Below are 72089 nucleotides of genomic sequence, written 5' to 3'. Positions count from 1 at the left end.
TGCAGTTGCTGAAGTCTTGTTGCCTGCCTACCGATCTTTTGTAAAACGTTTTGGGTGTGTTATCTTTTCCATTCATCAAATGTTTTGCTTGTTTTCTCACTACTCTTTGCAGACACTCGAACATTTTCACATGCATCCATCGTACATGCCAAATTTTAAACCCAGAAGAGATTTAGTAGATCTTTCTTTGACATTACTTTGATGTGCTCCAGGCCTCTAGTTGAGAATGGGAAGAACCCACAGAAGTACATCCGGTATTCGGCAGAGGATCTTGAGCGAATGCTTGGTGAATTTTTCGAGGGAAAAACTTTGAATGAGCCCAAGCGGTAGATTTGGTATCGTCTTTCACTTTTTGATGCCAAAAACAATGGGTCAGCATTTATCTTAAGTGACAGTGGTTTTGCTATGTGATGAAAAGTAAAAATGACAAAATAAAAGAGAGAAAATAGAAAGAAATCGGATGGTAGTGTATGCATGCTTTGTGTTGAATGGTAAATAAGGACCATCTTTGCTTGTCCAGAGAATTGGAAACACGTTGTGCTACCTGCGGTATGGTGTGATAGTGTTTACAAGAATTATTTTCTTACCAGATTTGTGTATCCTAGTAGAGCATGTTCAAATCATTTGTTTGTAAATCTTTTATTGCCTTTGATTGTCTTAATGTACCCCCATTTCTTTGTTTGCTACATGGTTCTAATATTTTCGGAAGCAACGTTTGTTGACTTTTGGTAACTTGCCGGCTTAACTAGTCAGATATTTTTGAGGTTCGTAGAAGTTTATTAAGGGTGGTAATTATTATTATTATTATTATTATTATTTTAACTGGTGGTATTTACTTTCAAATATTCAAAAGAATATCAAACACACGTGGAATCCTAAACCAATAAAATTCATCTTTACTTAACTATTTTTTTAAAAAAAACGTACTAACCATTAATTACCATATAAATTTTTGTTCATTTAAAATTTAGATCAGTAGAGGAACTTAATGTAATGTAATGCAAAAATTATATTTCTAAATTATGACCTCATGATTCCCATTAACTCAATTTTTTTTGTTTTTGAAACGCATTAACTCTAATTAAATGTGTATTTATTTGTATCAATAATCTCTATTCATCTAGTTATTGCCTTCTTTTTATAAGTAATAAATTTATACTTTTATAGACCCAAAGTAAAAAGGAATAGAGGGACCAGGTGATTATTATAGAGGGAAAGATGGAGGAAGTTCAAATCCCTTAGGGTAACGCTGATATTATATCATACTTCAGGGATCCCAATAGAATGTCACTAACTGAAATTCGACGTATTTCGGTTACCGTCGGTAGAGTAGAGAGAGTGTCACGTTTTGAAGTATTTGCTTGTTCGAAAAAATTATTGTAAATTTATTATTTGATTATTCAAATCTCGCCCGAATTCAAAGAAATAGAATGAAAGACATTCAAGGAATCGGCCACGTTACATAAAAAGGCAAATTAACGGACACGTTACATAAAATGTCAAATTAACGGACAAAGTATTGACAAGTGGATGCAATGAAGCCATGCATATGTTCATTTTCTTCTCGGCTCCTTCCACTTTCGCACACTTCTCAGCATCATTTGATTCATCAGACCCGTCTGGTTGCCAAGAAAATGCAAGAATCACCATCACCTTTAATGGAGAAAGTGAATCACACTCACTCAAAAGGTTAATTTGCATATTGCATGATTTGTTGCTTAATTAACTGTTGCCAATTATTAAATTTGATGATGCTTATTTATCATTCTTTACTATTTTTTTATTTTTATTAAATCAGATAATAAGGAAGAGCAAATGGATCAGATAAGGGAACGTTGCGGCAAAGAGGCTTGCGAGCTTACTTCCTCTAAACGTATTTCTGATGATATTATGCCTCACATTCTTAACTTGTGAGTAATCGTCTTTCTTTCGTTAGTACCGGACAAGGGCCGAAATGATGAAACGACAGATGTAAATCGGCCAATATATAAATACTGAAACCCTAGGTGGCAAACGTAAATTTCCTTTTGATATGTGCTGAACTTCAGTGAAGACCCTTATTTTCCCTGAAATTTCCCTGGGCCGCTAGGCCACATAGTCCCCCCCTTAATTACCCCTTAATTGATGTATACTATCACAATTGTGTGACTGTTGTTTAAATACTGAATTAACAACAAAATAGATTGTGTTGCTTACTTTAATGTCAGTTACATTGCAGCATTGTTTGCATCTTAATTGACGTGGCATCTTTTATGCAATTCATTAATTGAGTTGTTAAAGTTATATGTTAATTATTAATAATGAAGTTAAAGTTGTATCGTACATGTTGAAATATATATAAATGATTGCTAACCCATAAGTTGGGATACTCACAATTGAGGAAGCATAGCCTTACTCATAAATATGTTTTTCATTTATTGGAAGCGACCGATAGTTTTAGTTAGTGTATTTACGAATTTTTTTGTGGTTTATATATATGCTACATTAAACATTTATAGATCTTGGAAAGAAGTTTATTTATTATTATTTTTTTAAGAATTAAAAAAAATGTTTCCTAGTGATAATTGTCTAGTTGTTGTAGTTGGTGAGCCGGAGATTCGTTCACTGTAGGGGATGATGTGATGCTGTAATTCAGATATATTTATGTACTTCTTTTTAAATATGTTAATATTTTGTTGAAAGAATGAAAAGAAATGGAAAAGTTTCAGCTTTTTGGTCTAAAATGCAGCACATATGGCCAAGTCCACATTCTGCAGCTTCTTGTATGGATCTAATAAAACACACATAAAAATTATCTTCTACACTTTTTTTTTTGTTGATAGCACCCGTACAAGAATTACTAATTAGAACAAAGTAAGATAAATAAACATTTTTCGAAACCCACCAGAGATTCTCCTAGCCTCTTTGGAATGCCTTTTGCAGAATGAGTTCACCAATTAGTTACTGTGATTGCAGTTTCTCTTTTTTCTTCTTATTCTTCTGTAGAAGAAAATTGATATGACCAACGAAGCTATTGGAAGAGATGGTATAGAAGTAGAGACCAATTTCTTTCACTGTTTATTATATATTATTATTACTTCGCTTTAAATTGCCTTGGTGTTTATCGTCCGCTGAAATTGAATTAGTAATAGCCATATGCTGATACATTTTTGTATGATATGAGTTGTTATTATATGTTCATGCTTTGTGTAACAAGTAATTCCAATAGTCATGCTATCGCCATATATCATTTTAATTTCATTTTTAGACAATTTCATGGTAGCATATAATTTTCTTTAAAAAAAAAAATTGAAGAATTTATAAATTTACCATGCTGGTTGGTGTCCACTTGATGCTGGAAACATATCTATTGATTGGGTTGAGATTTTCATCATATGTTTCTGTGGATTGTTTCAGATATGGATCTTGTGCCACATCTCATGACTTCGAAATCTATGCTCCACATGCATCCTTTGAGGACCCACTCATGTGTGCTCACGGGTACGTATTGGAAGTTAAAGAATTTTATCGAAATTAAATCTTGTTTATATGTGGTTCAAATGGCAATTCCGCCTAATAGGAAGTCTGTGCATGAGATTAGATATTTATGGATCAAAATCACGTCTGATGCAAATTATTATTGACTATTCAGGGTGAAGCAAATCAAATCAGCATTCTATGCAATTTCCAAGGTAATCATTTTGGTTCTTTTTCACAAATCAACTGTTTGCTGTGATCATTTTAAACTTACAGGGAGAATCAATTTTTTGGAACAATTCAGAATGATCTTTCTGTACATATCTTCAAACATGTGCATGAATAGAAAAGAAACAATGACATAATATATATTAATCAAGTTTGAATTGCTAATGATTTGTTTCTTTCTTTTAATGGAAAGGTGTGGAAACTTGGCCATCTTCATACGCATGTCTAGCATACAGATGCAGTGTGATTGAAAATTCAATGATTTTTCACTTTTTTACTTCAAAATGGAAAATTATCCTTGTACTTTACTAACAGCTGATTTGAAGCAAAGATTGTGTGTTGAAGCATATATTTTTTATGTGGTAATAGATTAATTTGCTTGGAAAATTTTTTGGGATACACAGCTAGCTTTAGAAGCATGCTGGAAAAGCTATTAGCATTTCATACCTCTTATCATTCTTAACCTCTACATATCAGAGTTTGAAATTGATAATATTATACAAGCCAGCCTATAATTCAGGTATCTACTTTTTACATTTAAGGAAATGTATAAAAATGCTACAAATTCTTACTATATTTAGATGGCGAAATCATTTCTTTTTCTTCAGGTTTGGATGTTTACCCACGTTTCTGTACTTTATGAATATATACCTAATGCAATATGAATGCCGTGAAAACAAATGAGTATACTATCATTCTTTCAACCTAACTTATACCTCTCATCTAAGAATGATTAAGTTTAGTCAGTCTAGCAAATTAGTTGTCAAAGACCAACAACTTTGTTAATCTATGAATGAGAATTGTATTCCCTTTTTCTACCTCATTTTTCAGGTTTTTAGTGAGTCGAGTATTTCTGAATACAGTGTTGAAGAAAACATTATTTCAGCACAGAAGCGAGAGGTTTGAAATGTTATTTGACATTCTCTTTACTTCTTTTTCCTTTTTGATCTGATCCTTGATATGGATATTGTAACTGCTGCTTGACAGATAACAATTGACACCAAACAACACTACAAGTTCATGGGGAGAAATATAGATATGATATCACTCATCAAACTATATACTGAAGATGGAAAAGTTGTTCGCCATGAAGATATGTATGTTGTCAGGATTTAAAAGATTATGGTTTCATTTAATCCTTTACATGAGATAGAAACCTTGAGATCATATTTCAGATGCATCCTTCTTTAGTATGAATACTTTCTGCATTCCTACTGATAAAATTGCTGCAATAGGAGATACAGTCATTTCTAGGAAGACAAAGTCAATTTATCACAAAATTGGTGTACCGAATCAATTCCTCATTTTCAAAAAACATTGGGTATGTACCTTGTGAAGGAAGTGCCTGATTAGTTCCTTAGCTTATAAGTTTATGCAATGCTGGAGGATTGAATTTGCATTCATTTGATTGCAAAGTTAGCAGAATTATAGTTGGGAGTTATTTTGTGGCGTGAGTTGCATGAGCCTCAAAAGTAATTATTCATGAACACCTTGAGTTATGCTTTAGAGAAAATAAGTACGAAAGGGATTCTAACATTGTGAATCTTATGAAATCAAGCTAATTAAGATTAGGACCTGATAGTTTTTGAATTTTTTAATATGAGAACAGTATCTTAGTTCAATCGCCCATTTGACTGCTCATGTAACTCTATAAACTGTTTGTGGTGGCTGAAATTTCACATGCTTGTAACTTAATGGTTTTTGGAAGTTGTATAAGAGTGCACCAGGTAATGATTGTAGTGCAGACATGTTCTATATGATTCAATGTTGAATTATTGATCCTTTGAGACTGGGAATGGTAGCTGTGCTTAACAACACTGAAATCTATGGAACAGGGTGTATAGGGGTTGTAATCTCTATTCACTACTTGATCCTTGAATTCAAGTGATGTTTGATATTTTCTGTTAGCTGTTTTTCCAATGATGTTATGTGCAAAAGTTATCTTTTCTGAGATGGTTATGAAAGCTATGCATAACATGTGAATAGGTGGGACAAGAAGCCTCTCAGGAACCGAGAAACAGTTAACTTACCTTTGGTCGGGCGAATTCAGGAAATGACTCGTAGGTGTTCGATGCTAGCTACACATGCTATGATGGGTTTTGGGAAGGATCCAACTGAGTGAAGCTTTCTCAAATTTAAGAAGGTATATTATGTTATTACAGTCAGTGTCCATGCTTTTTTTAAGCTTATTCTGTGTTCTTTGGTTGTCTTGGTGACGGAAAGTTGAATAACGGTATAGGTTTAATCGTCTTATTCCAGGTCTTTGCTTGTACAATTGTCTTGGGCTCTATCAGGGATCTGTCTTTTCAATATTAAATTTTGTCAGTCAGCTAAGTAACTTGGATTGCGGATATTGATTTGTAGCGTTTTAAAACAAAGTTAATTTGTTCTTGTTTGCATGTTATAGTATGAATTTTGTTGAAAATACTTTGAAAGTGTATCTTTAATCGCGATGGAAAAGTTCATTTTATGTTAATTTATCATGTATAGTTTTATCAACAAATGACAATATATAGGTAGCGTTTGCATTTTGGATTGGAGTGAGAATCCCAAAGAGTGGGAACCTAGGATTAAGAGTGTAGATTAGGAGTGAAGTAGGTTGTTTATTTACATTGAAATAAGAGCATGAAATTGAAATCAGAATCTAATTTTATGTATTTACATAGTCTTGGATTGGGAGTAAATGATTTTAAATTATAGTTTTACCATTATTTTAAGAATTGTAGTTTTTAATTATAAAATTAATAAAAAAATATTTGAAAATAAAATATTTTTTTTATTATATTTATAAATTAATAATAATTATTAATATTTTTAAGAGCAATACAAATGAAATATTATTATTAATAATATAATACAAAATTAATATTTTTTAGAATAAAATAGTGATTATTATTAATTACTAATATTAAATAAATATATTATTATTTTTTAAAATAAATATAATAATATTATATTTTTACATAAAAATAGGATATAGTAATATTATTAATTCTCTATGAGTATAATAATATTATTTTTAAGTAATTTTAACTTAGAATTAATTTAAATTATTATTATTATTAATAAATATGATAATATTATATTTAAATAAGTTTAGTATTATGATTTTTAATAAATATAATTTATAAAATAATATAATAATATTATTTAAATAAATATGATATTATTTATTTTATTTTATTAAATATAAGGGTAAAAAAGGAAGAGGAGGAGTGGATTCCCACTCCCACCTCCCCCCATGGGAGTGGGAATCCCACTTCCCACTCCGTGAAAAAATGTAGGCTTCACGTAGTGGGATTCTCACTCTCCCCTTAAAATTGGTAAGAAAATATTGGAGTAGGAGAAATTCAGACTTCTTACTTTCACTTCAGAAGTAAACATTACAATAAAGTAGTATATAGCGATTGAAAAACATCCACAGTTTCTTACTATTTCTATTACATATTATTTAAAAGGTCATTATCGCTTGACAATATTGAATTTACTTGAGGGTGGAGGATTGATTTCTACCTCATAATGAACTCTTGAAGAGTTTGGATATGAGATTCAGTTGAGCATAGAAGGTCAATGTCACTTGTGCCCCTCAATAGTTTTTAAGGCAAGACTTTAACAGGTTGTCTCTGAGGAAATGTAGATGGGTTGAAACACAGGAGTATAAAAGTTATCCAAAAAATTAAAGAAACAATTGAATTCGTTGTCATATAAAGGAAATTAAATTTGAGACCTTAGCTCTAATACTATATTAGAAAATAACTTCACTTAAATGCTCAAGCTGAGAGATAAGAATCCAACAATATATTTTAAGATAAGTCTTGATAACATGAAAAATTGGCTAACTAAGGATTGATGAAATCCAAGCCTTAATTACCAGTTCTACTTGTTGCCTGGTGCAACGCCCTAAGTCATGGTGTCTGCCACCACTTATGAAGATTCTAGAATATTGGAGACCTTTATGCATGTTGTAGATAATTCCCCGTAATTAATGAGTTAGATAGTATGCATGTTGTAGATAATTCCCCGTAATTAATGAGTTAGATAGTAGTTGAGATAGTTCTAGGCCACCATTTAGACACTTCCTTGTACTCTATAAATAGGAAGGGCCTCATTTGGCCAACACACAACAAATCCAGCACATAAAGCATCTAAGCTTTCTTTTGAGCAATAAGAGTTCTTTCACGAGTGAATTTGTGTGAGTGTGCTTTTCTACTTTCAAATCCAGCAACGTTTTGAGTGTAAAAGGTTGACTTAGGGCCAAGAGAGTGGGATTTGGCACCTAAGGCTGCACGATTTAGTAAGAAAACAAGCCGATCGTGACAGTTGGTATCAGAGCCATAATCACTCTTGGGGTTGTTGCGTTTGAAAAGATGGATGTCGGACCTCACTCATGATGACCAAAGTGGGAGGGATCAAAATCCCAATGCAAAGAAGGGAAAGAACAACAAGGAGAAGTCTGTGGACTTGTTGAATGCCATAGAGAATCAGGTTGTCTGTAGGGAGATTGTCGTCGCCGAGACGAAGGAGCGCCTCGAAATCTTTAAGCAAAAGATGGATGAGGTGGATGATCTTGGGGGACGGATAGGTGACTTGAGCCAAGACGTGATGGCTCAACGCTACAGTCTTGAGGAGTTCCAAGCTATGGTGATGAACTCTATTGAGGTGCTAAGGGCTTAAGTGGAGGACTTTGCGAGAAGGTCGTGCCCAGCGGAGTGCTCACCACCAATGTCGCTCTTCTAATGAGGGTCGAGGGGTCGAGACCAAGGAGGTACAGGGGCAAGCAAGATGCCCAAGAGATTGAGAACTTTCTGTGGTCCATGGAGAGGTATTTCGAAGCCACCAATGTTCAAGGTGAGCAAGAGAATGTGAACATTGCAACGAGGTTTCTTGAGGATTACGCGACTACTTGGTGGCAACAGAAGCATACGGAGATTGTGCATAAGGCGTACATCATCAACACATGGGACTTGCTCAAATGCGAGCTAAAGAAGCATTTCTATCCGGAGAATGTGGCGTATGAGTCTCATAAGAAGAAAAGGGAACTGAAGCATATATGGTCAATCTCGAAATATGTCGACGAGTTCTCAAAGTTAATGCTTTAAATTGACAACATGAACTCAAATGACTTGCTATTCGACTTCAGAGAGGGACTCCAACTGTGGGCGCAACAGGAGCTTCAGCGATGCCAAGTGAATGACATCTCCACTGCCCTCACCGAGGCGGACACACTTGTGGAGTTCTGAAAGGTGAATCATCCAAACCAAAGAATGAGGATAAGCCTCAACATGGCAAAGGTGAGGGAGCAAATGGAGATAAGTCGTCGCAGCATCATGATGGCAAGGAAAAACCGCCACAAAAGAATGATGGCCCAAAGGTGGCAAGAATGAAGTTAAACACAAGCACAATTGCTTCTTTTGCGATGGTGACCATGGGTAAAAGACTGCCCAAAGAAGAAAACTTTCAACACCATGTTTGTCTCTAAGTCTTCAATGCGTTGAATGCCAAGCAAATACCAACAAAGCTACAAGACAAGTTGTTAATGCATGTCGAGACCATAATCAACGGAAAGAAAGCTCAAGCCTTGAATGACACGAGAGCAACCCATAACTTTAATAAAGTGAATGAGGCCAAGCAGCTTGGTCTCAAAGTCGAGAAAACTGATAGATGGCTCAAGATAGTGAATTCGGAGGCCAAACCACTTAGCAGGGTAGCACGGAATGTGGAGTTATATCTAGGCCCTTGGCGAGGTAAAGCAAACTTCTCTGTTGTACCTCTAGATGATTTTACCTTTGTTTAAGGTATGAAATTTTTGCGGTAGCTCAATGTGATGCCACTTTCGAGATACAACTTGATGTGAATCTTGGAGAGAGCCCCATGTATGGTTCCAACCGTGAGCAAGGCATCATCACCAAGCCAACTTTCTACAATGCAAATTAGCAAGGATTGCAAGCGACATGAGGAAACTTTTCTCACCACTATTCATGATGTTGATGACAGGAAAGACGCCACAACCATGGAACCCTATGTATGGTTTTGACCATGAGCAAGGCAGCACCACCAGGCCAACTTTCTACAATGCAAATTAGCAAGGGCTGCAAGCGGCATGAGGAAACTTTTCTCACCACTATTCATGAGGTCAATGACAGGAAAGACGCTAGGGCTGGGCAAAATACCCGATCCGATCCGATCCGATTCAACCCAAAAAATATCGGGTTCGGATCGAATCGGATTGTTAACAAAATCTGATCGGGTGTAACTTTGCCAACCCGATCGGATCATGATCGGATCGGATGAAACCCGATCCGATCCGAAAACCCAATCGGGTTGGCTTAAAAAAAAAACTCAGTGTAACAAACTAACAAAGTCACAAACAAAACAAAATCGGATTCACACCACACACAAAGCAAATCTTAGATCTAAATTAAAATAATCTGCAAGTGCACACACACACACACTCACACCACACACGGTCACACACAAATAGAGGTTTGGCCTCGGAGATTGGAAATGTTGAGATGCCAAACAGCGAAGCAGCAACCAGTAGATCAGAGATGTAACCGCGAGAAGCAGCAACCAGCAGATCGAAGATGCAGCCGCGTGAAGCCGCGAACCAGCAGCCAGCAGTCACCGACGCGATCATGCGAAGCCAAGCCATCGGAGATCGGAGATGTCAGCGAAGCAGCGGCGAGCAGATCGGAGATGCAACCGCAAGAAGCAACAGCCAGTAGATCGGAGATGCAACCGCGTGAACCAGCAGCCATCAGTCACCGACGCGATCGTGCAAAGCTAAGCCATCACTGCAACCGCGATGTGCTGATGGAATCTACTGCACCTCGACTGCTACCGCTTGCTGCCATTGGCTTCACCGGTTACCACAACCGCTACAACTAAATTCACCTCCACATTCACTGTCACCAAGTTTTTAGTGGTATTGACTATATTGTTTTAAATAATTTAATTTAAAAAGCTTAAAACGAAATTATATCTTGAGAAAAGGTTGATTGTTTTACTTGATTGCTTCTTAAATTAACCCAGAAATATAGAATGGATATATAACCCGAATGTTTTTAAATTCGAATCCAATCCGAATTAATCTGAATTTTCGATCCGATCCGAATTATATTCGGATAAGATCGGATCGGGTTAATAATTCGGATTGAGTTCGGATGATTTTTTCCCCAACCCGATTGATCCGAAATCCGATCGGATCAACCCGAACTCGATCCGAATTCGATTTTGCACACCCCTAAAAGACACCACAATCATAGAGCCATTACTAAAAGTGGTGGCACAAGTCCTTGGGGAGTATAAAGACGTGATGCCACCCGAGTTTCCAAAGTAATTGCCGCCACGATGGGAAGTAAACCACAAGATAAAGGCGGAGTTGGGTGCTAAACCGCCAGTAAGAGTGGCCTACCGCATATCCCTGCCAGAGTTAGAAGAGCTGCAGAGGCAAATTAAAGAGCTGTTGGAGCACCATATGGAGCACCAGTTCTCTTCCAACGAAAACATAATAGCTTGCTTCGATTGTGTATCAACTACCGGGCCCTTAACAAGGTGATTGCGAAGAACAAATACATCATCCCATTGATTGCGGATTTATTTGACCAACTTGGACGGGCTAAGTACTTCTTTGAGGTTGACCTTAGATAAAAATACTATCAAGTATGGTTTATGGAAGGAAATGAGCCAAAGATTGCTTGTGTGACTGGATATGGGATACCCAAGTTCAAGGTCATGACTTACAACCTCACTAACATTTTGACCACATTTTACACGCTCATGAACCGAATCTTCCAGCCATATCTTAATTAGTTTGTAGTGGTATATTTTGACGACATTGTGGTCTATAGTAACACTTTGAAGGAGCACGCCAAGCACTTGCAGGTTGTATTTAAGGTGTTGCAGGATAATGAGCTCTATGTTAAGTAAGAGAAGTGCTCGTTCGTAAAGCTGGAAGTTGATTTTCTTGGCCACAATATCATAGATGGGACGTTGTTCATGGATAAGGCTAAAGTTAAGGCCATTGTCGAATAGGAGCCGCTCACGAAGGTCACGGAGTTGCTCTCTTTCTTAGGCCTCACAAACTACTATAGGAGGTTAATCAAGGGTCATTCCGCCATTGCCGCACCACTCACCGACTTACTCAAAAAGACCACCAAGTGGGAATGGGCGAAGATGAGCCAACAAGCCTTTGATGCCCTCAAGAAGGCCATTATAAAGGAGCTGATTCTAGCATTACCGAACCATGCATTACCATTTGAGGTACATACAGATGCTTCCGATTTTGCTATTAGAAGTGTGTTGATGCAAGGCGAGCATCTGATAGCTTTTAAGAGCTGAAAGCTAAATGATACGGAGTAGCAGTATACGGTGCAAAAAAAAAAAGAGATGACGCGGTAGTGCATTGTTTATGCATTTGGAGGCATTACTTGCTTGGGTCTAAGTTCGTGGTAAAGACGGACAATGTGGCAACTAGCTACTTTCAAAACCACAAGAAGCTAAGTCCGAAACAAGCAAGATGGTAGGATTTTCTAGCCGAATTCGACAATGTCCTGAAGTATAAGCCGAGAAGGGCCAATTTTGTAGCAGATGCCTTGAGTCGGAAAGCTGAACTTGCCGCCATGAGCAAGATACAAGGGAAACTTCTCACGCTCATAAAAGAGGGAATGAAGCATGAAAACTTAGGCAAACAGCTGGTTTCTCTTGCGCAACAAGGAAATCTAAGAGATTTTGGGTTGAAGTTAACCTTTTATACACCAAGGGACGGCTCATCTATGTTCCGAAATGGGGAAACTTGAGGCAGAACTTGATTAAGGAGTGCCATGACACCAAGTGGGCTAGACACCCAAGACAAAGGCGGGCACGACCATTGTTAGAGTTAGTGTAATATTGGCCTCAAATAAGGAAGGAGGTAGACCAGTTCATGAGGACATGTCTTGTGTCCCGCGGGGTTACTTGAGTCACTTCCCACTCCAGCTCGACCATGGGAGAACATATCCATGGATTTCATAACTTGTCTTTTGAAGTCCAAGGGGTCTGCGACTATTGTTGTGGTGGTGGATCGATTCTCTAAATATGCTACCTTCATTATCACCCCGAAGGAGTGCTCAACGGATGGGAACTTATGAAATTCATCATTAGTGACCGTGACAACCAAATTATTGGGAGGTTTTGGACTGAGTTGTTCAAGCTTATGGAATTAGTGTTACACGTCTCAACAAGTTTTCACCTGCAAACCAATGGGTAAACGGAGAAAGTAAATGCTTTGTTAGAGTTGTACCTGCGGTATTTTGTAAGCTAGGCAAAGTTGTTAGATGTGGCCCAATTCCCTTACAATTTTCAGTGGAGTTAGGCTACTTCTAAGAGCCCTTTTGAAGTGGTCACGAGACAGCAGTTGCAAGCACTACACGCACTCATCATGAGCTATACCAAGAGGTGTCTCGCGACATACAAGGTTGCTAAGTCGTGGCATGAGCAAGCGGACATAGCACGGGCGCACCTCGACAAAGCAACTAAGCGTATGAAGAAATGGACGAACAACAGGTGTAAACACATGGAGTTCAATTTAGGGGACTTGGTGCTAGTCAAAATCCTACCATCACAACAGAAGTCTACCTGCTCACTGCACAAGAGCCTTGTTCGGCGATACGAAGGGTCATTTCCTATCATCAAAAGGGTCGGAAACGTATCATACAAGCTGGAGTTGCCCTCTTGGCTTAAACTTCATCCAGTCTTCCATGTTAATTGCTTGAAGTCATACCATGGGGACAAGGAATCCGATGCGGGGAGAGTCCAAGCGCCCTCCACTCGGTAACACAAGGGTGTATGATAAAGAAGTAGAGAGTATTTTGGTTGATCGCATTGTTCGGAAAAAGAGTTCTCCGCCATGCCAAGAATACTTCAAGTGGAAAAGACTACCCAAGAGCGAGGCAAGTTGGGAGCCCGCAAACGACTTGTAGCAGTTCCAAGACAAGTTCAAGGACTTTCATGGGGAGTCGATGAGGATGTCTCCAGATTAGGTGGGGAAGAATGTAACGCCCCAAGTCATGGTGTGTGCCACCACCCATGAAGATTCTAGAATCATAGAGGCATTTATGCATGTTGTAGATAATTCCATGTAAGTAATGAGTCAAGTGGTAGTTTAGATAATTCTAGGCCACCATTTAAACACTTCCTTGTACTCTATAAATAGGAGGGGCCTCATTTGACCAACACACAGCACATAAAGCATTGTAAGCTTTTTTTTTAGCAATACGAGTTCTTTCCTCTCATCTTGAGCGTGTTGGAGTGAGTGATCTTTTCTATTTTCGAATCTAGCAATGTTTTAAGTGTACAAGGTTGACGTAGGGCCAAGAGAGTGGGATTTATCGCCTAAGGCCACATAATTCAGTAAGGAAACAAGCGGATCGTGGCACTAGGCTTCTTTATTGCCTTAGGTTGCATTTGTTATTGTGCTAAGAGCTACAACTACAGTGAAATACTAATTGATAGTGTAGTTTTGATCTATTATAAAGCTTCTATAAATCTTAAGTATCAGCGTACAAAATTATATATTCCTTCTATACATGTTTTTGGCTTGATATCAATTTTGAGTCATTATCTCAATATCAATCGGCAACAATTGCACTCTAATTTATATTTTTTGAGAGCAGCGGTATATATATATATATATATTCTCTGAAAACCTATAGTGATCATTTCATTAGAAAATTGTAACTAAGCCGCTCAAATAGTGGCATGCCAAGTCGTCTTAGCTAAAGTGGTGTGAGCACTTGAAATTAAATAACAAAAATAAAAAGAGAAAAAGGTTGTCTCCGAAATGCTTAAAGACAAAGACCAGACAATCATTGAAAGCAACATCATGTCACATAGAAAATTTCATCAATCAAACATTCTATAGTTTATAAATGAGCAATGTCATGCCATTGGCAACTCTACTTTTTTGACTGGTCTTTCACATTCTTTCGAGTTTTGAAACTTAATAGTAGCCACTTTCCCTCTCTTTTAGGCGCACTCAATTTTATATATGAAAGTTGAATAGCTAAATGAAAAGAGATGTTTGAAGGATCCAAGGCCAAGTTTTGATATTAAACTGATAAGGGATAATGGAGGATTCAATTATAGACTGATTATTGGAAGTTCGAGATCCAATAATTTCCTTACTTTCATGCAAAATTCACTTACACTAGGAAAAAGAAAAAAGTAATAAAATATATTAAAAAAAGAGGGCTTTAAAGGAGATATAGTCATCTCATTAGAAACTTTGTCTCACTTTGTCTCCATGCCAATCCTTTTTGCTTAAAAAGTTCTGTGTTGTGGAAGTTTGTCTTGGGCTCAGACAATTAATTGTAGTGCAATAAAACAGAAAAGCTGTAATGCCTTTGTAAAGTGACTACATTTTGAATGCTTTTTTGTGCATAAATCGCCCCCTAAAAAGAATACATTAGTGCTTTTTATAGCTTTGTATTTCTCTTCCTTTTTATTTATAATTTCATCTTTTTATGAATTTCTAGTTGGATTACATTCAAATGCCAGATGTGGAAAACGGCTAGTGTGATATTTCATATTCAAATAAAGAATCTTTTGATTAAAATTATGCATAAATTCTAATATTAATGATTTAAATCGATTCCTTAGTTAATGATCCGAACCATTCTTCTTATATTTTTTCCCCTTAAAATATATATAATATTATCTAAATTTTTTAACCTATTGCATGTTATTTAGTTTAGATTTTAAGTTATATAAGGATGCAAAGATCAAAGATACCATTTTACTTTTGAAAAATTAGATCAAATAGATCTAGAAGTAATAAACTCTAGGAAATAAAGAAAAACTCACATAAAATTTTTTATGCGTAGTTCAATAGGTTGCTTCAATAACAAAATCTCCTTACTGTAATTTTGTCCAATTTCAACCAAAGAAATTTTCATCTTTAATATATTCTATATGATCTGATTATCCCACATTGAATCTCATAAATGAAGCCGGTTGTTTAAGGTGTTACGATATAGATTTATTACATTAATAGCAGGCTTTCTCATATTCAGCTCATAAGCCTTAGGTTTAATCATTTAATCATCCCTTGATGGGAACTAGGCTCGAGGTCTTGTCTTATTAACAAACATTTTTATTATTGTAATTTGTAACGGATTAATTATCTCGTTCTCATGATTATATATAATGGTTTACTTATATATCACTTTATTATTCTATGCTTTTTCTTGTCGTTGCGGGAAGGTATAGAGAGCTTTGAACCGACCAAAAATTATAATTAAGCTTCTAAAATTGGAAGTGTAAAGTGTTGCTTTTCTTTTATCCTTTTTCGCTTCTCAATTCTTTCACAAGTTTTCTATTTCAACATTAACCTGCTCATGAATCATGATGGCTTTGGATACCTCTAGCTAGAACGTGGCTTTCTAGTTCATATTGTTAATTAAAGTTCTTTCTTTTCTTTTTCTTTTTATTTTTTCTTTTTGAGACCTTCTCCCCTACAATTTATTTCGTGTTTATTTCATTTCTGTTTTTTAATGTGGGTGAGATTTTATCTTAAGATCTATTTTATCATAATGATCAGTAGTATACATGTTCAGTGGGTAAATACTAAATATAAACATTTTAAACATACATATAAATTAGTTTTAATTTCTTTAAATGTGTTATGTTTCTATCTAATACAATTTTGTATTAAAAAATCACATTTATCCTTAATATTATGTTTTTGTTAATGCTTTAAAACATGTAGCAAATGGGATATTAAAAAAAATCAAGTGATAGAAAAAAAATTGTACGACATAGACTGAAGTGGGGTAAACTTAAATTCACCCTCTAAATAGGATGACAATATTCAATTTTCCTCCTAAAAGTATGAATATTTTAATTTATCCCCCTTTTTATCTAGAAGATGATGGTAATTGTGGGCAGGGGGAGGGGGTGGGCGCATCAATGACTTTTTTATTTTTTTAATTTTTTTATAATAAATGAGAGTAAATTGAAGTTTTCATACTCTATATAAATTTAATAATGTCATTTTATTTGAGAGTAATTTAAAGTTTACCAATACGAACTTAGTGATTGAAGAAAAAAAAAAATAGGTGAGATTGTCTACATCGCACCACTGTATGACCATCCAGTCATATAATATTATAGAACAATCAAAAACATATATATAACAACGGATACCGACAGATGATTAAAATGATCACAGGGTTATAATGGGGAGAATTGCACTTAAATCTTTGATGTCACTAGGCCCCATTTCTGTGTACTCTCAAACCTTAGAAATTCTTGACAAGAAAATTTGATGAGGTTTCAAATTTCTTAACTAAAGTAAGACATTGTCCAAAAATTCTTATGGTTCCACGTCAAAGTTAATTTTGAAGATGATATTCCTTTTTTGATTCTAAAGCAAAAAAGTCTTTATAGTCTAAAGATTAGATTCTTCTTGTTTTTATATTCTCCTTTTTAAGTTTTTTCATCATTCCCGGCCGCCACTTTTTGATGAGAATTTTAGGTTGTACATCATTAATAAAATTCTAAATAAAAGTCTTATCAAAATTAAGTTAGTAGAAGTACCCCTAACATAAATAATTTAGTTAAAAAGTAAAAGCAATTAATGAAAATATTATGTCGGTCTTGTAACGCATTTCTTCAATCAATCTCTTCATTTAACCTATTAACTCACTTTATACACAGGTGTTCATTATTTAATAAATCTTCATTTGCATGTTCCTTGTGTTGAGAATCATACTTTTTTTATTTCCAAACAATTTCAAAGATCTTGAAATCTAATTCTCCGCAAAAGTAAAGTATTTATAGCTGTTTGTAAGCTGCTTTGATGTGAAATTTATTTGTGGCCGAACAACATTTTTGAACTTGACATTTAGTATTTATTCATCTTGATCATCATGATTAGGATTTATCAGTCAAATTTTAATCAACTAGTGATGTAAGTTCCAATAAATTCATAAGGCTCCAATGCATTAAATCAGTGAGTTCTTTGCTAATTAGATGAGAAATACACTTGGTAAAAATGTATTGCACAAACATTAATTAGATCGAATTCTCTCAAAATTTCTTTTCTCAAATGACCAGTGAACAAATGTTTAAATTAAAAATGTGAGTGACAGTTAATTTAGTTTATAAAATATCGAGCTAAAGTAAGTGGTCTAAAATTCAAATTGAAAAAAATTTAATTACCAATCATACTATACATTAAAGAAAAATTTTCATCTAATGCTCGAACTTGAAATCAAAAATGTGAAAGAAAAACCATAATTGGAAATGTAGCAGCTATTACACTTAACAGCAAGATAAAGGATTGCCCCAATATAAACATTGCTCTTACAAGCTCTAATTAACAAGTAGCTAAAAGTAAATCCCCCACCTCCTTTAATCATTCACTGAAGGCTATTCCAATTAGTTACCTCTTGGGTTAGTTTCCTTTCCTTTACCCCCACCTCACACATCTACACTCAAAAGATAAATTAAAAAAGGAAAATAAAAAATAAAAAGTACAAGAAACAAATTTGTTTCCATATGCATGGAAAGATCTGTCAGCTTGTCCCCCCATCCTATCTCAGTTGTTGAGTCTTGAAAATAATTTGCTTATCCACAGACTCTAGAATATTTCTAATGTCACCAACTGAACGATCATCTTCATCTTCAATGGCGATATTTAAATCTAGTGACAAGTTACAGTCATCATCCTTTTCTTCAGTTTTTGGCCTTTTATTTTGATGAGAACAAGCACTAGGCACTGAATCTAAACTATCACAACTGAAAATAATAATGGAATCCTTAAGAGGAACAATTTCACCATCAGCAAGAGCTATGCAGCCATTTTCAATCGCTTGCTTTAAACCTTTTTGACAATAGCAGGAATCAACTTTATGATCATCTAAATCCTCCATGAAGAACACACGATGCGGATTCTCATTCAATGCCAACCCAAGTCTTTCAATATAAGAGCAACAACCCAATTCAACATCTCTTGATCTTTTCTTTGTTCTACAATCATCTTGCCTTGATTGAGACGAAGATAAGTTGGTAAAATTGTTACTGTGAGAGCCAAACACAACTTTAGCTATCTCCCTTGCAATCTTTTCTTTGCCATGATTATGATCATCAGCTCCTAAGAACAGCAGCCAGGTCTGCTCTTTTTTAGACCTGCACTCGAGGATCGTTCTTGCGATTTCTGGCATTATCTCTTTCTGCCATGGTACTACTGCTTTCCTTTCTAATGCATCGGATAGAACCTTCAAGTTCTCATCTGTAAACTTGTTGAAACTGTTGAGGCAATCGGAGTCTTCTTCTGCTGCCTCGCTCGAAGAAGCTGAATTTGGGCTGGAGTTAGGGTTTGATAAAAGGTCTGGTTTAGGGTGATGGTTGCTTCTCAAGCTGCTTTCATAGCCTTCACATACCCAAAATTGGTGTTCTTTTGGCAACAGCTGTTTGCACTCCTGTGAAGACACTGAAATGGAGGATGGTGATGATGAAGAAAAATGAGTCTGTTTGTTCCCAAATGAGTTCCATTTCTCGCAAAGATCCTGTGGAAGATAATTGGGGCTTGAACATTAGATATCAATATAAGCTAAGTTGGCTGAAAAGAAAATGCTAACTAGACAGAACTCTAACAGAAACAGTGATAAATCAGTGACGTTGAGTTAAAACTATTAATTATCACTGTTTTTATCAGCTTTCGGTCAAATTTTCTGTCTGAATATCAATGTTCTAGCTGAATTTTTTTTTTTTTTTGGCTATTACCTGATTATCATTAATCATGTTACTGTTTCTTCTGCTTTCTTCTTTGTACTGTTGGAGCCATGAAGGCAAAGTTGATTTAGCAACGGCCACTGCAGATTTTTTCTTATGAATGATGCTTGTTGCCATGCTTTGACCTTCTCTATTGAAATAATTAACTGAGACATTTGAGCTGCAATTTAGGTGATTAAGATGTTCAGCTCCACTCTCAAGCAGTGGCCAACTCATCAACCCATCTCTTTGTACCTTATTAGTCGTGATGAACTGATGAGTTGGTGGTGAATCACTGAAACGTAAAATTAATCAAATACCACAGTCAGATAAAAACATCTGTTGCTAGAATTCTTATGGCAAAATTTTTTCAAAAATCGAATTTACTTACCTGTCAATGTTTAGGCTGAGGCTCAAGCTTCCAACAGGAATAGTAAAAGGATGAAGTTTCCACATATTCTCCAAAGAAGGATGGCCTGCTTTACATCTCGTGTAAGTCTGAAAACTTGCTATGCCCATAATCCAAACTCTTTCACTTTCTCCAATTTCAAACACTAATCTTTTGATCTCCATGACGACGTACTCCTCAACACAATAGTTGTTATTATTTCTCTTTTGCTCATCACCACCATAATAATTAGCCCAAAACTCAGCAACCCATTTGAGATCACCTAAATACAAAACAATTCCTCTACCCATATAGCTTTTCACATGACACCTAAGCTCCACAAGCTTTTGTTCAACTTCTCCCTTCGATTGATTCCTAAAAGAAAAAAGTGGAAGGCTAATGAACTGTGCATACCTCAAATCTCCCGGAACTTGCCCTCTCTCAAACTGATCTATGATCCCTCTAATCACCCCCTCAATAGCAGCTAAATTCCCCCCAACAATTACAGTGTTCCTTTTCTTGTTAATCAAGGCATTCAAAACACTCATTACATCATCACTATCTCGCCCTAGAGATTTGTTGGTACTTTGAGAACAAATACCCAATGGAACATTTTCTTCCACCTTGATTTTAACTTGGCTACTAGAGAAACCAGCTTCCCTCATGACTCTGCTAACACTTGGGTCATCTAAAATGGAGATTACGAGTTGCTCCACTTCGATTTTCAATGCTAATACCGGCTGCTGCTGCTGCTGCTGCTGGTTTTCTATTGAACCGCGGCGCTGATGAGCCTGTGCACGCTTGAACGCGGCGACCAACGCGTTTGAAAGGGAAGGTCGAGGAGAGTGACGGTGAGGGCCTAGTAGTGGGCTTGTTATTGTGGAGGCGGGAAGACGATTCAGCGCCACGTTGAAGCAAAGCTCCAAGGCTTTCCATTGGAGAGGATGATGAGAATGAGAGTGATGAGTGCAGGCTCTTCGAAGAAGGCCAGTGGGGCAAGCAAGCATTGCAGTTGCTACATGAAGAGGTGTCACTTGGGCATGCCCTCGCCGTTTGGCAAGATTGACAGCTTGTTTCACTATGCTTGCAGCCTCAACTGTTAGAGCCTGAGGCACAGCACAAAGCCCTGCTCTCATTTTTCTTCTCTATTGCAATTACAATATTTTTTTTTGGAAGAATTTTCAAAAGAGATCCATTAATGGGATAGCAGCAAAGAGAAGTGACTAATTTCAGTACTGATGTGTGAAGTGTGAAGAGAATGAATGAAAGTTAGGATATATATTAAGGAAAAGAAGTGGGATTTGTTCTTTTCTTGTTAGTAAGGAGAAAAAAAAAAAGATGTTTCAATGTGAAAGTGATTTGCATGTGATATAAAGGTGTGCGGATAATTAAAAGTTGGTGTGACTATAAATTAAATATATTTCAAAAAGCACTTAGCAATTAGCATTAAGCACTTTAAACGGAATAATAATCACTTTTTATTATCTTTTTCTTTATGTTATATACAATCTTAAATGATAAAAAAGAGAAGAAATTAATGAACACAAAACAAGATGATGAAAGAGAGAAAAAAGAGAAGGTCTAAAAAAGGTAGAAAAAGAAAAAGTTCAAAAGAGAGAGCGGACTGCCGGTCTGTTTGAAGGGAATTGGGCACATTTTTTTAACTCCTTTTAATTTTTTTTTTTTTTTCTCTTTTCTCAAAGACGAGAAATTATGTCTTTGATGATTTGATTGTTAAAAAGAAAAAAAAAATCTTTAAAATTAATTAAAGAGTACGAATACTGTTGCATGAAATTTATGAAAAAAAAAAAAAAGGATGCATGCAACTCTCCATTGTCCCATAAAGTAGGCTTTGAAGCTTTCTTTATTTCAATTTTTTTTTAATTTTTCACTTTTTTCGTTTCCAATTTGGCTTATTTGATCACATTTTAATTTTTTTTCCACATAAATAGCAGATTTGATTGGCCATGCGATCATAGGTCTCAAACTTAAATTCATAGGGATTAATCATAATATCACGTTACATAGAGCCAATCAGTAAGAGTGCTAATAGGACATCATGTATAGAAATTAGATAGTTTATATATATATATATAGAGAGAGAGAGAGAGACAGATGATTTAATAATTTAGTAAAATTATTAAATCATGCGGTTTAATAATGTAATGACATGGTTTAATAGATTTCTTAATTTAAAACCCTCAATCAAATCAGTAATAATATATATATATATATTATCGTAATGTCAATTTAATTTCCCACCCATATGAGGGAGGTTGAAATCTCAAACTTCTTGTTTTTCAATATAAGAAACTTTACCATATCAATTAAATAGCATTTAGAGTTTAAAGTAACAAGTTCAGTGGTTACGAAAATCTTCCAACCAAACTAAGAAATTTAAACAAACTAGAGCATACTTAGCTGAAGCATTAGCAGCATGATTACAAACTCTTTACATAGGACGAACTTACTACAGAATAAGTTTCTAACTTATAAAATAATATTTTACATTATACAGTGACATGCCAATCAAGTAGAGCAACAAAATAGCATACTGATAATTAAATGTGTAACATTTTGTACGATATTCAACTAGTTTGATTGTTTAGGAAAAATATTATGTGCATCTTATAAACGTGATCACTTAATTTGCAAAAGATTCAAAATGTGTGAAGATAACTAATCGTGATTAATCAAGCTATAAAATCACTTTTATTGCTTGAATCTCGATGCGTGTTATACAATCTTCTCAGTGAATACTTGATTAATTTTTTTTAATGTTTTTTGGTGTTTACATTGCTAACGAAATACGAATATTACTTTACAGCAATCTATGCCAATCACATGTTGACAAAAACTCTTGAATAGCTCCACAAGACTATTAAATATTTTGAAAGGAGGGCTTGAAATTACATGTTTGTGGAAAAATAGATATAATTGTGTTTGGACAAACATCAAACATTGTTTCATTAGGATTGTTATGCATTTCTTTTTTAAAAAAAACATTTTTGAAATATTTCAATATGCATAGATAAAACTTTACCTTTTACTCTATTGATGCTAAAAAAATGATATAGTTATCCTAGAGAAGAGAGATTATGGAGTACATAAGAGGTACTACACATATGTATGCCATGTGTGTATTTGTTTCGAAAAATCACTATATAATTAGTATTTATATTTAATTAACTACATGCACATGTCAAACATATACATTAATTAGGTGTGGTATCTTTGATGTACTCTAAAATCTCTCTTTAGAGAGAATAATAACAATTACTTAGTGTTGATAGATTACGTTCATATAAATTAATTGGTGAGACACCGTCATTTGGAATACAAACTTTCATGATTACACTTGATGTGATGGTTATAATAATGTTGTTTTGTTGTGTTTTTCAGTAAACAACCCTTCAACTCTTAGATCTGGATTCTATGTATTTTATATTCGTAAAGTTAGAGGGTATAGATCAATCTTGAAACAAATCTATCTTGGTACTAGTTGGAAAGCCTAACTATGTTGGTGGAAATTATATCAAAAGAGCCAGGGATCCTTGCTCGAATAATGTGTATTGTGAATGGACGTTTTTACTTCCAATGTACAAATGTTTCTCCATGTTCTTCAATAAGATTTTATCGGTCAATCCAATACTTAAAAGAATCTTTGTATTTTGATCTTCGTAATGTGTGTTGTTGATATACTGCAAGTTGTTCAATTGTTGTTATTTGTTTAATGAAATGTTATGTTTTCTTTTTAAAAAAAATGATATTCTTATCTTAGAGAAGAGATTTTAGAGCGCAACAGAGGTATTACACTCAATTATTGTATATGTATGTTATATGTGCATTGTTTTGAAAAATCACCATATAATTGGTATTTATATTTAATTGACTACACATGCCATGCAAATGCATTAACTAGAAATAATACTTTTGATTTTAGAATTTCTTACTGTGGAGAATGATAACAAGTACTTAATACTGAATACAATATTTGAATGCAATTAATACTTAGATTACATTCATACAAATTAATTGGTGATACATCATCATTTGGAATTAGACTTTCATTATTACTCTTATATTATAAATATTGTCTTTTCATCTTAGTTTTAATAACGGTTAAATTATCAAAATTTTACTTCGGCTTAGAAGTTAAACCATTTTCTCACGAGGAAGAATGGCTAAATCTGAAAAAATGAGTTGGACTATTGGCACCCTGCCAAAATCCTTTTAAACCCCCCTTTTCAATAATACTAAATTAATGTAAAAATATCCTTAATTATCCTAAATAAAAGCTATTAATTTATGAATATTTCAATTTTCAATTTATTTTTTGCTCCTAAAATTATTTACCTCAACCTCCAACAATAAACAATTTTTATAAGTGATGAACTTCTTAATACAAATTAATGAATTAAAGTGAATATCTTTAAAATTATGGTGAAAAAGGCTTTAATATGAGCATAAAATAACAATCATATAATTTGTTAGATTGGAATTTGTTTGTAATCAATAGATGGTTTCAACTATTGAAGAAAAAAAATACAGAGAATTTAAGAAAAAAATGCCTTTGCGAGTTTGATGAGAGAGAAAATGAAAGAGTTTGAAGAGAGAGAAAATATACGCGAAATATAATTGAATATTTTTCTTTAATGCAATTATAATAGATGCTGGGTTTATAAACGATTTTGTTGGGGTGCCAATAGTCGAAGTCCTTAAAGGAAGGGACGAGCAGTTGGGCTCAGACCATTTAAATCGTTACGACCCAACACAGATTAGTTTATTTGGTTGTGACCCAACACTAGGTTTAGAACGCTTCAAGCCTAACCTCATCATCAATATCGAAGATATCCCAACTAGAGATGGCAGAAAAGCCCGCCCGGACCGGATCCGGACCGGACCCGGCACATGCGGTCCGGGTAAAATCCGGCCCGCATGCATGAAAAAGGCGGATCCGGGCATTGATTTTCAATGCCCGGCTGTTTCCGGGCACGGGTCCGGTCACAGCACCAAGAACCCGGAACCCGGACCCGTGCCCGCTTTTTTATTAAGTAAAAAAAAAAAAAGAAAAATATAAAATGAAAATTGCATTTTTTCTTTACCCAATTTCCCCCAAACCCAACCGGCCAACCAACCCTAAATCGCCAATTCGGGACAAGTCTCAGAAATCAGAATCGGCACCTCCTCCCTCCGTCTCTCCACCAATACTGGAATAGCCGAATGGGAATGAAACGGGGCGGATAAAGAAAATGACTAGCATGCGTCGACTCCCAAGTGTCGGCAAACAGCAGTCTGGCGGTGAGCTAAATTGATCGTCATAACTTAACGGAGATGACTGGAGCGAGCGAGTGATGCTTGCAGCATTTAGTTCATCTCTGGATCTTTGGTGTATAAAATTATTCTTTTCTTCTCATTTTTAGAAGTAATAAATCTTCACGGTTCACACAAATTTTATTTGCACAAAATATTTTCTGATGTTTCACAGGCACTACAAAGATGTATGAAAAAAGACCAAAGCCGAAACAAAACTACAAAACCGCTTCCCACAGACATCTGAACTCTCCCAGCCCAAGCATGGTTCAGCATGCACCAGAATGCTCCTCCAAGTGAAGATGAATTCATCAGGCTTATTTCAACAATTTTCCTGTTCGTATCAAATGATTCCAGCACAAATTCTTATCCCTCTCCATGCCACATGCTTTCCTTCCACAACAACAATATTAGCAGTGGAACTTGGAAGAGAGAATACCTTTTTAGCCCTTGTTCCATCCCAACACATGGTGCGTCGCAATCAATAACACATCCTACTATTATTGAACAGCCACACTACTGTCCTTTGTGCGAGGAGGCCTCCATTTTTTATTAAAGAAATCCCTTTCAACTACATTTGGAGACTTTTGCTAATCGTCCAGTGTCTTCAGCCTTTCATCAATAATTTCCAGCAGCTCTTGCAAGCCAACTCCCGTCCTGGCAGATATTTTGACATCTGGGGCATGCTGGTCTTGAGATTGGAAATCTTTTTCCATCACACAGACATCTTTAGTAGACTCAGGTTGTTGGTCCTCCGCAGCCTTCCAGAACTCTTCTTCAACGTTGTCTTGTTCATCTCCCGATAGTAACCAGCCATGAGAGTAGTCATTGTGGTTTTTATTCATGCTCTCTCCAAGATCCTCAGACACAAAGCCATCATTGTTTTCAGCATCATCACCACCATAATTATCAATGCATTCTACATCTACTTGCAAGTTGGGTTTGCAAGTGGGAAAAAGGCTTTTAATGAATCCTCATTTCAATATCTTTAATCAGTGAATTTCGAAGCTATATGTAATATGTGCGTTTCTGATTTTGTCCCATATATTATGACCACTCAAATTCATCAGTTATCACCACTCAAATCCGGGTAGAGAAAACCCGGAAAAAACCCGTGCCCGGATAGTGCCGGGCATGTGCCCGGCCCGCATAGAAAAATTCCGGGCACGGTGCGGGTCCGGGTAGCTACATTTGATATCCGGGTCGGTCCCGGGCAGCTCCAAACCCGGACCCGACCCGGACTTTTGCCATCTCTAATCCCAACAAGAGAAGAGTATTAATTTGCTTTATAAAGCTTAGATTTTTAGCTAAGCAGGTTCTTCTCCAAGAAGGTTTAAATATTTTGAAAATAGAGTTTGAAATGAAATGTGTAGGAGAATGCTAAATATTGTCTTGAGCAGTCATGAAGCTAGTAATATAATCAGGGATGGGTCGAATTTTTTTTTCTAATTAAATTTTTTTTATTGTACAAGAGAATTTGTTAATAAGAATTTAAAAATACACCATATAAGGACATAATAAATGTTTCTCAAAATATTTGTCAATTGCTCTTTGATTTCAATTTTAAAAGCTTAAACTCTGAGAAGCAAACATGAAAAGACAAGAGTTTGAAGTTAAAAGAAAATAAACACTGACAAAAATTTAACGATTATTGCGGCATAACTAATCAATATAAAATTCTTATATAGATTCCAATAAAGATCATTTTTGTAAGTAATGAATAAAATTTGAGATAGCTTCGCCACTATTCTTGAGGCGCAGACTAAATATTGTTTCACTAGTATTTATCTATTTATTTTGGGATAAAAATTGAAACATTTTAAATACGTGCGAGAAATGTCTACCTAATAAGTACTCCAACTAGTGCTTACTCTCTTGCTCCAAGAAAAAAAAAATGTACTTCATTTTGGAGAGGATAATAATAACAGTCACTTATTTCTTAGTACAACATCTGAATGCCACTTAGATTACCCATGCACATAAATTCATTAAGGACATATCATTTAAGATACAAGTTTTTTTTATCTCAATTTGGTAAGTATATCAAGCCTTGTACTTATTTTATTTTTTATTATTTTAGTCTTAACAAGGCCTAAAAGATCAAAATTAAATGGGCTTAGAAGCCCAAACATAAATGAGAATGGCTCAACTCAATTAATCTGAATAGGAGCGGAACAATTACCGAAGAATCATTATAACTAGGGGTTGGTTTGGGTTGAATTTTAAGTTAACCCAAACCAAACCATAAAAATTTAGATCCAACCCAAACCAACCCAAATATTTTTAACCCAACCCAACCCAAACCAAACCATTTGGGTTTGATTTGGGTTTGGTTTGAATTTTATTATTAAAATAATTTTTATTTTAATAAAATTTAATTATATCAAAATTATAATAATTATTAATTGTTATTAATTATTAAATTGATATTAAAATATAAAAAAAATATAGTGGATAAAAATTATAAATTTTTCAATAACTTAATCCTTAAATTAAAGAATACTAGAAAATCAAAATAAAGTTTAATCACAAAATTATTATTTCTGAATAAATAAGAACGTACACTTTAATAATAAACTTTCACAAACATGACATTAACAATCTAATAATAAATTTTGCCACTTGTTATTTATTTAATTATGCAATATTTATTTTTATTTATCGTTTTGGTAGTTTTGCGTTATGTTGTCTACTTATATACTTAATTTTATTTACATTCTGATATTATATATCGTGTATGCTTTATGTTCTAATTTCATTATATGGTAAGCAAAGTTATTTTCATTTTCTAACTCCATAGAGTTGTAAATTGGCTCAAAATGATGCTATTGGTAATGGTGGCGATGTGATGTGTGTCTATTAGGGGTGTCAAAAAAGCCGCCCGAACCGGACCTGGCCAATTCGGTCCGGGCAAAACCCAGACCGCATGCACATAAAAACCAGACCCGGGTTTGAAATTCTCAAACCCGAACATTTCTGGGCCCGGGCCCGGGTCCGGGTTCAACACCAAAAACCCAAAACCCGGACCGGACTGGACCCAGTTTTTTAATAAATTTAAAAATATATATATAAATATATAATTATGAATTTATGATATGTTGGATGTTATTTAAATTTATTGTGTGATTATTGTGTTGTTGAATTTAATTTATTTATTTAATATATAGATTGAATGAGTTTAAGTTAGGAATTGGATGAATTTAGGTATTAGAAAGTAGATTGAAATAATTTTAATTTATCATTTGTGCAAAATTTGCATTGTTAGTGTGTTATATATTTGTATTTGACTATTTTCTTTTTTAAAGTTTGAGATTGAATGAGTTTATTTGATTATTTTCTTTTTTTAAATTTACATTGTTAGAGAAATGAAAGAAAAAATTGAAGAAAAAAAAATTGAAGTTATCACATGCGGGTTTAGAAAGCCCGGATCAAAACCCAGACCCGGAAAAACTGGGTTTTAACTCGAGTCTGGTCTTGTATTTCTCTCATCTGGTCCGGTCCCGGGCAACACCAAAACCCGAACTGGACCCGGATTTTGCCAAGCCTAGTGTCTATGATGAAATTCCAGCGACTGTTTCAGTGACGATCTGGCAATTGCAATGCGCTGCATTTTTTTTTCAAATAGTTTTATCATATTATTTAATAAAATAAATATAAATTATTTGCAATAAATTGTTTTAATTATTAATTAAATCTTGAACTTATTTAAAAATTAATTTTATTTAGAGGATAATATTGGCATTTTTACATTATAATAGAAGAGGAATTTGAAGTACAATTCCTCAAACATGACATTATTTTTACATGTTATTTTCATTTTTTAACTGTTGACAATTTATCACGCCGTAAAAAATTTAATGGTGGTCTTTCACTTATTTGTGTTCATTTATTTTGTTTTCATTTATTTCATTTGAAAAATTTGAGTGTTGGGGTTTTGTCCATGACCCATGGGTAAACCATATCCAACCCATAATGAAATGGTTTTCTATATAAAATCCACATCTAACCCATTTTCATGATTTATCCAACTCAAACCATTTAATTTAGTTTGAGTTTGGGTAAACCCATGGACTGTGGGTTTATGCCCACCCCTAATTATAACCCAACTCAACCCTTAAGTTTTATTTACTTAAAATTAAACAAAAAGGTAGATAATAAAAAGGGAAATTTACAACCGTCCACCTGTTTGTTTTGTCTTTTTCAAAAATACACAAACACTTTTTTTTTTTTCAGCGCGCCACCTGAAGTTCACTTTTTGTTGCATTCTTCCACTTCCGTCTAATTTCCGTTAGCAAATTTAACGGAATGACCTTTTTACCCCTCAAAATTACAATTTAACCCAAAATAAATAGAAATTGGAGATAAATTGGATGGATTTAATTTTTTTTCAAAGGTGGATGCTAGAAATTGGAGGAAAATAATGTTTGTTGCTTGCTAATTTTAGAAAATTTGTATTTATTTTTTCTCTTTCAAAAAAATAAATACAAATTTTCTAAATTTAGCAAGCAACAAACACTATTTTCCTCCAATTTCTAGCATCCACCTTTGAAAAAATTTAAATACATCCAATTTATCTCCAATTTCCATTTATTTTGGGTTAAATTGTAATTTTGAGGGGTAAAAAGGTCATTTCGTTAACATTCCGTTAAATCTACTAACGGAAATTAGACGGAAGTGGAAAAATGCAACAAAAAGCAAACTTCAGGTGGCGCACTGAAAAAAAAAAAAGTGTTTGTGTATTTTTGAAAAAGGCAAAACAAACAGGTGGACGAGTGTAAATTTTCCTAATAAAAATAAATAGTACGTCAGTTTTTTTTTTTTTTTAAAGATCCTTTTACGTTTCATGTAAATTTTATTGAGAATGCAAAATTAAGAACCCATTATAAGACAACAAGGATGGTCTATTATAGAAGTTGGGAGAATAAGCCCAATCAATTTTTTAACCCATATTCTAACTGAAGTAGCTAGTTAATTAAAACCATTTAAAAATTATTGGGCCTTCAGAACACATTAATTGACAATGCTGGTCGAGCCCTGCTCCTGAAGACAAGGTGGAAGATCTAGAATTAAATATTAATTGGGAGTTTGTGTCTGACTAGGAAATAAATTAGCAATTAAATCTTGACTCTTGTTCCCTAAGTAACTTGCTGTCCAAGCTATCCCACCCTTTACAGCAAGGAAAAAGCATTCATTATAAATGCAGTAGCTCTTCTCTTGGCACTGGCGGCAACCGCAAACTTTGATTTCCTTCTCAACTCTACAGGTGAGTTAATTAATATTATGAAATATTATCAATTATTTGATGAGTATATGCATGAATTGAGATCTCACATGCAATGGATTATTTTTTGAGGTAATTTTTGGAAAATGCAGCATTATCTTTCTAATTTTAGAGCCACTCATTAGTAGAAATAAATTACTTCCCTTTTCACCAGTGAGAAATGATTCAAATTCAGTTCACCTCAGGATTAGATTAATATTTGATTTATATTATCTATATTTTATTTTTAAAAAATTAAAAAATAATATACAAAATTCATATCCAAGCCCAAGCCCAAATTGGGGCCCAAATCAGATTCGCAATTCGTGACCCAGAAATAACAGCTACAAAACCCTTTCAAAATAAACCCTACTCTCTGCTCTCTCTCTCTCTCTCTCTCTCTCTCTCTCTCCCTCTCAGATTTTGCAGTCTCACTTCCTGAACCCGTCACAATATGTAAGTGGCCTTCATATTCTTTTTAATTTTCTTTTTTTATTTTAATGTGATGTATGCATTTGATATATGAATTTTAATATGATAAAGAAAGATTTATTATTATTTGATGGGAAATTGAGGAATCATTGTATCAATAAGAATTGATTTAGTTTAGTGCCCACGTGTAGTTTATGGTTCATAGACATCTCTTTCATTTGTTTAAGTTGCTTTAGTTTATTAGTAACTTGGTAGTATTTAGACCCAGTTTAAGATCAACTTGTCTTCTGAACTCCTGGATTCTTGCAGTTTTTTTTTTTTTTTTTTAATAGCAAATGCTGTCACCATCTTATTTATAAGATCATAGATTAAGTTTTTCAACCGGCATAACCAAAAGACGGAAAATAAAACGATCATCAAACATGGATGGAGAACTCTGCAAACTCAAGCAACAGCAAACCTAGATAAATAAAACACATATTTGTCTCTCAATCCTTCAAGAAATAGGGAACAACTCAAGCATCCCCATGTCCTAACAGTGCCAGAAGCATTTTTTCGTAGTCCCCAGAGGTGTCCTTGACAACGGCACGATCCAGAGGAACACCGTTCCTCTGGTACTCATCTTTTATGACCTTCAAGTCGACCTCGGCCCATGTGGTGACGACTCTAGTAAGAGCCCCTTCATCTGTTCCCTGTTTGTTAATTGCCAGATGAAGTATCTTCTCAAAATAATGTTCAGGGTGGACTAAGCACTGAACTGTGGCCCTCAGTAGGTCGAGGTACTCATCTTTAGGGTCAGCCTCTTAGTCCTGATCAATATCATTCCCATATACATTCTTATATTGATTCAGAGTCGCATTGATCTGTGCTTTGCTCCTTGTAGCCAAGATCCTGATGAGATCTTCATCATTGTAAGCCTTATCAGAAATCTTCTCATTGAGAATCTTAGCTTCTGATTTTGCAAGTGTAATGTTCACCTCATCACCCTCATATCGGTAGGCAGTCACAAGGGGTAGCAAAAGCTTGCGGAAGTCCCCATTGGTGTGATAACCAACATCCTCTTCAAGGGACTTCTTATAACGAGCATGATAAGCCTGCCTTGCTTCGATCAATTGCTTCGAAAACCTGGTGCATGCAATTTCCATAAGAACCTGGTTGCTAGAAGTCCACCTCTTAGTGGCTTCATTAGCCAAAAATGCATCACGTTCAGCACGATCAAGAGTCCCGAGCAGCACCACCCTCTCAAAGTCATTAGTGAGTTCCTTGCCGAGCGACTTGAGGAGGTCTTCGCCGCAAGTATCAGCATATGTTTGTCGAATCAACTTGCGTTGAGCAGCATTTCTGTGAGCCAGTATCGATATGATCAGTTGCTTGTTTGTTCCCCGTCCTTCAAAGGCTTTTCTGAGCTGCTCACAGTCTTCGGTAACAGATGGAACTTGCGCTGGAACTGTTAGTGTTGACATTGTTTCATGATCTCCTTGTTCTTCTTTCAGAACTTTACTGAAATCTAATTCTGTGTGGTGCGCAGAATCGAGAACGAGACTCTTCCTGGATTCTTGCAGTTACTTCATTAGTAATAGCTAAATTGATAATCTGCTTCTGCTTGCCATTCTTTAGTCCATTTTCTTCCAATTTTATGCTGTAAATTGGTATCTTGGTTCTTGGTGATTTATGCTGTAAATTGGTATTTTGGTTCTTGGTCAATAATAAGATTCCAGAGCTTCAGGATACTAATTGTGTTCTAATTATGCACGTGTTTATTATTTGCTTGCCAGTTATCATATATTGCAATGGCACAACACTCAGAGACTGACTCGAACATTGAGATGTGGAAAATGAAAAAATTGATCAAGACTCTCAGCGCTGTAAAAGGAGATGGCACCAGTCTGATCTCTCTGGTCGTAAATCCACGCGATAAGATACCCAGAGTCACCAAGATGCTCGGGGAGGAATATCAGAATGCTTCAAAAATTAAGAAGAGGATGAATCGCCAATCCGTGCAGGCTGCAATCACTTACGCTCAGTCAAGGCTCAAGCTTTACAAAAATGTTCCCAGCAATGGACTTGTCCTGTTCACCGGAACGGGTGTAACCGAAGATGAAGAGGAAAAGAAGTTTGTTCATGATCTTGTTCCCTTTAAACCCATAAATTCTTCTCTGTACGTCTGTGACAGTAGGTTCCACACAGAAACTGTCGATTGACTCCTGGAATGTGATGACAAGTACGGATACATCATCATCGATGGGAATGGAACACTCATTGGGACATTGTGTGGCAGCAGCCGCGAGGTGGTTCTAAAATTTACAGTTGATCTTCCGAAGAAGCATGGAAGAGGCGGTCAATCAGCCCTCAGGTTCTCTCGGCTTAGAGTAGAGAAACGCCACAACTACCTCAGGGAAGCTGCAGAGCTCGCCACCAAGTGCTTTATAGATCCTGCAACCAACCAGCCAAATGTTACCGGGCTAATACTCGCAGGATCTGCTGAATTCAAAACAGAGCTGAGCCAATCCGGAATGTTTGATCCCCGCCTCAGGGCTAAAATACTGAAAGTTTTAGACATTTCGTATGGTGGGGTAAGCGGCTTCAATCAGGCCATAGAACTCTCATCTGATGTTATAGCCAATGTGAATGTTCTGAAAGAAAAGCGTGTGATTGGCAAGTTCTTTGAGGAAATTGGCCAGGATACAGGTAAGTTTGTCGTTGGTGTAGATGATACTGTAAAGGCTTTAGAAATGGGGGCCATTCACACTCTTATTGTCTGGGAAGATTTGGACATAAATCGGTATGAATTGAAACACAGTGTGACGAATGGCATTGTCATTAAGCACTTGAACAAAAGGCAGGAAGCTGACCCCAGCAATTTCAAGGATTCGGCTGCAGCTGCTGATCTAAAAGTTGAGGGCAAAATGGGACTCTTGGAGTGGTTGGTTGATCATTACAAGCAGTTTGGCTGCTCGCTTGAGATTGTCACAGACAAATCACAAGAAGGGTCCCAATTCTGTAAGGGATTTGGTGGCATTGGGGGAATACTTCGATACCAACTTGACAATGGATCTTTTGGTGAGGGTTCCGGTGATGGAGAAGCTGCTGCTAATGATTCCGAGTAAGAAGGCTAGGATGCAGGTGATCATTCATTTGAATCAAGGCTTCTAGTTTCTCATATTAGTATATTATTACTATTCTAGGTGAAAATACGGGATTGACACCACAAGTTGTGACAATATTATCCCAGTCAAGTGGTAAAATTATTTTACTCTTGCTTTGAACTACTATATCATTTGCAATTGAACAATATATTACTTATTGTTTCATATTGTTAGTTTGCATCTTGGCTCATGACAAGATTACAAAATAAATAAGTAAATAATAATTGCATCTGCTTGGGACAGCTATAAAGAATGATTCCCGACTAAGTTATGTAAGTCGAGCAATATTCTGTGACATCCCTGCGGGGACAATATATATATATATATATATTTATATATTTGCAATTCTTCAATGTAATGTCATGGCTTTTTCAATTTGTTGAATTGACTGCTAATGGGTGCATATATTCACACAAGCATTTGGAGTTCGGTCTTATCACACTAACAATTTATTCTTAGATAAACGACAGTAAGATAAAAAAAAATTCATCTCCTTCTCTCCGCAGTGTGAAGGTGTGAAGAGGAATGAAATTTTTTATATCTTACTTTTACGACAATAAAGAGTTAAAGACATAATTTGAAGGAAAAGAGTAAGCATGCTTGGATAAAGTTTCAAGCTCTCGAGTGCAGGGAATCTGTTACTTGCAAATTTTGCGTGGAGCTGAACTATTGGCACCCCCATAAAAAGCTCTTGATACCCCTTTCTTAATAGCAACCACCAAATAATTAAACTCTCTGTTTACACTCATTTTTATTCCTTAAATACCCTTGATTCCATCTTCTTTCCAAGTAAAGTCGCGAAGTTTCGTTGCACAAGTGTGCAATACCAGAATCTGGCCTGCCTTCTTTGCGATTTCATTTGTTAAAAAAATTCTTTAAAATTTGAAAACAAATCCCGCATTATTATCTATATTATAGCCACTACTTAAACCCATTTGATTTTTTTTTTAAAAAAAAAAAAACACTATTTTATGAAATTATGATTAGTAATTTTCTGGGAGATAAAAAGTTGAATGGTACAGGAAAACTATTAGTCAGCTAATTAGGGATTAAGTATTGAAGTGAGTAAAGTTGCTGATTTTATAGTGAGTTATTAAATATTCTGTGGTCTTAAGAAAAAACATATTCAGCAGTTAAGAGATGATTGTTGCTCTTTTATGCACTTTTAATTATGACTAAAATGGTCAATATGAAGGAGGGGTGAGCGGTGCCAATAGCCTCCACTCTTTAGCGTAAATGCTTGCCCTTATTACAGAGTGGTGGTCTCCTTAAATAGTTGGGCCTAATGGGCTATCAGACGTTGTAGCCGTAATAGCCCATTAGGCTGGGGGCCACAATTACCACTGGTGGGGACGGGTTGGTTCCGTTACAACAGTAATTGACGCAGCTAAATTAATTTGGACCGCTACATTAATTAAATTTGTGAGACTCGAGTGATTATCAATATTTCTGTGCATGGGGGGCTAACCAAGTTCACATGTCAAAAGGACGTATTGATAGTTCTATGGATTAGAAATTCAGAAACACGTGTAACGTGTTGGGCTGGGTTGGGTCTTGATAATAATAAATGCGATTATGTGAACCCACCCACAGTTTCTATAACTGCCAAATTCGCCGTCGCCAACTACTGTTCGTCATTTGGACTGCACACTAACACAAACGACAAATTTTAGAACACATTGGAGACATTGTACGTACTTAATACACGTATATTATATATAAATTAATAGTTATATTCAATTGAGCTAAACCTATTAAACATATATTAATTAAATATAATATCTTTAATTTACTCTAAAATTTCTTGACACAGTATAGTATTATTTCATTTTTTTTTTTTGTGCATTAAATTATTTGGTATTTGAGAACTATATTGGCTCCTGATTAATTCAGATTTGAGTCGGATAGGACCATTAAGACTGCAAAACTCTCCCAACAAGTATTTAACAGAACTGCATTCTCAAACCTCGAACCGAAGACCTTAATTAAGACAGAACAACTTCATACCAGTTGATTTACGCACTTGTTAGTCTCCGTTTCCTTATTTCTAGCACTGCATAAATGAGATTACAGTCATTTCATTAAAGTTGTATCCCGGATCCCACATGAACACCATTTCAGTACATTATCAATCAGTTCAACCAATTTCAAAATCACTTAATTAGCACATTATAATCATTATCGCGTATCTGTTTAGGTTATCAATAACCTTTATAATGTAATACGCGCATAGCAGATATATTCTCAAAATTTTAGTGGATGTTCATAATTTCCATGTTGTAAATATCTGTAGCTTTTATATTGTCAACGGATGATGAAAGTTTGATTTTTCTACGTCTTACAAGTTACAACCATAATTTTACTTATTCCCAAACAATAATAGATTATCCAATAGATGAATGGTAAGGGAATCTAATTCCGGCACCGGAATTTCTCATGCCGGCGGCAAGACAGCTATGACAATGGACGAAGGAATGCTAAGAGAGAGAGAGAGAGAGAGAGAGAGATGTATATAGAGTTTCAATTCTCACTTCTTGCTAATATATTTCTCTTTAAAAACCTACAAATAATATTAATATACACAAAAATGCATGATATATATTACACACATATAACATTCTAAGATACTACTAACTTTTTTTCATCGTCATAAATCTGACGATTTGAACCCAAATTAGGAGATAAACTAGAAGATGAAGAATAATTAAAAGAAGAAATGGCTGAAAAATAAGTAGAATCATGATGATGATTATGATTTGTTGGTGCTGCAGCTGCAAAACTCGCAAGCAAATCAACAAAAGCATCAACAATAAACCCATGATGCTTCTTCCCATTAACTCTCAAATACCACCCCAACAATTCTTCCAAACAATCCCAATCTTTGATCAACCCATGTGTCTCCACCATTTCCTCCATTGATCTTCTGAAATCAACGTAGGGGTTCTCCGAATCCATTGCTAACACAACACTTTCTTTGAACGGACTAAACGCTGCAGCAGCAGCTGCTGCTGCTGCTTCATCAGATGATGATGATGATGATTTTGCTTCTTCGAGAATGGAACTTGTTTCACCTCCGGGATCGAAGAAGAGCCTCTCCGATCTTGCTTCGCGTACAATGATCTCCAATGACTCGTTATCGACTGGATGATCTTCATGAGACTCCGTAGAGTAACTGGCTGACTCGGATAATGATGAGTTTGTGAACCAAGACTCAGGTGTTTGAACTTCAACTCCATTGTTATCAATACAAGGATCAAAGAAGACAGAGTTAACAGTCTTGAAAATGTCATCATCTACAGCACCAGCAGCTCTGAAAGAAAGAGTCTTGGGGTACTTGCAAGAAGGCCATTGCAGCTTCATCATCTTCTTCCCCATTTTTGCCGTGTTGAGTTTCGTTTCTTTGGATTGGACTTATAATACTGAGAGGCAATGGAGATATATATATTTTAAAGGAAAGGTGAGGTGAGAGAAGGGAGATGGAAAGGAAATGGGGGAAAGGTAGGGCCTGTCATGTGTGTATTAAATTGTGGGTATGTACAATTTATTGTGTTAATTAATATCCACAGTGACACTACTTTTGTCAATTTTAATTTTAATTTTATTTTAATATTCACCTAATATTTTATGTTTAGAGAAATGTTGTTAGTAACTCAAGCTTTTACTGAAAGGTTACTAGGAAAAACAATGGGAAAAAAAAAAGATACGCCATATCCTATGGTTTCATAAAATATTTGGGAAGAATTTTTTTTTTTAATTTTCTCAAATGGTTACACACATGCATAAATACAAATATTTTCTTTATATTTTGAAATAATTACATAGATTATCAAAACATGTCCAACAAAAAGTTTGTTATACCATTTTTGAAACCGTGACCATTTCACTAAATTATAAGAGTATTCATATCATCTTTTTATAATTTCAATTAATAAAAGAAATAATTTTATGGTGTAATGACAGGCACTACTCCGTCTCATTCTTAGTCGAGGATTTAAGTATCTCGTGTGCATTGCAAAGTTTTATTTTTTTTTTCATTAGACTTCTGTCTATAAATATTATTTATAATGTAATTACAATATTAATTAACATGATTGTAGGGTAAAAGCTCGTTTAGTCCTTATATTTTGAAGTTAGTGCCCGTTTAGTCCCTATATTTTTAAAAATACCTCAAACCATCCCTACCATTAAATTATTGACACTTTTGCCATTATCTTTTGTTCCTTTTAACTTATTTTTATAATATTGTCCTATTATAATAATTTTTTAGACATTATTAAAGAGAAAAAAATAACTCTATTATAATAATTTTTTTAGACATTATTAAAAAGAAAAAAATAAATTACCAGTTTAACACCAAAAAATAAAATAAAATAAAAATATATATATTAATTTTTGTGGAACACACTCTTGAGTTAAAATATTAATTTTTCTAAGAAAATTGATAATGTAATTTTTTATGATATTAATTTTTTAGACATACGTGAGCTTCCACAAAAATTAATATATGCCTTTTTTTTAATTTTATTTTTGAGTTTAATTTGATAATTTATTTTTTATTAATATCCAAAAAAGAAACATTATTGTAAAAATATAATATTGTAAAAGCAAGTTAAAAATAAAAAAAAATAATGGCATAAGTGTCAATATTTAGTAGCAGGGACGTTTTGAGGTGTTTTTAAAAATACAGGGACTAAATGGACACTAACCTCATAATATAGGGACTAAACAAACTTTTACCCCATGATTGTATGATCAATTGTAATGTTATTAGATCAATTTCCAACATTTAATTTTTGTCGTTTTCATTTTTAAGTATATGTTTTTTTTTTAATTATTTGCTACTACTAAAATTTTATCGCACCGTCAAGACTAGAAAAGTTGAAAAGAAAATTAGGCAAAGAAATTTGACTTTCAAAACAACATCAAAGGAGGGCATCCAAGAGACAAGACAAAAGTAAGGCAATGTAATACAAAAATTGAAAGCCTACAAATACAAGAAATGGAATGATAAAAAATAAAAATTTTAAAATAAAAAAAAAATAGGAACAAGGAATTTCACATATACTATTTTGGGCATGAGGTTTTTTGTTCGTTAAATTTTGGCCTTGTCTCTTAATTCGTCCAAGAGTTTCACATACTGAAGTGGTTTCAGTTGGCTTTTTGATCCTGTCTGGGTTATACTATAAATGATAATGAAAAAGTAAAAAAAGAAATTAAAAACAAAATTAAAGCAAAATTATAAAAGAAAGCAAAATTAAAAAAAAATTAAAAACAAAAAACAAAAAAACAAAGAGGCGAAATTCATGTGAACTATTTAAAAGGAATGGTTGATTATACAACACACTTGTCCTTGCCTGTGCATTAATTAAAGAGTGAAGATTGTGAGTTCTCATTTATTAGGTGCTTCGCTCCTCTTTTTGAAATCTATATAAATTAAAATAAAGCCATCATATATCCGTAACTTAGAGGGATCCTTTTAAATTAAATTATAAACAAATGTCAATTGCTCCTCTCTTCAATAACCTTTTGGACGCTGGTTATACTATTTATTTAGCCGGCCGTCACTTAATGTAGCCCTAAATTTTGTTCTAATTTGTCATTTTTATAGTCAAGCATTGTGCTTAATTAGCCGCAACAGTCCTTAAATTTCATAAATTTATTATAAAAATTCGACCTTTTGTTTTGAATTTGTTATTATCTATCTCAACCACATTTGTGGGATGGGATTTTGTTAGAGTTCCCCTCTTGTGAGGGGACTCAAACTTGTGCTTATGAGTCCATTTGCTGAGCCTAAACCTAATTGCCCCCTTTCCTTACTTTCATTAATGTAATTAACTTAAATTACAATGAAAGGCAATACTAATGGGGGTTCAAATCCTCGTCGGAGAAAATAATTTCGAAAAAATTAATTGAGTTATTAATTAGCTCCCATTTAATCTATTCAAGTAGCCGATTAAATTTATAAAAATAGCACTATAAACTCATAAACCCATAAATTTTAAATTTTAACTTTAGAATGCTATTAATTAAGAAAATAAAAGTCACAATAACTAAATGAGTGGTTTTACTATTATTTAATTTAACCCCATTAAATCGATTAAAATAACTCTATAAACTAAGTAACCCATAGAGAGTTGTTTTCTAATTTGGATTAGCTAAAAGACAAAATAAGCACAGACTCCAATGCATTGTATTTTGTTATGTAATGTATTAAAATCTAAATTTTTATTTTTTAACTAATCCTTGATTTTATTAAAGTCAAGATCCCTGATTGAAAAACTACTTACTCATAGAATATTAGTCTTCACATCTGGTTATTATGTAATTTAACCTCCAGTAAGTAATCTTTTTGAATCCGTCATCGACAGGCAAAGGCAAAGGTTATTTTTTTTTTTTTGGGAGATCTTAAGACTAAAATCAACAGTAATTACTTTAAAATATCATAAATAAGTCAGAAGAGTTTTATATTTTAAATTTGTGATTTAAGTTTAAAAACTTGTGGACTATATGTATGGTGCCGCCTCTTCTTTTGAAACCAGGTACCTAAACACCTATATTAACAAACCAAGGACTTTTTTCTGAAAATATCTCTTCGTTTAATTAATAATATTAGTTACCCTAATATTTAGAGGGATCCCCTATCTTACATGCATGTAAGATAGAGTTTGCCATATTTAGAACTCACCTTAGTTGCAGATTCTGTATGCAACAGCTGAGTTTGGGTTGCTTTTCCTCTCTCCTGCAACGCGTGGAAGCACCCCATTTGCTGTGTTACATACAGAGTCCGTAACATAGCAACCTCCATTTATTTTAGTTAGACGAGTCCGTTTTCATGACCCCAACTTACCGAAGGTGACGCACAACTGCACAAGTGTGTGTGTGTGTGTGTGTGAATTGTGATTCAACTGTTCCTGTGTCGTGAAGTTCTCACGTATTTGTCCTATTTTTCCAACTTTGTGATTACAAATCAGCCATCAATATCATTCATTAGCCAGTTCAATGAACGGCCACGGTTGATTCATGAGTTGACTTTAATAAACTTTTAGGTCGGCCAACGCCATCATGACTATTGACTAACACTAGCCAGACCTCCCGGAAATCTCAGTCTTTCACCGATGTAAAAATCTATATGTAACTAGTTATCTGCCACGTTAAATTAGTTATTAACAATATTAAAATGTGACAATTATACAATTAGATAAATGTTAAGTTACAGCCGGCGGTAACTTACCGTTTCCATAAAAATCATGTTAATACAACAGTAGAATCCACATGATTTTTGTGTTATGTTACCAAATTTCTTACAATTATGTTACTATAATAATTGAGACTTAAATTGTGACACTCAAATGCCAAAATCCGTAGCATTAATTGTTCCACTTACACCGTATTGCCACCTGTAAACCAACCCACCAGCCAATATTTTAGATTTATTTGAATTTTATATTATATCAAAAGAAAGATACTACTTTACCCTCGAGAATGGAAGTAACAATAATGATGTTTTGGTTAATTTTTTTTAAAATTACAGTGGCTAATTAGATAATTAGTTGGGAGGGACTGAAAGGTCAAAAAAAAAAAAAAAAAAGACACCCCAAGAAAATATGATTTTAGACGCAAATTTTTTACAATCTAAAACTAAGAAATTTGTAATACAACATATATCTACGATTATTTAAAGCACATGTTTCGATCTCTTCTCGAATATATATATAAGCCGTACTGGTTGTAACATTGTCCATGTGAATGGATGGGTGTCCTGGAACAATAATTGTTGTATTAAATTCTGTTTACTACCCTAAGCCTATTGTTAATGCGGTCCTTGCTTATCTCTAATAATAATAATAATAATAATAATAATAATAATAATAAAGAATAAAATCGATCGCATTAAAAATTCAGGTTATGAAAGATAACTAACTCACATGAAATAAATAAACTTGGCTAGTATTAGAGAATCATCAAGTCTGGCATCAGAGATTGCCACGAACAGATACGTTATCTACACGCAGACAAGATGCATGTGCAATCTTTCATTAGATTAACAAATTCATTATTTTGGGACATTTTAAAACGTCCTAATGATCACATGTACTTCACCCAAAAAAGGAAAAAATGTTGGTTGCGGTTTTACTTTTCTAATTACTATCCAAATTTAATTTCTTTGACCACTAGATAGGGTAAGAGTTTCTTGACCATCACTGTAAAATCTTGTTCAGTTTTCTATTGATCAGAGAGGTGTTTTCTTCTTTCATAGTTGTTTGTTCTTTTCTGATAAAATAGCAAACTTGAATTGACTTGCATGTTGATTGATGGCTATAATTGAAAAGCTTCCTTCAGTTCAGATTTCCGTAAATTCCTGTAATTAAGCTAAAAAAATGTTGAATGATAATTATTAAGTTCTTGTACGTCGATATCATAAATTAACCACCTCTATTGTGTCACCTGTCAATATATACAAGATTTTTTTTGATACACTAATATATTACAATCAGTAGGGTTCTATTGATATTTATAATCAGAAATTAATCGGGACTCTTCTGAGTAATCCTATTACAGCACAGTCTGAATGTTACCCTCACTATTAATATTGGAGGGAGATCGATTCTATTCTAATATGAGGAGACAATTAACCCCCATTATTCAAGGGAGTCAAGTCTCAGCGTTGTGCGAGCGTTGGGACTTAAACCCATGCCATCAAGGTTGTTGAGGGCATGGGCGTGCCAATGGACTACGGGCCCACTGGCAACATATATACAAGATTAAATAAGGATTCGTTTAGGGCAGTTGCGCACACCCAATGGACCCTAAGCACTCAGAAGTTGAGAAATCCGGATGTGCATGAGTAGCTTACGTGGGCCGCTTAAAATTGGTCACATGACAATTAAATTAAAAAATGAAACTCTGAAAATAATTATAAAATTTCAATATCATGTGATTTATTAGAAGATGCACATGACCAATGATGGTGCCACATTGGGGTTAGTAGGGGCTTCAATCCCTGCTTTACTATCCAAATTTTATTAATCTATTGTGATATTTGTCTCATTTTAAATTTGATTTACCATAAAAGCCCTTGTTAAAATTTAAAAATAACTAAAATATCATATATGTTTTTGTACTCCCAACCCACAAAGAAATATTGTTATATTGAAATCCTTAGGCTCCTAACTCTCCTCACACAAAAAATTAGAAACTATTTCATCTTGCAAAATTTTATTCAAATGGTTTTTCTTCAATACATCTTATGTCACTTGAAATTCAACCTTGTTGTTGACCTTTTTTTTATGGCACTTGAAATTTAACTTGATTTTTACATTATGGATGTGTGTTCTGATAACAATTTTTCAAGATTGAAAGGGCTTGGTGAGGTGGCAAGAAAAATAGTTTGTACTGAGAAGAATTATATTTATTAATTTATCTATTGATAACATTAGATTGATTTACCATGTGCAACAATTATAGTTGAAAGGGAATTTCAACTATGAATTTTGTGAAAAATCATATGTGAAATCAAATGAAATATCAATGATTGAATGATAGTATTTTTGAAAATATATAACATGATATATTTTATAAACTTTATGATGAGGTTATTCATCAATGTTTTCAACATAAGAAAGTATGTTGAGTACAATTATAAATGTATTTAATTCAATATATTAATGAATTTTTATTTTGATATTTTTTATTTGTTAACCATTTGTTAAATTATATTATTGTTTGATTTGGCCCCGATAGATTGAATTATTGGCTCCGCCACCGCATATAACATCATGCATTTAAAAAATATAAAAATAAATGTAGAAGAAGAAAGGGACCATATTCATCCCTCAAAACGAATGGACTAGATTAGATTGCAAAGGATCTAATCTCGCACTAAACTTTGAGTATCTCTTTATAAATAACAATTCAAAGAAGTGAGTAGGGTTTGGATAAAAAGGGGAGAAAATAAAAATCAGAGATCTAGAAGCAATTCTAGATCAATTTAGCATACTCACCAAATTTTCTGAATTTATCTTTTTTAGCTAATTTTTTCCAGAGTCAATTTCTCAACCTCTAATTTGAGAGTCGGAGAGACTTTGTTGATACCAAACCGACGCTCAACAAGTTTACTCCAGAATTAAAGAAAACAGTCGAAAGGAATTCAAACCTTAACATTAATTAGGAGGTCATTATACAATACTTTTGTAGCATTTTTACGCCTATAAATGTAATATGTGTAACCATACTAATGCACGGGCTTAACAAATTTTCAGTAACATATGTTTTACCATAATTTACTACTGTTTACAAAGAGTTTAATTTAGATCAAATTCCATTATAGTGCAAGTGTGCAAGTGCAACACTCTAGATATTTATAATTTAGTAATAACACGTGTTGTTTTGATGTTTGCCTTGTCCATATAAAATTCAGACAACCTAGGATGCATTTAAAATTGAGGTTAGACAACTGTAACTTTTAAATTACAGAACTAAAGTGTTTGATAAATATTAACCGCTGCACTTTAGAAGTTATGTTGATATGATTTTTTATTTGTATAATAGAAAATCTATTAATTTTGTCAAAATTATTATTTAAAATTTATGTTTACTACATATTATTAATATTTTTTTATAATTATATTTTTTTTCCACAACAATTGTACCTTTTAAGTTACACCACCTCAATCCCAAATAGGACATTAATTGTGACAAAGCACTTGTTTCTTAATCTCATATTTAGTGCAAAGTTATAGAATTGATTATATTAATTAACATTCAAGCACACCAAGTTGAAGGTTAGTGATTAAGCTTATAATAATAACTTGACGAAAAAAAATTTTAAAAAAAAAAGAAATTTAAAATGCAAGAGAGATCCTCGGTGTCGGTTTCATGAATTGGAGATGAACTGGTTTGTCTCCTCCAAGCACATTCATGATTGACTCAAAGGGCATTTCTTTATTATCTAAATACTAAGAATTCGAACATGCCCAGTTGACTCTTCATCATTGGCCTTTTATAAATTAATTTGCCAATTATATATCAAACAAATTATGGAACACAACGACCACTCATTGGGTCCTATTTGCAATATTTCTTTTTAAATCACTCAAATGCATGTGACTTGCCATGAAGCAAATATACCCTTATAATTATACAAGCACTGATATTTAAACATCACTACGAAATTGGGATGATAGAAACTGAATTCACTGTAACACTAAAAGAATACATCACTTGCACATACCGTTAGTATCGGGTGGCTAAAGGCATAAAAAAGCCTAAATCAATTTTTTTATCTATGTACTTTCTCCAGGATTTGAATATGAATTGTAGAAAATTGTTTGATTAAAAAAGCAATTGGAATTTTCTTATTAATTAGTCGGTGCTGGAATGTATTCTAAAGATAAAATGTTATTTTTAATAAACCATTTCTTATATCTTCGAGGAAAAGCCGCCAACAATAATATGGGAAGAACATGGAACAATCAGCTACAAACTTTTGTCTTTGTCACACTTAACCAAATAATTATTCAATAAGAAATTACAATTTGGTGCTTATCCATGGAGATTCTTCTTGTAAGCTCATTGAGATGCATTTGTTTTTTGTTTTTTTTTTCCTTTTTTTCAAATATTTTGTACTGATTAGTTTAACTTAACTTAAATTGTCAACTTTATATTGGACATCCAACTGAATCAAAGATTTGATAGCTTGTCTAAATTAAATTGGAAGACCATGATATGCCATGTGGATTGAGCACAAACCATAGAAATTAAAAAAAAAAAAAATAGTGCTGGCTGGCGGTTCACTTTCAATCTTTGGATTGGTGGGGGATGAGGTTTCAAAGAGAACATGAACATGAACTTAAACTTAAAGATGTGAGAATGTTCAGTACGTTGATTCTTAATTTATCTTTTTGCTTCTTCTTCGAACTCGGAATCCAAAAAAGTAAAAGAGTATACAATTAAGAGAGGTGCATTCACAAGAAGACAAAAGCAGTTCCAGAAGTAGAACTCAATTTTTATGTAAGGTTTTGAAAAATGTATTACGCCTTTTATATATATGGCTATGGCTATGTTGGAGTTTATTTATGGTGGAGTACGAATTTTAACTATACACGTAAAATGATAAATATTAAAAAAAATATTATAACTCATTATTTATTATTTATCACTTTGCGTGTGTGGCTGAGATTCGTACTCCACCGTAGATAAATTCTAACATAACCGAACCCTATATATATATTATTAGGTACGTACTAGTAAATACAACATAGTAAAATCTATAGAAACAGTACATTAGAAATTTTTTTCATTTTTGTGTAGAGAACACTGTTTAAAAATTAACAAAAATTAAAGAGCAATATTGTTCTTAATTTAATTAGTTTTTAACCAACGGCAAAAAGATAATATTTGAAACTAACGACTTAGATTATCTAAATAACCAAATTAAGAAGATGAAATTAGAGGACATGAAAATGGGGATACGATTGCTTGCAATAAAAAATAAAAGAAAGAAAAGGGTAATTAGTTTAAGAGTTAACTTTGGATTATCCCTCTTGAAATGATAATTTTTTAAATACTCCTTAAATTATTATAAACTTCAAATTTTCCCTAATTTTGTAAACAAAATAAATAATTTACATCAGCTCATCCCATTTTTCCCTTATCTTTTGAAAAAAAAAAAAAGAAGTAAATTAAAATTTGCAATAATTTAGAGAATATCCTAAATATTGTTATTCCACAAGGGAAAACATCATGATCGTTAATAAAATACCGAAGGATATAATTGTAGCTGCAAATTTGTACTTGCTTATTTAGGCTTGCTCGCTGGGAAAACATCATGATCATTAATAAACAATCAATTAAAGTTGGACTGTTGGAACCGCTTCATTAATCTCATAAAACTCATATCAAGGATAAATACAAATTGGATTAACTGCACTTATATTCTCTCTCTCACTCGTCAATTTATTTTACTTGCACAATATTATTATTTTTATTATCATAATCCAATCCGAATTTAAGAAGTAATTTTATAATCCAAAACAAAATTTTTATAATAAACATAGCAACCAAATTACGATACAACATAGTGGGAAAGTATTTTATCTAGCTGCAAATAATTTTTTAAGGATTCTCAAACTAATTGCTGCACCCAAGGTTTATAGGTATACTAAAATTGTATTACATCCGCAAAATATTCATTATTTTTTTAACATAAGATTTTTCTTACTTTTTCTTTTAATTTTTTTTAAGAAATTAAATAATAAAGAAAGATTGAAGAGAAGAATACAGGTATTAAGGCTTGTAAGAGTGAAAAGGTTATTATAAATTGAAAGATCTATAAATGAAAAAGGTGTTTATTTAAAAAAAAGAGATAATTTTGATATTAAACAAAATAAAAAGGGGTTTTAAGAGTATTTTGGAGGGGTGCTAATAGCCGACTTTATCAAATAAGATGTGGGCTAGGCCCATACATAAATGGCAGTAAATTACATCCTCTACGATGGCATATTGTCACCAATAGGCTTAATTATTAAGTTTGGTTGTATAAATTACGAGTGAGGTTATTTAAACCTACCAAATTCCTCTCTATACCCACTTGAAAAAATTATATTAGTTATTAAAATAAAAACTTTTAAAATATCAAAACTACCCTTCGCTCATATTCTCTCTTTTCTTTAAGATTCGTATTTTCTTTGTCTATCGCATTACACATCCTGGAATCTCAGTTTCATTCTTTTTGGCCACCGATTCTTTTCTTTTTTTAGTAAATTAAACTTTTTTTTTATTACCATTTTTTTTCCTTTTGTTCCTCTTAGATTTTTTGTTTCAAGGATAAATATTAAACCAAGAAAACTTTTATGGTTTTCATGACTGGTAAAAATTGATTGATATTCTTTCTTTTATAGTAGGTTATTTATCTCCCAATTTGTAATAACTATTCTAAAGTTGATTTTGAGAAGTTGAGAAGTAAGTGTCAATGTTTATTTAAGAATGAAAGTTAACAGTTTGAATTACCAACAATGAAATTGAGGAATTGGAAGAAAAATAGAAGTAGGGTTAATTAAGTAGTTTTATCAAAAATTACTTTGAAAATAAACACTTAATTTAAATAGAGGATTTAGAGAGAAAATTGGTGAATTCAAATAGCACATACATAAATTATTGTCTAGTATATAGATTTTTTTTTCATGTGTGTTTGTTTGGTGAAATTTCTTACACTACTTTATTATTTTGTTTCAACTTTCAACATTTTTATCCAGGTTTTATTGTTTATTTTTTAAACAATCTTAATAATAAATTGAGGCAACGTGTCATACTTATGTTCTAATCTTCGAAAAACGAATAATTCAGAAACTTTGGGCGTTTTTCTGAAGCCGAAGGTGAAAAATTGCATGCAGAAGGCCTACAGCATACAATTTTTTTTTTTTTTGTCCCCACAAAAATGCAATGTCCCAAATAATGCAATAATGATCTAATAAACCTACAAACATTAAAATAAAAGGGATTATAAAATGTAAAATTGGTAGACACTTACTATTATATTTTGAGGCCCACACCTGTAAGCGTAACCAGCAATGACAAAAGAGAAATTCACATGGGCAGCCTCACGTGAGCATGAAAATTGTATGAGAGCTTAGTTATACCAAAATTATTACTCCCCCTTACTAAGGAAAGTAATTAAACAAAACAAACTTTAATTGAAAAAAGTTCATTTATTTAAGATACTTAATGTTTTTCCCAATTTAGAGAAAGAGATTCCTTCAAATAAAAGGAAATTTTATAGGTAACAACAACGACACAATTTTTACGATACGACAAAACAGATTAAAGGAAAGAAAGACATTAGAAAATTAAAAAAGAAAAAAAAAAAGGCAAAACAAACGACGATAACATAGGAATAATTCTCAGCTGAGGTGTCCGCAACAGAGAAAATCTAGAAAAATATTATTCAAACAAGCTGCTTAATTCTTCCTCGACTTCTTGGCCGGGCTCTCGCGGAACATGTCAAGAAGAACGGAGCTGCTGCACTTGGGGCATTTTGGGTCGGCTTCGGAGACCATCACATAAATGTAGCAGTGCGTGCAGCCCATCAAAATTAAAGATGGCAAATTTGCATGACGCGGGTTGGTGCTTTCTTGGTCTTCCTGAGCACTGACATTCAAGTCCAAAGACATGCACGAACGTTGAGATTTTGGGGATGAGTTTTCTGATTGATTTGATGATTCTTGACCATTTGGCTTCCCATTTGGAGGAGATAGACTCAAATTCAAATCTATATTTGCAATTTGCCCATCGCCAGCTTCCATTTCAGTAACTTTGGTTTCTTCCATGAGGCATCCTTCTTCAATCTAAAATTAAAAACAAAAAAAAAGAGTAAATAAATAAGCTAATATCTAAATGACACAATAATATTTAGTATACATGATTAGTAAAGAAAAAATAACAATGTTGTAAAAAAAATGTTGAATTTCAATAGTTAAAAAATGATTAATAAAGGTAAAAAAGTCATAATATTCCTACAAATTAAATATATCATATAATTATGAACGGGCGGACGAGACGAGGATAAGAAAAGGTAAGTATCAGTAAAGAATTATTATGGAAAAAAAAAATTTAACATTGAGTTATTAACAGAGAACTTAAAAATTCTATCTAAGCGCATATATTTGCAAAAGCAAGATTATTTAAAGGTACCAAAGCTGAATCAGACACTGTCTGATTCAGATCGAGAGATTTGTGAAATTCTTGACGAAGTTGATCTATGGTTAGTTCAATCTCGTTCAGGCCTTCAATTATTCTTTTCGCAACATCAGTATCAACGCCATTTTCATAACTATGCTCTTGATTTTGGCCTGAGTTGCGAGAATGAGAGGCCATAACGGGAAAAATTGTGGGGGACGATGTTAAACTATATTCATTTACAAAAAAGTAACTATTATATATAAGGAATGAGAGGACACGGTATTTTAGTACACTGACTCACAACGGGCAAGGACTCACTGTATAAAAATTACAATTAATAAAATTAGTATTTTAAAAATAAATTATATTACATGGTTAAGTTTAAAATTGAAGAAAGCTAATAATATAATAGTTATTTTATTAGAATGTCTACATATTTTTTTTCAAGATTAGATGACCCTTAAAAAAAGACTTTTATATATAATTTTTTTTTGGAAAATTAGAATTCGTGTTTTTTGTCTTATAGCTTCGTCCATATTGAAAAATATAAAAACTTGATTAAAATTAAAGTTTTTCTTTTATGTGGATATTTGAAAAAGAATTATTAAGACTTAAAAATATATAAAGAAATTAGTCTACTTAGTGAGACCTAAAAATAAATTTGAGCATTTAAAACCATGGGCAAAAATGGGCCTGGAAATCAATTCCACTAGGCCTTCTGTTGGACAAATGTCATTTGAAACCACTGTATTTCTTAAATATGGAATACCAACTAAAATAATGACAAAAGCAAAAACTTAAGTAACCGTTGCAATTATGGAAACAACCAAAAACAGCAAATTCAACCTTTGAAATAGAGCTGTGATTTTGTCCATATCATTTAATGGCGAGAATTTCAATTGAATCCCTGAGATTTCTCAAAATACAAAAAGAAGCAAACAAGGATTAAAACTGAAAAATAATGGGAAATTACCAATTCTCCGTCCTAATAATAAAATTCAAAAAGTAACAGAGACCTTCCAAATTTATTATTTTCCTACCTTTTCAAAAGTAATAACACTAAAGATCCTAACATTTGAGTATTAATTTAAGTCCAATATTATGTTTTACTCATTTATTAGATGATAAATGTAAAATTACTTGTTATTCTATTCTGCTATCTAATTGATGAATACTAAATTGGTTGAAATTTAAATATTAAAATCCTTAACATTGCTCTTTAAAAAATACCATTTTTACACTCCCTTTGCTAACATCAAAGGTTTGGGTCTCATAGGGATGGCAATGGGGTGGGGAGGGGAGTGAAGGGGAGGGGACTGACATTCCCGCACCCATCCCCGATATTCTGCATATATCTCCATCCCTTCCCCGTCCCCATTAGAAATTTCTTGAGGGGATCCCCGAAGGGTCCCCGATCCCCGAATAACTGATACGTTTTTAAATTTAAATTTTAAACTTGATTTAATCATATTAAAATAAAAATTTAAACAAAAGTAAGATATGACAATATATCTTACACTAACATTAATCCATTACAAAAATCACACCACGAAATACAAATCATTAGAATAATTATCTTTGTCAATCTTTATAATCCTATAATAAAAAGAAATTACTTTTATATCAATAATGAAATAAATAAAATATGTATAGATACTGAAATTAATATTTTTAATAAAAACATTTACTCTTGCACCTCATGCTCCTCCTGTTCTTCTTCGAGGAATGTGACAAATTGAGAGATAAAATCAGGTTTCAAATATAAAATAATAAAAATAATATAAGTAATATGACTCATAATCTAAAACAATTTTGGCTCAAGGCTTTTAGAATAAGGTAGAGTCGAATAGCAATTCAGGACTACAAATTAGTTAAGTAGGCTCGAAATTTTTATAGCAAATTTGTATAAATATTTTGATATTTTTTATTTATACTAAAATTTAATATAATTTAAATTTCATTATTCATTTATTAATAATTCTAAAAAATAAAATCAAAATTAAAAATTAATACGAAGAAATGGCGAAATGGGTAGGGGATAGGGATTCCACTTCATCCCCATTCATTCCACGAACAAGAAACTGGGTAAAAAATTGTCCTCGTCCCTTTTCCAATTAAAAAATTGGATATAAAATGGTTCACACACCCTTCCCGAATAAGAAAAATCCCAAGGGTCCCCGCCTCCGTAGGAATTTTTGCCATCCCTAGGATCTCGTGGAAGGCAAATAATTTAACTTTTTTCAACTATATAAAAGCCTATGCACAACCTATTTGACTCATTGAGCAAACACAGCCCACACATTCCCATGGACAGTATTGGGCCAGCCATTTGCCTAATGTGATGACAAGTGGGTTATGTCGTGCCAACCCATAAATACAAATGAGCATATTCTAAATAAAGTGTGCTGGTTAGTGCGACTCGTTGGTAGGTTTGGCAATTTAGTTCGACTGACCCAATCCTAATTTTTAGAGATTTGACCTGAAATTTTAGGTCTTGGGTCGGGCTAGGATCAAATTTTTTAGTCCCTAACAAATTTCGGGTAAAGGTCGGGCTTTAAACTAACCCGGCCCGACCCGACCCTATTTGAAAAATAAAAGAGCTAACACAAGTTTTACACACGCACACATCACAACGTCACCCAACCCGAATTATGAGTTTTTATTTGTATAAGACTTTTTTTATTAATGTTGGGTTGTGGAACTAAACTGTGTGTTTTTATTTGTATAAGAAATGAATTTTTTATTTTTTATTTTTTATGTTGGGTTGTTGAATTGAATTGTGTATGGCTAAAATGGTTGTGGAATTACATGTGTGTTTTTAATTTAATTGCATTGTGTGTTTTTCATGTTGGATTTTGGAATTGATTTGTGTGTGGAGTTGAAATGGTTTTGGAATTGAATTGTATTTTTTAATTTAATCGCATTGTGTGTGTTTAAAGTTGGATTATGTAATTGAATTAAAAAAATTATTCCTATTAATTGATTGTTTTGTGAATTATTTTGTGATTAATTATATTGTATATTTTGCCTTTGCCTTGTTACTTATTTTAAATTAGAAAAATTATTTCTTTTGTTTTATATTCATGGTATTATAACTAGAAAGAGAACAAAAATTAAAAAGTAACATGAATGAATTTGGGATGTGGTCATAAAATTACAAGATATTGACAAATTTGAGTTGCTAAATTATTGAAGTAATGTGCATGTATAGAAGAAAATATTAAAATAACATGAATATAAAAAAATTAAAAAATAATTTAATATTAATATAATATGAAAACTATTTTTTAGGGTCGGCTTGACCCGATCTTTTGCCATTCCTACCCGTTGGGTATCTTTAAATTCTCTTAAACTTTTTTACTCTAGACTATTGATACCCACTCAGAAAGATACGAATTTTCTGTTGAAACCCCATTAATTTCCAAAATTACTCAGTAGCTAGCCCATCTTTTCATCCTGCTTTGCTCCCACTCTTTGGATTTCCCTTCTATCTCCTTCTTTTTCTTCATTGGCCACTCACTACCGTATGATAATAAAACAAACCAAATATTGTAAATGATCTATGTCTGGAAATTAACTTTAGATTTGTAGGCAATATAAAAATTTAAGGCTTGGTGAGAATGAAGGAGCTGCATCTCATTTATGTTTATTTTACCTTTTTTCTCTGAATACACTTGCAAATGAATGTTAATATAATCACAAATCAAATTTAGGGTTTATCAAATTGCTCAGTCTTCACAGTATTAATCTCTTGCTTCCTTTAAATATTTACCGCATGATAATAAACCTAAGAACAACAAACGAAAAAACAAACAGCACAGTCATACAAATGTACCCAACAGCTTATAATGCTAAGCAGTGTCCATCGATTCCTCGTTGAATAGTAGCCCCGCCGCTTCCAAAGTTGAAAATTTGAATATTTTTAATTTGTTTCTACCATATTTTGATCTCACATTTTTTTTTTTTTGGTTTTAGTCATATTAATTTTTTTAATAACTTTATTGAAAGTCAAAATCGTAAAATAGCGGATGGAGTTTAAGAGGTTTCAGTAGGGTGCCAATAATCCGACTCTTGGATAATTAAGGAGGCTGGTTCTTGAAAACAAAAGCCTCTGGGATTTTCAAATTGGAATATGTTAGTATACAAACTCTGCATTCTGGGCAACACCTCCCATGATTGTCACTTCAAAATGCAATTAACCCACCATGTCAGTAGCTGAAAAGAAACTACGATCCTTTAGTTGATATGAGGACACTCGCAAGCTCAGAACTCAAGCTTGGAAACCTCCTCTTCAAACACATATATTTCACGCTGCTGCAATCACAATGCTAGTACATGCTGAAATTCCCGATATTGCACGTAAGTTAAAACAACAACCCGTGCTTAAAATCATCATTGTTATTGTCATTATCGTGATCATCATCATCATCAGTAGTCCCACCAGCAAAATATAAGTCACCATCGTCACCACTAACGTGAGCTTCATTATCGGTGTCAGAATTGGAATTTGCATCAAGCGACTGGTGTGAGCTCCAGTCTGGAGGAAAAGTCTTCTGCAAAGCTTCTGTAAGCTCTCCACCTGTTCTCTCAATCTTGCGTAAACACCTAGACCAGTGAACAGCAGTTCCCATATCCACAGTTAAACCAGATTCCATCATCTCCCTAGAAATAGATAGTGCTCCTGTGTAATAAGATTCAGCAACAGTAGCCCTTGACAACAATGATGTCATCACGCAATGGTAGACAGCTTTGTCCGGCTTCAACCCAGTCAACTTCATATCTGAAAAGCATTTCAAAGCCTTCTCTGGAAGAGATGCACGTGCCCACCCCTTGATTAATGTGGTGTAGGTTTTAACATTTGGCTTCACTCCAACTTCTTCCATTTCTCTGATTGCTTTTGCTGCACTCTGAGAAATTTAATTCAATCGAATTAAGATTGCACCGCATGAAAATCTTTAGGTGGAAGTAGACAATTAACTGTTTTCATACCCACACTACTTGCTAACACAAGTTTGGTGTGTAAAATGAACCCACTATAGACTGAACAATTGGCGAAAAAAAAAAAAAATGAAAGCAGGACCAAGACTTTTGTCAGAAGAGGATGCTTTCACAAATGGAAGGTAAACATTCTCCAACCTCTGAAGTGTATCATCAATGGACAAGTATATAATTAGAGGTATTCACCTAAAGGCAAAATCAAGTAGTTTTTACAAAACTTGTTGAACAAAATACATGTAAAACAAAAACAAGAATTAAAAGTGCCAATTAAACCAAAGAGTTACCAATTTGCCTACTATCTAATCTTTTACTCTATATTTTTTAGTATTTTGCATTTGTTTTCCCATGATAAACATTAGATAATTCAAACTGACCATTTTTCAAAAGTCTTACCTTTGAATCCACGACCACTCCAAGTCTGAACAATGCTTAAGGGACCCTATAAAATCCTAACTTAATCCGAGTTTAATTAGCTTTTGACAAAACAAGAATTGAGCTCTTGGATAATAATGTCTCCTAAACAGATTTAAAAGGAAAAAATGTTCATTCATCATTCTTGTGGGAGTTCATAGTAATTAAAAACCATATAAAAGAAAATAAATAAAACTTTGTCAACATTGGGATTGAGAACCTTACCTGCATGTCTCCAGCCTTACTGCAAGCATTTATGAAAGATGTGTAAGTATGGACATCGGGTTGAACCCCTTCTTGTTTCATTTGTTGCATAAGGTCAGCAGCCTCCCAAACATCACCTCTTCGAGCCCATCTGTATTTTGAAAAAAAAAAAAGCAACAGAATTAAGAGGCAGGAAACAAAAATGAATGAGTTAATCGAATATATACATTCCTCATATTGGAGACATCTACCAAATGAAATAAGTTCAAAGAAATGACAGGGAGGCACCATAGTCTACAATTATGAAATCGTTCATACCCATCAATTAAAATGTTATAGACAAAGGTGTTTCGTGGAATCTTTTGAGCACTCATTTCTTTTGTGACTGCCAAAGCACTTTGCATCCTGCCAGATTTGCAGCATGCCTTCAGCAATGCCTCTATGTAAATACATCAAGCTCCAGACCCTCATTTCTCAATTTAGTAAAATACTCGAATGCTTTTCCAGTATCACCCAACGATGCATAGCCATGCATGATGGTTGTGTATGTATGTTCATTTGGACTTATGCCTGCCAGCGTCATCTCGTCCAATATTTCAATGGCCTTCTCCATCTGTAAGAGAAGTCAAAATACATCTAATGTAAAAAGAAAGTGAATAATACTTCACTTTATAAAATGTCTAATAGCCAAAGGGAAAATGAAAGGAACAAAAAAGAATGATTATTAACAAATTTTCATCAAAGAGCAGCAGAATAGAGTCTAAGACAGGTTCTGTTAAATAATTCATCAGTGTGCATATGCATAGGTAAGTGTGCACGTGAACTTGCATGTGTAGCAGGCTCCAGGCGTGTATAAGAAACAACCTAAAAGTTTGAATTAGAAAGGCCATCTAACTTATAAGATGAGAAAATAAGGCACTGCAACATAACTCACAATAGACAAGTTATTGCATATCATCATCTTTCAAAATCAAAGTAATAAGATTATAGTTTTTTGCTAGGAACAACAAGATTTCCCTTGGCACCCAGTACAGTGACAGAAACAGTCATATAAGAAAAGGATCTTCTCATCATTGGAGTTCTGTACATACAAGGCATTGGGAACAAACAAACAATTAAGTAAAAAATCTTCAAGACTGCGACATACGAGTTAAGCTATTCATATTCATTTCACATAATTTTAAACTTAGAAAGGTAACAAACATGTTGGTTTTATGATCTGAACACCAGAGGCCATTTCACATGGTTCCTTTTATAAAGGTTTTTACAAAGGTAGAAAAAATATTCATATATGATCATCTGAGACAAAGAATGGCAGCCAAAAACAGAGAGAGGTACAGCAGAAATTTTGATTGTCTTGTGCAATAAAATCGTGCTCCACGGAGCAAAGAGAGAAGTTAAACAATCGTGCCATTTTCTAAGGGCCTAACAGATTTGATTACAGTCATAGGCTTCACGATAGCAATGAACGCTGGTTAAAAGAAGGAATGTCAGGATGCAACCCTGGTATCTGGCCTTTCAAAATTCTTGATGTTAAAACTACAGCTTACCTGGCGCTTCTCAACAAGGCCAAGAATCAGCGCATTGAATGTATGTACAGTTGGAATGCATCCACTCCTCCTCATCATATGAAAAATCTCTAAGGCTCTTTTCATCTCTCCAGCTCTTGCAAAACCATGTATGATGGGCATGAATGTACGCGAAGTTGGCCGATGCCTTTCCTTCTGCATTTCCTTGACAATATGAATCGCACGATCCATGTTACCCATCCCACAAAATGCCCTGATGATGTTATTATAGAGCACTACATCAGGCTTCAAACCATCTCTCATCACATCCTCAAAAACTGCAAATGCATTGGCCCAATCTTTCAACTTCAGAAATCCATTAATTAGCATAGAATAGGTCTTCATGTTGTGCTTTATGCCAGATGATTTCATCACTTTGCTAACATCCAGGGCTTTAGAAACTTTTCCAATCTGAAAAAGCAAGCATACAACTACTCAATATGTTGTCCAAACACCAACAGCAAGGTCAAATAGACCCAGAAGATCATTGAAGCATAGAACTATGCAACTATAAATCAAAATGAGGGATTATGAGTATTCCTTTGTCAATAATCAGTCTCAACCTGACCCAAAAAATTAAAAAAGAGCATTACCTTTGTATAAAGATTAATGAGGCACCCATAACTGATTATCGAAGGAGTAAAACCACATTCCTGCAGCAAAGTAACACCAAATGTTAATACAGAGTTATCCATACAACTGATAAATGATTAAAGAAATGATATAACTGATGCCTCAGCAATTTTATATAAACAAAGAATCACCGTATCAGCTACTGTAACAATTCCATTCACAAATCAAAGTAGTGTACTGCAGTTCTGTAGGACATAATTCAACCCACTTTTGCTCAAGTAGTTATGTCAATTTAAGTTTCTCTCCCCACCCCGTAAAATCATCAATTTTCTCTCTACCACTTCAGCACAAGTAAAGCACTTAAAATCCTAAAAGTGTCAGTTTTCAAAATAAATAAGAAATAAAACAAATATAAATTACGTCATATATTAAGCATGAGGTTTTACCTTAAGTCTCTCAAACACAATCAGACATTTTTCTTCATTGCCAATTATTGTATAACCATCCATCATCATGTGATATATGTCGATAGGAGCATCTATACCTTCTTCCTCCATATCCCTCACTAAGGCTTCGGCTCGTTCCATATTCCTAGTTTGACTACAAGAGATAAAATAGACAGAAAAACAAGCAGTAAGAAACAAAGGAAAAAGAGTATTTCTCTCCACACTTCTTCAGCCTCATGAACATAAATCACATTGAGAAATACTAAAAAGAGAACATTTGGCAAAAAATAAGACCAGCGTATAAATCCTTAAAAATTTGATAGACAGAGCACTAAAAAAGTTACAAAGGATATCCATTTCTAACTAAATATTGAGCAAAAGGTTCCTTCTGCATTGGATCTGCAGAATGTTGAGGAAATTTGGTTGCTAAGAATTCACAAATGCATGAATTAAATATCAACACAATGCAATATAAGCCAAAAATTATAAAACATAACACACAATAATTCATCCAATAAAGAGTAGTGAATGGCTCAGATACAAGAACTAGAACATGCATAATTCATGAAAATACGACAAACTTACGATGAAATGTCCAGTACTCACCACTGAGCATATATAATATTCCCATAAATGATTGCATTCAGAGTTGCATGTCTCTCTTTGGCCTCTTCAAACCAATGATCTGCAGCTCTTCCACAGAAAGATAAGACAGTATTAAATTGTAACAGCTGTCGAAGAGACGTTTTGGTCCTAACACAGCCAATATGATACCCAGAACAAAATAAATAAACAGCCTAGTATCTCACAGTTGCACATTAAACATCTTGCTCTAAACCTTTTGGTAATGTGAACAGGAGAACTAAACATGTGCCATATTATCAAGAAGTTTGCTGATCTGGTTTGCTTACAAATATAATTATATCATCAACCCTCTGGACTAACTTGTCTTTTTGTTTCACATCAAAACAACATTAAAGGATGCAAGTACCCCCAGAACTTGATGCCATGTAAAGTTAGTAATCACTGTTTCACTTTAAGTAATTGTGAAAAGAAAGATAGAGAAATATTCTACCACTTAGCCTAATACACTCAAAAATCCCTAGCAGCTGCATTGCATTCATTATTTCTGCTCAATCCCTTACTTCCCTCAGCCTTTGGCTCCTTCTCCGTGTGTGGACTTATTCTCCAGTTTTCAGTCACTAATTCAAATTGTTTATGCCTGGCCTTAAAATGCAAGTTCTGTATCACCTCTGCATCGTCTTTCTTGCATTAATTGGATAGAACTAGTAACATTCTAATTCAGCCTCCAAAGTACTATGATTAAATTCATAAAAGAAATGAGCCATGTCAGTCTCAGTGATCCATCAGTGATCCATAATTTTACTGATCCATAATTTTAATAACAGAAATCAGTATCAAGGATCAAGGATCAAGGAATCATAGACAGATTATCATGACTGCAATGTTATAGTTCATGACCACCTGTTACCATCTAAAATCAACTAAAGGAGTTTCTAAAATCATTTTCCCCCCTTTGTAGAATATTACAGTTGAACATAACCAAATCATATTTGTGTCAATCAATATTATAAGCAAAATAAACTAGACATGTTTGAAGGCCAATTTAGAATAAAAAGATTGTCCTAGTCCTAGATATGGATTTATACATGTTTATCCTTTTCCCAGAAAATATTTGAGATGGTTTTAAAGAATTTTATGTAAAGAAACCCCCCCCCCCCCCCCAAAAAAAAAAGGACTTGGAAATCAAACTACAATTTTAACTAAACATAGTTGATAGAAGAATTTAAACACACATAAATAAACAACTACTCCAGGAATACCAATGTTTCACCAGAGCAAGAGAACTAGAGAACCCACTTCAACTGAGACTGTAATGTGGCTCACTAAAGTGAAGAACTTAGCCCAAAAGTTAAGAAACCAAAACAAGTAATTCGACAGGCCTAGACAGACAGTTATTTGATCCAGACAAAATTGACCAACTCAAAAGAGATTTAGGATGAAATTAGCCTTTATCTCACGAACAAGTGTAATATTTGTTTTACTTGAAATATGAATAAAGGAAGTCATTGTTTATACTCCAAGTTATTGTCAACAATTTTGAACATTTGATGCTTCCATGAATTATTGAATTTTTTAGCAATATATGTGCAACCTGATGATGCAATTCAACAAAAAATTTATATGAGTTCAAATTTGAACAATGGGAAAATAGCTAAAGTTCTAAATATGACACCATAGAACATTTCCAAAATGAAATCTCACATCAAGAGCTCGGTAAGAACTGTGACGACAATCAAAATGTTTAAAGACTAGCAGATGATTTTACTTCAGAAACCAAATAGTATACTTTCTTGAAAAAGAATATATACAATTTCCCAAAAAGAAAGAAAATACTCTGATTTACTTACTCAGCATTGCCCATTTTAGCAAATCCTCCCACAATTATACTATAAGTCACCAAACTCATTTCGATGCCTTCTTCTTTCATTTTCCTTACACAAGATAAAGCTTCTTCCATGTCCCGACCAACTGCATAAGCATGAATAAGGCTGCATCAAATAAACCACTTTAATGTCTGAACAAGGACCAGCCACCATGTATACTCATTAAAACCGATAGAAAGGCATTGCAGCAAGTATAAGAAGGCATTCCAGACATTATAATAAAACACAACAAACTCACAAGCTAAATACAATTTCTAAACTCAAGGTATTCTATCATATTTCTTAACTGGTAGAAGTCCTCTAAGAGGAACCCTGACTTGAGCCATATATTTGCAAACAAGATACTTTACCCAAAAATAATTGTCATCTAAGAGGGCTCAAACAACACAAAATGAGACAGATTCACTGAACTTGCATCAAAGTTATGGATAGTCATTTATCCTGTAAGAAATTCTTACTTCGTGTAGACATGTAAAGTTGGTTCTATTCCCCTTGCTCGCATGTTCTCAAAAGTTTGACGAGCACGATGCATGTCCCCTCGTCTTGCATAATAGTTCACCATCAAACCAAACTCTCTTCTTGAAGGCTTTCAAGATCAAACAAAATTAAGTTAAAAAAAAAATGAGAAGCAGGCAAAAAAAGTCAGCACGATCAGGATAAGTTATTGTAATCACTGTTAACCTTTTTCTTGCACTCATCTTGATGAAATAATACATTTCATACTAAGATGCCCTTAACCAAAGGAGTTGACGACATTCTTACCAATACTTAAGTAATACGAAAAAGGAAAAGGAAAAGGAAACAGAGAAACCAGTTTTCTTGTTTCTGACAGCCATATTTTATAAAGTTATTCAATTTAAACACATACATTAAAAACTTTTAGTCAACAAAACCTCTTCCTCAACGGCCATGTCTCCCAGTTTCTCCATAAAACAAGCACTTCTTTTCACTTTTCACCATCAAATTAAGTTCCCTTGTACAAACCATAAACACAGACTTTGAACAACATAGACCAAATAAATCATAAACGCACCATTTCAGTTAAAAATACAAGAACCCAAGGGGCCTCTAAGTGCCGACAGTCAAGGGTAAGTTTCACTAACTCTCATGTTTCATCAAGGACATTTTTGGAAATGAAGTGTTCTGGCTTTCATTCCACCATTGATGTGTCAAGTATAAGTGGACGGGTTGTTAGTAAACATCAGTTGCCTACTAATGAGTATTTATGCTTTCAAAATTATGTTGAATGGCAGAAAATTTGAAATATACCTAAATCTTTAGATTCTAATATCCATTAGAAACACCTCTTGAAACTCTAAAATTGATCACAAAACCTCAGTAAAACTTCAGATAATTTATCAAATACCTCTTGTACAAACATGATCAAGAAATAATACATTATAATCTTAAGATTCTCATAACTGAGGAGTTGACCACATTATTACCAATATCTATGTGACGAAAAAAATGAAAAGGGACTTGAGAAACGACTTTGCTTGTCTCTTACCGCTAGCAGCACTATTTATAAAAATTTCAAACAACTTAAACATGGTATATTAACAGACTTCACTACAAAAGCTCTTCCTTGATGGCAAAGTCTCCTAATTCCCCCATAAAACAAGCACCATTTACCGTCAAATGAAGTTCCCATTACAAACCATAAACACAAATGAACAAAAAAATGAGTATTTTAATGCCAACCAGAACAAAATTAACTCAAGGAAACCTCATTATCATCATGATTGATACCAATTCTTTTCAACATAGACCTTAGAAATCACAAGCACGCAACTTCATTAAAAAATGCAAGAACCCATGGGCATCCAAGATCCAAAAGTCAAAGATAACTTTCACTCTCATTAGATTTCATCAAGGGTATATCTGGAGTTATTGTCAAGGCTCTTAATCAACCATTGCAGTGTTAAGTGTAATGGATGCCTTGTTAGTAAACTACCAACTAAATATTAGTGGGTAGTTACCAAACATTTAGCTGCTATGCTTTCAAAATCAGTCTAAGGGCAGCAATTGCAAATATAGCGCTACATTCAACAACCATTACAAACAAAAAAATCCTCCACATTATCTTGAAATTCTGAAAATGGTTTAATAAAATTTTATCAAATATGTATAATTTATCAAACACCTCTTAAGCTAACGAATCGAAGATAACACAATACCTTTTTAATTCTCTCAAAAGCACTAACAACAGCCTGCCAATTCTCAGGTTGTGTCTCCACGGCCTTTCGAAACTCCCTCCTGTGCCACTCTCTCTCCTTGTGCCATGTGGACCTAAATTCCTCTCCATTATTGCCCGCCACCCACCGCGCTCGCACCTCCGCCCTGTTCTTCAATCTTCTTCCATCGTCAAGCTTCACAGTCAGCACTCTCCCGTGAAACTCAACCCCGTCAAACTCCACAGCTTTCATCGCAGACTTCTCTGCCGCAGGACCATCGTATATCACAAACCCAAACCCAACATTCTTCTCGAAATTATTATACCCTTTGATTAAAATCACATTCTTTATGGGCCCGAACTGGCGAAAGAATTCCATGACCTGGTGCTTCTTAATCCAGTTGGGTAAATTTCCCACGAAAATCTTCCCCTCTTGGCGGAACTCTGTTTCTTCTTGAGAAGCAGCCAAAGACGAAGAAGGAGATGAATTTTCAGCATCAGGGATTTCATCATTTCCTTGACTTTGGGTTTCTTGAAGTTGTTCTACTGCCGGCGGTGGCGGAGGTGGAGGAGGAGGCGGGGAGAGTTTGCTGGAGAGGCGGAGTTTGGCGGAGAGAGAATGAGAAGGAGGGGAGGGGACATGGGTGGTGGCGGAATTTAGGAGGTTTTTTAAGGGGTTTTTGGGGATTTTGCTGGGGGTTGGCAGAGAGGATTTGGGGGGCCGGTGGAGATTGTGCGGTTCCGGTGGTGTTGGGGATGGCGGCGGCGGCTGTTTCAGGGAGAAAGAGAGGGAAGTGGTGGTGGGGTGGTGGGGTTTATGGGTGAGGAGCGTCGCGGGGGTGTGAGGGAAATGTGGAGCAGAGAGTGACAAGATGTTATCCATTTGCGAGAAATTGGCAGTGGTGACTGATGACTCCGTTTTTTCATATTTGAAAGTTTTGAAATTTATACGTAGTGCAAAATGGGTCTATTTTACCCCCCAAAACGTGGCCCATTTGTTTGGTCTTATATATAAAATGGGCTGATCATTTGGGCCGTTACATCCAATAAAATAATATTTTAGTTAAAAATTAATAGGAGTATTTCTTTTTTCTTTTTTTAATTGTTACAATCTTACGGTGCGATTGAAATTGAGGTTGGGCAGCTGTAACTTAAAAGTTATAACACTAAAGTATTTGGTATACACTAGCTACTGTATCTTAAAAATTATGTTAATATGATTTTTCACTTGTATAATGAAAAATCTATTATATCTTTAATAATTTCATCAAAATTATTATTTAAAATTTATATTTACTATATATTACTAACTTTTATTTTTTAGTTATATTTTTTTTTCCATAGCAGCTGTAGCTTAAAAGTTACAGTACTTCAATCCCAAACGTATCTTTAATATGGTAACGTCCATATTGCTGCTAACTATCACAGTAATGCTATTTCTTCTTTAATTTGGAGCATCAAGGATTTGCTAAGTAGAGATTGGTTGATTTTGGTGCACCATGTGTATAGGGAAGCAAATTTTACTACTGACTTCCTTGCGGGCACGGCTCTCACCCTCCCCTTGGTTTCTATTTCTTTCAACACCCTCCCCCAAGCATGAACTTTTGGCTATTTAGTGATGGACTAGGGACTGCGGCGTTCCCTCGTTTTTGTTTAACCTAAGCGCTGGTTAGATTCCTTTTGTATAATAAATAAATAAATAAATAAAGTAATCTAGATTGTGACTTGCTCAGAAATTTACTCCCATTAGAGAGAAATCTGTCTCTATTTCCTCCGATGAAGATTTTACCGTAACTGTCCAAATAAAATTTTCAACATTTTTTACATTTCCAAGCACTCTTCATTTCTACTATAAAATCTTCTATTATTTTATGTAAATTTTTTAATGACAGAGTATAGCCTAGAAAGTGAGGTGTCAACAAGTGTAGATGTTTACAGAAAAAAATCATTAGACAAAATGTTTGAAGGTGATATGAAACACTCTTACTTGATCATATGATGGATAGTGTGGATTTAACACTTCTAAATGATTGACGAAGATTTAGCTATTAATAGTAACTAGAGGTAAAGCTAAGAAAGAATCAATAACATTATACAATGTCTCATTTCGATGGTAAGAATCGGAGTTGCTTGTTAAATGGGGATGTCCAAGATCGAATGAACATGACTAATGTTGGCCGCCAATTACAATCAATCAAGAACATTCTTCTCAGAACTAGAGTTGTATCCACCATGCAATGAGGTAATTGAATGATACAAATTATCCTTTACCTTTTAGAGATGCAAATTTATATTGTATCTTATTTCTTTATATTTGTATGTTTTTACACTTTTACTGATCACAGGGCAAGATAGTTAAAATGGTGATAAGAAGAATGTTTTCTTGGGACTGATGCAACGACATTTAATCAATTAAGGTGTAATTTTGTGTATTGAAGCCATAAGTATTGAATCCGTTTAAAAAAAAAAAAAAATTGGGATTTTTGTGCTGAAGTTTGTCATATTTAATTTGTTTAAGAATGAGTATGCTTTCCATTATGTCATTCTAGAGATGGATAGTCTACAAGTTTTCAATGCTTTACATGATAAGACTAGTTACCCCAATGGTTTTGGTTCAATTATTGATGATTGTAGAGCCTTGGCTCGCTCTCTAGGAGAAGTAGCTTTCTCTTTTGTTCGTAGATCTGCGAACTCCGCTGCCCATACTGTGGCTCAGGTGGGGGGTTCTATGTCAGGTTCGGGTGAGTGGAGGTTTGTTCCACCCCCTTGATTAGTTGATGCTTTGGCTGTTTAATGAATTCCATATTTCCCTCAAAAAAAAAAAGAATGAGTATGATCGCCTAGCTTATATAAATGGAAGTCACTCTAGTTTAAATATAAGCTTGATGGCACTTAAAGTTGGCCAATACAAATCAAATGCTATGCATTCCTATAAACAAGAACAAATAACATAGTTTAAGCGGCATCCCATATTCTTTTCTATAAAATAAAATCTCTCAATTGTCTGTTGAGGATGACGACCCCTCCGACCTGTAAAATGATTGACGGCTTGAGAACCCTATGGAAACGAGACTATATATTAGTGGAGCATATCCAATAACTTAAAATGCAAGTTTAGACCTGGATCTTCCAAGAGATGTAAAGGTTGATAGAAACCAAGAAGTTGATGTGCCAAGGGTTTGATGTGTTTCATTGGCAGAGCTTGAAGATTGTGAGTTTGTGCTTTGATTTGTGAGTGATGCTATGTTAAGAACAGAGAGATATGAAGAATGCTTGATTAAAGAAATATGAAATGTATTTTCGGAGCGTACTATTTCATTTTTAACTATTAATATATATAGTAGAAATATATGTACGAATTATGTCTACCAAAGTTAACGTTTTTCTTTAAAAAGAATCTAAATCGGGCAATAGACCATCACCCCATCATGTCTATTTGTTGTCAAGCGGAGCAAAACCAAGCGACCGTCCATCGCCCTGGATTGATTGCACTACCATCGCCAACTTATATGGTAAATTTCGATAGATTTAGTTTAACAGACTACACACACATATACACACATGTAGGGTATCTAAGTTTCTCATCAAGTAATCTCAATACAACTTCACAGCTGTAACAATGATCCGATAGCTACGATTGAATTGGTCTAATGGCCTTAAATGGTTGCACTATACAGGTGACATAAATACATTGGTATTGTTGTTTCCTTGAGCTCGTCATGTAAATAGGATTCATGTGCCAACTCATCTCCACAAGTGGATGGTTAGCTGCTGGCGCTGCTGGTTAAATGGTTCTCTGAGACAATTCATCGAACACTTTAATTCCTTTAATTTTCCTTGAACGAGCCCATTTGCAATAAGTTTTTGCTTAGTCCTCCTTTAAATCATTGATGTTGCTGTAAATCCTCAGTAATTTCAGTTCCATTTTTTAGAATTCCTTTGGTGCTGCATTAGTACATTGGTAAAAAAGAGCACTGACTAAAATATATATAGATTTTTCGAAAAAAGTTATTATAGTGTTACATACAATGTTTCGAATGGACTTATCCAATTTAGAATGTACTCAGAAATTACAAGTTGCATTATCCTCAATAATTTTTTTTTGAAGGAAACAAGAGTTCATTAATCGACCAAGAAATTAATCAACCAGGTAGGTGGAACATGACTCCACTCACCCGGACCTGACATAGAACCCTCCACCCTAGCAACAGTATGAGCGGCGGTGTTCGCAGATCTATGAACAAAAGAGAAAGAAACATCTCTTAAAGAGAGAGCCAAAGCTCTACAATCAGTAATAATAGTACCAAAGTCATTAGGATGAACAACAGTATCACATAGAGCATTAAAGACGTGTAAACTATCCATCTCAAGAATAATAGGAAAGACTGAAAAATTCTTAAGCCAACTAAGAGTTTCACGCACGCCAATTGCTTTAGCCTCGCGAGCTTCAAATTTGCCAGGGAGGAAACCACTCATTGCTGCAACAAACTCACCCTTAGACCACCGGATGATAGCCCCAAAGCTGATTGTGCCTCGAGAGCGTGAAATAGCTGCATCAACATTACACTTGTGCCACCCTTCATGAGGCCTTTTCCAGCAAACCAGACCATGATCAAGAGTATTAGAAGCCTGTGCAAAGTAAGAACTCTTGTGAGCTTGCTGCCATTGAAACAAGCTCTGACCAGCCAAATTGAGCACATTTGTGGCCCTGCCATTGATATTGTTCCAAACTTTATTATTCTTATTTAACCAAATACCCCAACAAATCATGGCAGCCAAACTACAATCATCTCCATTACAGCGAGCAAATAAAGCTTCTAGCCAATCTCCAAAATTTAAAAAACTACCAACAAAACCAATCACAGATGACATCCAACAAATTTTAGCAAAAGGGCAATCAACCAAAATATGATAAATGGTTTCATTTGATGCATTGCAAATAGGGCATAAATGATGTACCTCTACTCGATGCTGCAAAAGATTGTCAGCTGTTGGAACAACATTAACCAAAGCTCTCCAAAGAAAATTTTTAACCTTTGCAGGAACTGGAAGTTGCCATAATTTTCACCAAATACCACTATTAGGAGGATTAGACAGATTTTCCAACATCCTATAATAACTGCGAACCGTGTACAAGCCTTTAGGATTGGGTAACCAATACCAAGTGTCATTTTGGAGACGAGTACCAAGAGGAATTTGAAGGATAAGCTCGCGGTCCTTGTTATTAAAAATATCAGCGACTACATCATAATCCCATTGGCGGTGGTTATGAACCATTAGACTGTCCACTGTAGCAGTAACAATATTATCGAGCAAAGACGAAGTAACTAAGCCATTCTCACTTTCAGGAAGCCAATGTGCCAAACCAATAACAATTTGCTGACCCCCCCAACTTGAACACGACTGCCTTGTAGAATAGTCTTCTATGCTGCCAAGATTGATCGCTAAACATAGCTTGGATTACTACCCAAGGCTGGTTCAGTAAAAGAAGTTTAAGGACAATACCTTGCCTTAAACAATTTAGCCACAAGAGTACCTGGATTGGTGAAAAGACACCAACCCTGCTTGCCAAGCATAGTGATGTTAAACTGATGTAGTTTTTTGAAGCTGATTCCCCCATAGTTCTTAGGTTTGCATAGCCGGTCCCATTTCATCCAAATAATACCTCTAATGCCGTTACCCTTGCTGCCCCAACAAAAGGAATTCATCATCTTTTCAATCTCTCTATAAAGCTTAAGAGGAAGCAGGTAAATATTCATGGCATAATTGGGCATTGCTTGTGCAACTGTCTTGAGCAAAATCTCCTTGCCTGTTTGAATAACAACTTTTGATTCCACCCTTAGAGGTGCTTCCAAACTTTGTCTTTGATATAGCGAAAAGCATCAGAATTTTTTCTGCCAATAGACGAAGGTAATCCCAAATAAATACCATAATCTACTGTTTCTGTGACTCCGACTAATTCACAAATTTGATGAATAACAACATCTCTGACATTCATGCTACAGGAAATACATGACTTATTATAATTGACCTTCTGTCCTGAAACAGCCCATACATAGAAAGAATACTCTTCATTAAATGAGCCTCTTGGACACTAGCTTTGTAAAAAAGGAAACAATATCAGCTAAAAAGAGGTGAGTAATACAAGGACCACCTCTAGCAACTCTAACCCCATCCAATAAACCCGCCTTCTTATAATGGGAAATTAACGAACTCAACCCCTCTACACATATAATGAAGAGATACGCTGATAAAGGATCACCTTGTCGAAGCCCACGATTGGGTATAATAGGACCCACATCCATCCCCTCTCTTGTGATCCTGTAGGTAACAGTGGACACACAAAGCATGATCAAGTCAACAAAGCCAATAGCAAACCCCATTCGAAGTATAATTGATTTGAGAAAACTCCACTCAATCCGATCGTATGCCTTTGACATATCAATCTTGAAAGCGACTGTCCCCTCCTTACCTTGCCTTTTCCTCTTTAAATAATGCATGATCTCAGTCGAGATCAAAATATTATCCGTTATAGTTCTACTCGGGATACAAGCACTCTGTGAATTGGAAATAAAAGACCCCAAGACCAGTTTGAGCCTATTAGCTAGCATCTTTATAATTATTTTGTAGAAGACATAACATAATGAAATCGGCCTCAAATCAATAATATGCTCTGGATTAGATTTCTTAGGGATCAAAACAATAGAGGTTTCATTCAAACCAACAGGAAATTCACATTGCCGAATACAATCTAAACAAGTAGAGGAAACATCCTCACCAACAATAGACCAGAATTTTTTTAAAAAAACAGGGTTCATACCATTCGGAACTGGCGATTTATCAGGATACATACTGAAAATAGCATCACGAACATCCGCAGTAGTAAAAGGCTCCATAAGAGAGTGATTTTGTCCGGCCATAAGTTTTTTTTCAACACACTGGATAACTTCATCACAGGATCCACCTTCAGAAGAGAAAATTTTAGTGAAATAATCTCCAATTAACTCATTAATTTCTGCAGGATCAGTACACCACTGCCCTTTACTATTACGAAGTTTCCCAATCATATTCTGCCGTTTCCTTGTCGAAGCCATAGCATGGAAATACCTGGGGTTCAGGTCACCCTCCTTTAGCCAAAGCGATTTTGAACGCTGTTTCCAGAAAATTTCATGGCTATGCAATAGTTCATTATATCTATTTCGAGCCTCAGTAAAATCACCCAAGCTGACAACATCTCGCAAACCTCGCAACACACCAATTCTCTGCTTACAATCTCGAATGCGTTTATGAAAATCCCGCGAAAGATAGCTGCCCCATCGAAGTAAGTCAGAACCACAAGCATTAATTTTACTCTGAATAGAAACATTACCAGACGAAGCCCAACTATCTTGAACAATCGGCTGACAATCAGGCTCACAGAGCCAAAGATTTTCAAACCGAAATTTCTTTACCCGTGATTGATATACTAATGGATTAGGATCAAAGAAGATGTGGAGGTGGTCTGAACAAGAGGCTTTTAAGCTGCTGACTTTAGCTTGTGGGAAGAGACGAATCCAGTTTATTGATGCTAGACCATGATCCAACCTTTCCTCCAGCCAATTCTTATTGCCCTTTGACATTTCCCACGTGAATTGATAGCCCTCCATACCCAAATCATGAAGCCCCAAATCAGAAACAACATCCTTGAATCCTTGAAGTTTCCAGTTAGGGTGGACAAGCTTCCCACGTTTTTCAGTTGAGTTGAGCAAATCATTGAAGTCACCAAGGACAACCCATGGAAAATAAGAGGACAAAGCAAGTGAACGCAATTTAAGATTCCATGATTCTCGACAGCGACTTGACTCTGGAAAACCATAGAAACATGTAGTGCGCCACTTTACCCTTTTTGTGTTTTCCATGGCAACATCAATAACGTTACGGCCAAACTTTAACAAATGGACATTATAGTTGGTCTTCCAGAACAATGCTAACCCACCACTACGGCCCACCTTCTCCACCACACATAACCCAACATAACCCAACCTAATTTTAATACCGTTCAATCTATCTCTATCACTTAAAGTTTCCATTAAGAAAATAAAATCAGGCTTTTTATTTTTGGCCAAATCTGCAAGCACTTGAACTGTCCGTGGGTGGCCCAATCCACGACAGCTCCAACTTAAGTAACTCATTGTTCCCGGTGGGCCTGGGTCTCAGGTCCCACTACTAGTTTTTTTTGTATCTCCAGTAATCTCCATTAGTTGAGTTGTAGTTGAATCTTCAAGGCCCATCGGGGTTTGTGGCCCAACTTGTGACCTTATTTTCTTAGCATCTGAAATAATTAACTCAGAATCATAATCCTCTGCATTTTCTTTTAATAAAACCATAACATTGGCATAATCCCCAGCATCTTTCCCATTAAGGCACATTTTCCTACAAGATGTGGGAGGGATTACAATTTCCTTAGTTAATGGCAAATTCCAAACCATGACTTCTTTCCTACGAGATTTGCTCCCATCATCCCCGGATTTGGTGCCCACGTGCTCGTCCACAATCATTGTAGTCTCAGATTTTGAGGGAATACCAATTTTTCCTTCATCCAGCTCTGGTGGTGCAGTCTTCAACCACCGTTCGCCAGAACTCATCACTCCTCTCCGAGTAGGTGCTTTCATCCATGAACTGTAAGGTTTAATAACATTGCCACCTTCATTTTCATATAGGGATGGACAAATCCTCTCGGTATGTCCAAGAAGACCACAAATGAAGCAAAATATATTAAGGCATTCATACTTAAAGTCTACCCAAATCCATTCCCCTCCTATTCTCTTCAAACGCATTCAGAATTTGAGGGGTTTCTTGATATCGATTGACACTCGCAACCGCATGTAATTCCTCCATATACCTTTAAAATTATTTTCGTCCGACTTAAAAAAAGCACCAATGTAATTGCCTATACTTTGCAAAATTTTTTCCGATTGGAATCCAATGGGCAAATTGTAAACTTGGATCCAAAAGGTAGTATGAAATAAAGGAACATGTTGAGGTTGTTCATCCGCTCCCAATCTATGCACAAGAAGGATATGTTGATTCAAAGTCCACAGACCAGATTCTAGCACCCTCTTAATATCAGTTTCGTGGAAAAATTGAAATAAGAATAGAGTGGGAGACAAATCTTTGATGCAAACTCCCTTGCCAGGCCACCATTGTATTCTTCATAGTGGCAAAATTGATCACCTTATCAGTTAAAAAATGCCCCGCAAGACAATAGCAAGAGTCAATCTTATTCGACCCATTACTTTCCTCCTCTTCTCCAGCCACTACAAGACCACCTTCCTCCTTTTCTTCAAGTTGTAGACGTGCATATGCATTTTGCAAGTCGAACTCAGCATTATCACTCAAGCAGGCCATAAAGATTGATGGAAAAGCAAGTTTTTTTAGGAAATGATTGAGAAAAGATGAGCAAATAATAAAGAGACTATAGTCAATGATTGAGCAAAGACGAGCAAACAATGAAAAACAAAACTAACTTGTCATAGAGACAAGACTCTTCCCTACGGATTTTGATTTTTTTCACATATCAATTGATAAATTAAATTCTAATTCCTCAATAATTATTAT

General features: G+C 34.4%; 6 protein-coding genes and 2 pseudogenes across 7 annotated transcripts in view; 3 read left to right on the top strand and 5 right to left on the bottom strand.

Moving 5' to 3' along the window:
* The window catches only part of LOC18052258 (exocyst complex component EXO70A1), a 10721-nt gene extending 9989 nt beyond the window's left edge, over positions 1-732 (top strand). The window contains exons 12-13 of the mRNA XM_006445710.2: positions 1-54; positions 213-732. The exon at positions 1-54 is cut by the window's left edge and continues 93 nt beyond it. Coding sequence (XP_006445773.1) covers positions 1-54; positions 213-330 — 172 coding nt within the window. The 3' untranslated portion in view covers positions 331-732. The remainder of the gene's footprint in view (positions 55-212) is intronic.
* A 778-nt stretch (positions 733-1510) lies between these two features.
* Positions 1511-6124, top strand: LOC18052257. Of its 2 annotated transcripts, XM_006445709.2 has the most exons (8): positions 1511-1689; positions 1799-1910; positions 3397-3480; positions 3632-3671; positions 4516-4584; positions 4672-4781; positions 5671-5827; positions 5944-6124. In XM_006445709.2, the coding sequence occupies exons 1-7, from the start codon at positions 1536-1538 to the stop codon at positions 5804-5806; spliced, it is 705 nt and encodes a 234-aa protein (XP_006445772.1). In that variant the 5' UTR covers positions 1511-1535; the 3' UTR covers positions 5807-5827; positions 5944-6124. The 2 variants fall into 2 exon arrangements, with proteins under 2 accessions (XP_006445772.1, XP_024047289.1); XM_024191521.1 differs by having other exon boundaries at positions 5671-6124.
* Positions 6125-17979: 11855 nt separating this feature from the next.
* Positions 17980-21066, bottom strand: LOC18052256 (protein SMAX1-LIKE 3). Its single transcript, XM_006445708.2, has 3 exons — positions 19829-21066; positions 19450-19732; positions 17980-19232 (listed from the first exon to the last, which is right to left on the bottom strand). Exons 1-3 carry the CDS (start codon positions 20959-20961, stop codon positions 18258-18260), a joined length of 2391 nt encoding a protein of 796 aa, XP_006445771.1. The 5' UTR covers positions 20962-21066; the 3' UTR covers positions 17980-18257.
* Positions 21067-30758: 9692 nt separating this feature from the next.
* LOC18052253 lies at positions 30759-34299 on the top strand (annotated as a pseudogene).
* Positions 31159-32468, bottom strand: LOC18052254 (annotated as a pseudogene).
* A 2287-nt stretch (positions 34300-36586) lies between the features above and the next one.
* On the bottom strand, positions 36587-37448 carry LOC18052252 (transcription repressor OFP13). The gene has a single exon (XM_006445704.2). The coding sequence runs from the start codon at positions 37349-37351 to the stop codon at positions 36596-36598; it is 756 nt and encodes a 251-aa protein (XP_006445767.1). The 5' UTR covers positions 37352-37448; the 3' UTR covers positions 36587-36595.
* A 16238-nt stretch (positions 37449-53686) lies between these two features.
* LOC18050427 (pentatricopeptide repeat-containing protein At5g04810, chloroplastic) lies at positions 53687-63393 on the bottom strand. Its single transcript, XM_006445701.2, is given in 11 exon segments — positions 53687-54558; positions 55286-55415; positions 55583-55706; positions 55709-55877; positions 56815-57243; positions 57426-57485; positions 57852-58005; positions 58458-58544; positions 60284-60424; positions 60778-60905; positions 62497-63393. Coding segments are annotated over 11 exon segments (2844 nt in total). The 5' UTR covers positions 63376-63393; the 3' UTR covers positions 53687-54015.
* A 3361-nt stretch (positions 63394-66754) lies between these two features.
* LOC112100803 lies at positions 66755-70663 on the bottom strand. The gene is made up of 3 exons (XM_024190639.1): positions 69313-70663; positions 68755-68813; positions 66755-68386 (listed from the first exon to the last, which is right to left on the bottom strand). Exons 1-3 carry the CDS (start codon positions 70661-70663, stop codon positions 68375-68377), a joined length of 1422 nt encoding a protein of 473 aa, XP_024046407.1. The 3' UTR covers positions 66755-68374.
* Positions 70664-72089: the final 1426 nt, after the last annotated feature.

The sequence above is a fragment of the Citrus clementina genome, unplaced genomic scaffold, assembly GCF_000493195.1.
Source record: "Citrus clementina cultivar Clemenules unplaced genomic scaffold, Citrus_clementina_v1.0 scaffold_2, whole genome shotgun sequence".
NCBI classification, from domain to species: domain Eukaryota; kingdom Viridiplantae; phylum Streptophyta; class Magnoliopsida; order Sapindales; family Rutaceae; genus Citrus; species Citrus x clementina.
This window is presented reverse-complemented; position numbering and strand designations above follow the sequence as displayed.

Excerpts from the sequence above, each read along its gene's own strand:
- LOC18052256 (XM_006445708.2), bottom strand. The coding sequence starts at position 20,961 with ATGAGAGCAGGGCTTTGTGCTGTGCCTCAGGCTCTAACAGTTGAGGCT. Across the intron at positions 19,733-19,828 it reads CTCAGCCTAAACATTGACAG|TGATTCACCACCAACTCATC; the intron begins GTAAGTAAATTC and ends TTTACGTTTCAG. Across the intron at positions 19,233-19,449 it reads ACATGATTAATGATAATCAG|GATCTTTGCGAGAAATGGAA; the intron begins GTAATAGCCAAA and ends TATCTTCCACAG.
- LOC18052257 (XM_006445709.2), top strand. The coding sequence starts at position 1,536 with ATGAAGCCATGCATATGTTCATTTTCTTCTCGGCTCCTTCCACTTTCG. Across the intron at positions 1,911-3,396 it reads ATGCCTCACATTCTTAACTT|ATATGGATCTTGTGCCACAT; the intron begins GTGAGTAATCGT and ends GGATTGTTTCAG. Across the intron at positions 3,672-4,515 it reads CATTCTATGCAATTTCCAAG|GTTTTTAGTGAGTCGAGTAT; the intron begins GTAATCATTTTG and ends CTCATTTTTCAG.
- LOC18052252 (XM_006445704.2), bottom strand. The coding sequence starts at position 37,351 with ATGGGGAAGAAGATGATGAAGCTGCAATGGCCTTCTTGCAAGTACCCC.
- LOC112100803 (XM_024190639.1), bottom strand. The coding sequence starts at position 70,663 with ATGAGTTACTTAAGTTGGAGCTGTCGTGGATTGGGCCACCCACGGACA. Across the intron at positions 68,814-69,312 it reads TAAATCGCCAGTTCCGAATG|GATCACAAGAGAGGGGATGG; the intron begins GTATGAACCCTG and ends TGTTACCTACAG.